This window comes from Medicago sativa, chromosome 3, assembly GCF_051527215.1.
Source record: "Medicago sativa cultivar Bolivia chromosome 3, Bolivia_mono, whole genome shotgun sequence".
Taxonomy (NCBI): domain Eukaryota; kingdom Viridiplantae; phylum Streptophyta; class Magnoliopsida; order Fabales; family Fabaceae; genus Medicago; species Medicago sativa.
Window position 1 is genome coordinate 9,161,997 of NC_140751.1, and position 72,089 is coordinate 9,234,085.

At 35.3% G+C, this 72,089-nt stretch overlaps 2 protein-coding genes and 2 long non-coding RNA genes across 4 annotated transcripts; 1 reads left to right on the forward strand and 3 right to left on the reverse strand.

The window, feature by feature from the left end:
• Positions 1-25,005: 25,005 nt before the first annotated feature.
• LOC146935493 (uncharacterized) lies at positions 25,006-27,353 on the reverse strand. The gene is made up of 3 exons (XR_015033085.1): positions 27,116-27,353; positions 26,390-27,007; positions 25,006-25,245 (listed from the first exon to the last, which is right to left on the reverse strand). It is a non-coding gene; the product is annotated as an uncharacterized LOC146935493 (long non-coding RNA).
• A 3,480-nt stretch (positions 27,354-30,833) lies between these two features.
• LOC146935494 (uncharacterized) lies at positions 30,834-35,109 on the forward strand. The gene is made up of 4 exons (XM_085749059.1): positions 30,834-31,157; positions 31,577-33,688; positions 33,792-34,276; positions 34,443-35,109. Exons 2-4 carry the CDS (start codon positions 31,577-31,579, stop codon positions 35,107-35,109), a joined length of 3,264 nt encoding a protein of 1,087 aa, XP_085605185.1. The 5' UTR covers positions 30,834-31,157.
• Positions 35,110-38,819: 3,710 nt separating this feature from the next.
• LOC146935495 (uncharacterized) lies at positions 38,820-39,897 on the reverse strand. The gene has a single exon (XM_085757632.1). The coding sequence runs from the start codon at positions 39,763-39,765 to the stop codon at positions 38,926-38,928; it is 840 nt and encodes a 279-aa protein (XP_085613758.1). The 5' UTR covers positions 39,766-39,897; the 3' UTR covers positions 38,820-38,925.
• Positions 39,898-46,041: 6,144 nt separating this feature from the next.
• On the reverse strand, positions 46,042-48,629 carry LOC146935496 (uncharacterized). The gene is made up of 5 exons (XR_015030259.1): positions 48,078-48,629; positions 47,902-47,975; positions 47,520-47,605; positions 47,292-47,434; positions 46,042-46,210 (listed from the first exon to the last, which is right to left on the reverse strand). It is a non-coding gene; the product is annotated as an uncharacterized LOC146935496 (long non-coding RNA).
• Between the last annotated feature and the right edge of the window lie 23,460 nt (positions 48,630-72,089).

Below are 72,089 nucleotides of genomic sequence, written 5' to 3' on the forward strand. Positions count from 1 at the left end.
TATAATGACTTTAATATGAAGTAGGCCAGTAAATAGGCTTCTAGGTCAGGCTTTTAAATAGGTCAGGGCAGGCCAAAAAAATAGGCATATGAAAGACCATAGGCCAAGGTCAGGCGTGTAAAAAAATTTGTAGGCCAGGTTCAGGCCTATCAAAGCCTGGCCTATCCTGACCTATTCCCATCCATACTGTCACCCACGTTGTTTTGGTTGCTTGATTAATTTGCTCCACACATCAAGTATTTCATTGATGTGATTTTTAAGGAATTCACAACAATTGGCGCCTATCGTGGGATAAGAATCAAATCGATAATCAGCTACTATGGGTTGAAAATGAGATATTACTGGAGATAATGATTTTGGGTTATGGAAGGTAAAGATGTTGTAACACCCATACTAAACGTATCTAGAAAGTTTAGCATGAACGTTATTCTTAGTACTAGATACATTAAAATATACAACATAAAGTTTTCCGAATGAATAATATTTACATCAAGTCCCGTTCGTATAAATAATAATACAATACATCTCATCCATACATAAAAATGCATCCTTGATGTCCTTAACGTCCTGCATCTATACGAACGAACCCTTGAAGTAATATCCATCCGGCTACGAACATGCATAGTCATCCTGCTTAACTGAAACAAATAAGGATTGGGATGAGACATAATGTCCCAGTGAGTTCCCCTAAATCCCAGGCTATAGGCAACCTCAAGGGAAAACCTACGGTCACCACATGTCTACAATACAACCTGGCGGTTGATGATACGTGTGTGGGGACTTTCATACTTAGACGGTAGTGCATACTAGAGCTGTCATAATCTTATCTTAACTTATTATAGGCTTCACTTCCTATACGTGTCATGGCGATCGAGGGGAACCTAAAACCGCATTGCCAAAGATACGCTCTACGTATCGAGGCCTAAACATAACATAATCATGACACGATTCTAAAACTGGACGATTAGGGGAAACCTAAGATCGTCATCGGTATCATGTTCATAACTTGCTCTATACATAACTTGTACCTGTCTTGTAGCATCTAATGCTCTTGCTCATATCTTAATCATATATGTAATCACTCTTACATAATCATGAACATAATCATAAACATAACATACATAATCGTACTTAAGTTCATTCATTAGGTTAGCGTTGAACAAACAATCATTATCTTGATTCATTTTACGGAGAGCCCCGGGTGGAGTAACCATGAGAACAATCCCATACATGACCGATGTACGTACATCGGACTCCCTCGGTGTCGTGCGGGTCCCTTACGGCTTGAACCGTTCCCCTTAGATCGAGAACCTCCCATATCCCCTTGACGTGGATAACAAGAGACACGAGCACCACCATGCGATTATACTCTTAGTCTTATCATCGTGAAAGATTAAACCTATTCATACATACATGTTTACCTCGGAACCTTGATCGATACGATTATTGGTAACTTATTCATACTTGTACATGCTTAATCATGATGGAGAGAAATAACTTATCAATCCACAACTTACATACTAGCTAAGTCATTCTAGCTCATGTGCGAAGAGATTATCCTTCGCGTCTTACTTACATATGTATTCATATTCCTATGCTTGACATACTTAGGGATTCATGCTATCTTGCTAATTCTCAACAACTATGTCGAGGCTCTACATCCATGCCCTTCTTAATTCATAGCTACCCGAGTAATATCGGCTTAAACTCTCTTGATTCACTCTTGCTATTCTTATTAAGTTTGCCATGATTTTCATTTCAAGAATCGTTTGATGTTATGTGCATTGCCTAGATGTTGTTTTTGGGTTATAAAGTTGTAAAACGTCGAAAGAAAAGCATCGGAACGCACCACCGACCCCACAATGAGCCAACAGCCAAAAAACATGTTGGCCAACAGAGAGCCCTGCGCTATTAGCGCACCTAGGGCGTGGCCTGCCTGAAGAATTTCGCTATTAGCGAAATTTTCGCTAATAGCGCAGTTCTTCGGGTCTGTGGTACTAAATTTGTCATTTTTGACCCAAAACTCGTCCAAATGGATCCTGCAATGCACCATAACCATCCAGCAACATATATTGACTTTAAATTACATATTTCATGGCAAACTAACAAGTAATCAACAAGAATTTACCAAAAGTACTTTAGGGTTCTAAACCTCTCATAAACATAAATCTTTACTTAAATCATGAAATTTACACAACCAAAGGGTGGTAAACTATCTATGGAACTCACCTAAACATGTTTCTTGCATATGTTCAAGCTTAAAGCCCAAACCCTAGCTTTCACTTCATTCTTGATCTTTAGCTTTTCCCTCCAAACCATGCTTAAATCCATGCTTCCTCTTGTTTCTTGCTTGCTAAGCTACCAAAACCATACTTGATCATGTATTGGAGGAAGATTGGATGTCTTAAAGAGGAGAGGGAGGGCGCAAATCTAGAGAGAAGGGGGAGAGAAATATTTCCCAAAACCTAGAGAGAGAAAGTGGAGTGGAAAATGAATAATTTGGGACCAAACTTGCTTATATACTCCTTTGTGCGTGATTACTTAAATGCCCTTGGTCTTAGTCGTGTTTAGCTTGACTCTGATACATAAGTCCATACTTAACTGATATCGTCTGACAAACATATTAATATCTTCCATCGTACATATCATTCTTCATCATGCTCGCTTTCCATGAACATCAGTGCTCTGATACATTTAACAGATAAAATTCCATTAAGTAAAGAGCGGGATGTTACATTCTACCCCCCTTAAAAAAATTTCGTCCTCAAAATTTAGAGATCGACTACCAATCATCATGACAAAAACTTACCATCTATGGTCTGAGCCAAACATTTTTCCTTTCATACATATCCAAAGGGTTCATCGTATCATGTCCTCATCTCTTTTCTTAACCCACATGTAACTAAACATAGCCTTCTTGATCTTAATATCACTCAAACTTAGAGTTTTCTTAATATATCATGATTCAGAACTTACCTTGCTACACATAAACTTATTGTCTCAGACTCGGATCTTACCCGCTTAACATAAACCATCCCTAAAGGTATCTTGTTATAAACATGAACAATCAGGATTTGCCTTTTAACTGGAATCCTATCAGAAACCAGGTTTTCCCTGCAGTGTTTACTTGTAACTTTAAAACATCTTTTCATGCATACATAATCTTATCGGGTAAACATATAATTCATACATCAGTCTACTTATTGTACTTTGAGTCATGTGCCTTATTCTTACATTACTTATCTTGACGATTCTACGAATCTCTTATCTCTTTCAGAGTCTTATTACACCTTCTGATCTCATAACCATTCTCTTAGCATCCGAATTCGTGGGTAACTCATATAATTTGTCGTAAAGAGGTGAAATTAATTACGCCTATACCTATAACATTCATCAACCCATCTTGTAACTTACATGCTCTTAAAATTTCCGAATTAAGCCAGTTACATTCGAATACTCTTAGCATATACTTGTGCGTCTCATAAGACTTTTCGAAAAACTGTTGTTTACTTCATCAAATCTTACCTTACATGGTGTCCTACATACTCTCAAGTGTCGCATCTTGTTAGATAATAACGATACTTGTTCTAACATCTTGATTAAGAAAATTTTCTAAACTTTGGTATTTGGGTCCTTGGAACGAATAATTGTATAACTTAAAAGAAAACATTACAAAAATCATGTTTTTGAATAATCATCGTTCCAAAGTCCTTTACTACCCATTTTAACTTTAAGTTATAAATCATAGTTCGGAATCTTCATAACAAGTATCGTGATCATTTAACAAGTTTGACATAAGAGAGTATGCACTTCATTGTGCATAACTCATGATTTATATCTCCATCCATAATGAAATTCTTGAACTTCAAAAGTAACTTCTTTCTTATTCTTCCTTGACTTACCTACATATCTTGGAGACACACAAAATTGCATAACATAAATCAGATAGGATCCTTGACCCTCACATCAACATCTCATTTCCTTGTTCTAAGAACAATAAACTTGAATCTTCAAAACATCATATTCGGTTATGATCACATATTGTTACCTTCTCCTGCATAACACTTCTTCTTTTAATACTGGCTCTACACTTGATAATTCAATCATTACTTTGAGTCACAAGAAGGAACCTTTCGACTCTTACATGTATTTCTCTTATCATAACACATACTCTTCATTTGTGGTGACTCTAGCCTTTCCTATCTTACTTAGACGTAGACACGTCCACATACCTTTACCCTTTTCATAACTGATTATATAAGTCTCCTTTCTTACTTAATCATTTCGAGAACTTTTTGCTTGTCCCATAATGCTTCTAACGAAGGCTCTTATTATCACATTCCATGTTCCATGATTACTGTTAGCAATTACACCTATTAACTTTCATTGCGCCACTCTGATTCCCACCAGTTGGCCTTATCCAATACTCTAATTCATTAAGACGATTGAATTTCACATTCTCTTTCCTTTTGAGCATCATCTTCTTGAACCTTTCATATGGCAACCATTGCCATAAACATGCACTTCACACTACCTTGCAAGATTGGATCTCACGGTAGACTTGTCGAATTACCATATTAGTTTACTTGGGAATAGACCTTACTTTCTCACTGGTTGAGTTCATCTCATGACATACACTTATCATACATAAACTTATTTCTGAGAAATCTCGAATCTCATAGTAGATTCATCATAAATTATACATGCCTTTCTTGATCTTGCTTCATTGCATCCTTGTATTCTCGCATACTATGTTTTGCGTGATCAATATTGCTTGCTCGTTAATTTCTTTCTTTAAGGAAACATTACAATACAACACGCGGGTCATTGGCGTTGACGACTTCTCATCACATAAAATAAACATATTGAATTCTGGGTCCTAGTCGTTACCTTAGTATTCACGGAACTAGTTGACAACATGACTATGCCATCAAACCTTGTTCCAGGTGAATTTAACTTACTCTATGTGAGTCATGACCGACCAGAACCTATAGAATTCCAATTTAAAAATCTATAAACATCAATTCCAATCACCCATATGTGTCTACCTTTCTAAAATCTTGTAAACTTTTTAATTCAACATCTTAACGGGCTTTAGCAATTCAATTAAACAAAATATAGATCCGGGGAATACTCATAACTTCTTTAAACTTGAAAATCTTGTGACTTTGCATAATTCTTTACCACTTACCTTTCATCTCATGCCTTCGCATCCACTTTATCCATTCATATGCCGGAACCTTAAAACTTTAACCCAAGCTATTCGTCAGCTCTTGCCACTTTAACTTCTAATGTTACCTTGAACCGGATTGATTCCGTTAATACTTGTCCAGGCATTTTCTTCCTTAGAAATCATAGGGTGTGATGTGCATTCGATACTTGATGTTATAGAGAGTGTTTGTTACATAAAAGATTGTGGAAACAATCCCCCAATAGCTACTGCTGACCCTAGAGACGAAATGACAGTTTTCAGAAAAACTGAAAATTTCGCTCCAGGTTTGCTATTAGCGAAATCCTCTGGAGTAATTTCTCTATTAGTGAAATTTTCGCTATTGGCGTGTTTTCCTCAACTCAGTTTTCCAAAAATTCATATTTTACATAAAATCTTATTTCCTCTAGTATTCCAATGCATATCGTTCCTTCCAAACATCTTAAAACAATTCTATAACCTTTGCATGGCAGGCATTAACATCAATCGACTCAATTCACGGCACATTAGAAACTAATATCTTGTTCATCATGTCACTTAACATAAAATTTCCACTTAAATCCTTAACTTCATCCGCTAATAACGGCTTAACTTATTTCTCTACCAACTCATTCACTGTTAGAACCTTATTCTCATTGAACATATAAATCTTTATCTTCCGTTCTCATATCTTAATCCCTGAGAGCTTACTAACTCCGTCAACATATGTCGACTTCTCCTTAACTTTTAGCCTTATACTTACATTCCAGAATATATTTCCTTTGCATACAATAAACCCATTCCCACAACGACTCTTACCGAAGCTTTCCGGTCATAGTTAGATATTCCAAACTCTGTACTTACGGGCATACAAAATATTACTAACATCTTACCCAACGTTGTCGGAACATCCTGTCTTAACATCACTTTACATTCCCGGAGGATTCATACTTCTGCTTACTTAGTTCACCGGCCACTTACTGGCACGATCAACCTCTTACTAATTCTCACTCCGAGTTCTTATTTCTGAGTTCACACTTTCCAGTGCATCTTCATCACATACTTCATTCCTTCTGGGTCCTATTCAGCTCTCAGGTATCCATTCTAATCGTCGAATGCTAAATTGAGTTGATCCGGCTCAATTAACAACGACAATCAGAACATTTACCTAGAACCCAATGGTCCCACTAACTTAGTTGTAATTTAATGACCCATGGCACGATCTGAATCGACCTGCTCTGATACCAATTGTAACACCCATACTAAACGTATCTAGAATGTTTAGCATGAACGTTATTCTTAGTACTGGATACATTAAAATAAACAACATAAAATTTTCCAAATGAATAATATTTACATCAAGTCCCGTTCGTATAAATAATAATACAATACATCTCATCCATACATAAAAATACATCCTTGATGTCCTTAACGTCCTGCAGCTATACGAACGAACCCTTGAAGTAATATCCATCCGGCTACGAACATGCATAGTCATCCTGCTTAACTGAAACAAATAAGGATTGGGATGAGACATAATGTCTCATTGAGTTCCCCTAAATCCTAGGCTATAGGCAACCTCAAGGGAAAACCTACGGTCACCACGTGTCTACAATACAACCTGGCGGTTGATGATACGTGTGTGGGGACTTGCATGTTTGATGATAACAAGGTATTAAAAATTGTAAATTGGACTAGCTAATATTTGTTCAAGTGTACAGGACCATAGTTAAAAATGTACATCATATAAAGGTTCTGAAGAACAAAAAGAGCGCTAAGGACTAAAGAAAAGGAAGCTTGAAAGCATCTGAAATAAAGTGCATCTGAAGTTATAAGTGATCATGAAGAATGATGACGTCATCAGAAGCTGAAGATCATCAGAAGCTAAAGGTCATCAGAAGCTAAAAGTCATCAGAAGCTGAAGGTCATCAGAAGTTGAAGGTCAACAAAAGCGGATAGTCTTTAGAAGCAGATAGTTCAGAAGCGACTTGATCACAAGCTAAAGCTCATCAGAAGCTGATTATCACCACAAGCTGAAGATTCAAAGATTAACACTTCAAAAGCTGTCTATTGAATTCGAAAACACTACAGAAGACTAGTGGAAAGCTTCAACGGTCATTTTGGTGAAGATTTGAAGGCCTTGGAACCTTATCTTCAAAAAGCGTTGACATTGTACTTTGTACGAACTGTACAACCACCTTCTCCACTACTCTGTTTTGTGTCCACTTCTCCAGTATAACAGTTATGCCTGCAAAGATGTTCCTTTGGATAGGGAATGGATTTCAAATTGGTTCTTCATAGGACAACAACCAAATCAGGCAAAAGATCAGTGGTGAAAGATCAAGCTTTAACAACGACTCTTTGATGTGCTGGAAATTTCATAACGTCTCTTTCACACCTCTATATAAACGAGTGAAGACTTAGAGAATTGGTAATGCTGAACAAAAGACTCTCAACTTTTTTACGAGTGCCAAACCTCTGCTGAAATTGTTCTGCATTCACTTAGAATTTCTGTGTCTCAAAGTCATATCTTAGAAATTCTTAAGTCTTAGAGTCTGTATCTGATTTGTATTGTGAGCACCTCTTATTGTATATCAAGTGTTCAACCTTAAACAATTTTTTGTGTAATTTTGTTTAGAAGTCTCTTGCAGTTGTGCTTGAGCATAGGAAGTCTCTTGATTGTATTCTTGAGCATAGGAAGTCTCTTGCAGTTGTGCTTGAGCAAAGGAAGTCACTTGGTTGTGTGTTTGAGCATAGGAAGTCTCTTGCTTGTGTGCTTGAGCAATTGTAATCAGATATTACTCTTAGTGAAATCTCCTTGGAAGTGCAAGGGGGACTGGACTACTTCCGGATTGTGGAAGGAACCAGTATAATTGCTTTGTGTCTTTCTTCTTCTCTCTCTCTATTTTATTCCGCTGCATTTAGATTCTAATTATCACTTCAGAAGCAGTATCACTTAGCTTCTGATCAGTGTGTTCAGTTTTAGGAGAAACGAAGAATATTTCAAAACACAATTCAACCCCCTTCTTGTGTTTTTCTCACCTTCATTGCATACTTAGACGACAGTGCATACTAGAGCCGTCATAATCTTATTTTAACTTGTTATAGGCTTCACTTCCTATACGTGTCGTGGCGGTCGAGGGGAACCTAAAATCGCATTGCCAAAGATACGCTCTACGTACCGAGGCCTAAACATAACATAATCATGCCACGATTCTAAAACCGGACAATTAGGGGAAACCTAAGATCGTCATCGGTATCATGTTCATAACTTGCTCTATACATAACTTGTACTTGTCTTGTAGCATCTAATGCTCTTGCTCATATCTTAATCATATATGTAATCACTCTTACATAATCATGAACATAATCATAAACATAACATACATAATCGTACTTAAGTTCATTCATTAGGTTAGCGTTGAACAAACAATCATTATCTTGATTCATTTTACGGAGAGCCCCGGGTGGAGTAACCATGAGAACAATCCCATACATGACCGATGTACGTACATCGGACTCCCTCGGTGTCGTGCGGGTCCCTTACGGCTTGAACCTTTCCCCTTAGATCGAGAACCTCCCGTATCCCCTTGACGTGGATAACAAGAGACACGAGCACCACCATGCGATTATACTCTTAGTCTTATCATCGTGAAAGATTAAACCTATTCATACATACATGTTTACCTCGGAACCTTGATCGATACGATTATTGGTAACTTATTCATACTTGTACATGCTTAATCATGATGGAGAGAAATAACTTATCAATCCACAACTTACATACTAGCTAAGTCATTCTAGCTCATGTGCGAAGAGATTATCCTTCGCGTCTTACTTACATATGTATTCATATTCCTATGCTTGACATACTTAGGGATTCATGCTATCTTGCTAATTCTCAACAACTATGTCGAGGCTCTACATCCATGCCCTTCTTAATTCATAGCTACCCGAGTAACCCGAGTAATATCGGCTTAAACTCTCTTGATTCACTCTTGCTATTCTTATTAAGTTTGCCATGATTTTCATTTCAAGAATCGTTTGATGTTATGTGCATTGCCTAGATGTTGTTTTGGGGTTATAAAGTTGTAAAACGTCGAAAGAAAAGCATCGGAACGCACCACCGACCCTACAATGAGTCAACAGCCAGAAAGCATGTTGGCCAACACAGAGCCCTGCGCTATTAGCGCACTGGGGCGTGGCCTACCTGAAGAATTTCACTATTAGCGAAATTTTCGCTAATAGCGCAGTTCTTCGGGTCTGTGGTACTAAATTTGTCATTTTTGACCCAAAACTCGTCCAAATCGATCCTGCAATGCACCATGACCATCCAGCAACATATATTGACTTTAAATTACATATTTCATGGCAAACTAACAAGTAATCAACAAGAATTTACCAAAAGTACTTTAGGGTTCTAAACCTCTCATAAACATAAATCTTTACTTAAATCATGAAATTTACACAACCAAAGGGTGGTAAACTATCTATGGAACTCACCTAAACATGTTTCTTGCATATCTTCAAGCTTCAAGCCCAAACCCTAGCCTTCACTTCATTCTTGATCTTTAGCTTTTCCCTCCAAACCATGCTTAAATCCATGCTTCCTCTTGTTTCTTGCTTGCTAAGCTACCAAAACCATACTTGATCATCTATTGGAGGAAGATTGGATGTCTTAAAGAGGAGAGGGAGGGTGCAAATCTAGAGAGAAGGGGGAGAGAAATATTTCCCAAAACCTAGAGAGAGAAAGTGGAGTGGAAAATGAATAATTTGGGACCAAACTTGATTATATACTCCCTTGTGCGTGATTACTTTAATGCCCTTGGTCATAGTCGTTTTTAGCTTGACTCTGATACATAAGTCCATACTTAACTGATATCGTCTGACAAACATATTAATATCTTCCATCGTACATATCATTCTTCATCATGCTCGCTTTCCATGAACATCAGTCCTCTGATACATTTAATAGATAAAATTCCATTAAGTAAAGAGCGGGATGTTACAGATGCAAGATGTGTTAATACAACAAAAGTGTGAGAAAGCGTTGAAGGAAGAAGGTGATGTTTCTCATCTTGGGAGTGATGTCTCATAGAGCGAAGGTCATCTGGAGAGACGTTAAACACTCAACATCATCCTCGAGAGGCGGTGGAAAAAATATCATGGTCAGTCTGAAGAGGCGAAGGTAAGAATACTTGTCATCAACCTTTGAGGTGGGGGTTCCAGGGTGAAAGACATAGTGTGTATACACATTTGGAAGTTGAGGTAGAGAAAACTCGACTTGAGGTGGAGTTGATGACACTGGGAATGGTATGACTATGGAGACCTTGGGTGCTAGGCTCTAGTTGTGAGTAAGGGAATTCTTCAAGAGGACAAAAGGTATTCTAAGGTTTGAAGAATGTATGGCAAGGCTTGTGGGATTATTGGAAAAGACCAAGGGTATAATGGAGACAAGGGAATCTTCAGGAGGACAAATTTGATCACTCTGGGGAGCTGAAGAGGTTTATGGTGTAGACTTGTGGAACTACCTAAAATTCCTAGTGTAGTTGGATGCAAGGATCTTCAAGAGTGCGGAAGGTATTCCGAGGGTTCAAGAGGCAAAGGGTGGAAGCTTGTGGAGCTACATGGTGTATTTGGAAGTAAGGGAAAAGATTAAGCATGGAGAGAGCAGCAAATCGATTGATGGTTAAATTGGCATCATTACTGATTTAGAGTCAAAGTGGTGAAATGTTGAAATTGACTCAAAATTTAATGGATGAAAAAATATTGTTGCTAAAAATATAAAAGATATCTTTCAAATATATTTTGTGCTTCTAGAAGATTGTTTCTGAAAATATATTTAAGGATAGTAAATATATTTTTGTATCGTATGAAAGAAGATTTGATGGAAATATATTTTGCACTGAAGGAGGAAAAAAAAAGGTATCTTCAGCGTAATATCCGTTCCAAATTTATGTGTTATATTTCCCTATAAATACAGATCTTGTATCAGATGAAATATGAGAGAGAGTAGAAAAGCAAGGTTTGTAGAGTTTTCTCTTGGGAATGAATCACCGTTGATTCATCTTGGAGAAACACAATTAAAATTGAGTCTTTGGGTCAAGGGAATAGATCAAGACTTAGGGTAGAATTAGGTTTGAAGATTGATTCTTGTAACCCCTTTGATATCTCTTTGTAAAGTTACTCATCATTATAGTGGAACGGAGATGTACTCTCTTCCCTGTAGTAGGTCAGTATTAGACCGTTAGACCGAACTAGGTAAACAAATTTTTTTGTGCTCTCTCTCTCTCTCTCCCCCTCTCCCTCTCCCGCATTTGTTGTTCTATTTTTGCTTGTGTTTATAACTTTCACCCACGTTGTTTTGGTTGCTTGATTAATTTGATCCACACAGTAATTTTTAACGAATTCACAATAGTGATTGACATATTCTTTACCATTGTCTGAATGTATTCTTTTAATACCTTTTTCAATTGTGTTTGTACCATATTATAAAATTGGATAAATAATTGTGGTACTTCTGACTTATATTTGATCAAGAAAATTCAAGTTACTCAAAAATAATCATCTCACACGAGAAATATTAGAAACAGGGGTTGGTCTTTTTTGCCAAAAATACCCTTAATTTTAAATACAAATAGCCAATTATAAAATAACACGTGGATTAGTAATCCATGTCACTAATCATCCCTGTTAACCCTCTTTTACCTCCGTTAACCAAGGATCAAACTCAGAAAAAACTAGCACAAAACAAAAACTCATGTTACTTTTTTATCAACCGCTTTTATGTTGTACATCTTTGTTGTTCCCCTCAATACAACCGACAAAGATTGCCAAGTATTTTCATATCCCTTCCACAAAAAACATTATTCCCTTATTATTTTATTATTTTATTAATATATGTTACTCTTCCTTAACCTTTGATCAATTGTAACAAACGCGAACAAAAAATAATGATAAAGATTGGACTTTAAATCCTCTAAAAAAAAGATTAGTAACAAACGTGAGCAAAAAATAATGTTAAATATTGGACTTTAAATCCTCTAAAAAAGATTAGTAACAAACGTGAGCAAAAAATATTGTTAAAGATTGGACTTTAAATCATCTAAAAAAAGATTAGTAATAAACATGAGCAAAAAATATTGTTAAAGATTAGACTATAAATCCTATAAAAAAAAAATATTAGTAACAAACGTGAGCAAAAAATATTGTTAAAGATTGGACTTTAAATCCTCTAAAAAAAACGATTAGTAACAAACGTGAACAAAAAATAATGTCTTTTTTGACAAGAGCAAAAAAAGTTAAAGATTGGACTTTAAATACTCTAAAAAAAATATTAGTAACAAACGTGAGCAAAAAATAATGTTAAAGACTGGACTTTAAATCCTCTGAAAAAAATATTAGTAACAAACATGAGCAAAATATATTGTTCAAGATTGAACTTTAATTCCTCTAAAAAAATATTAGTAACAAATGTAACAAAAATTAATGTTAAAGGGCAGACCATCCCCAATGTCGGAATCTATCTTCCACCGCATGTTTTCAGCCATGATCAATTATATGTAGTTTTATCAAGAGGAGTTTCTCAAAATTCAACAAAAGTTCTAATTAAAGAAGGGAAAATAGAAGGAGAAGAGGGAGACTTTATAAAAAATGTAGTTTTTAAAGATATTCTTTTATCGCAATCATAACAATGTTTCTTTTACAAAACATGTCATTTATACATTTATGTTATGATGTATAAAATAAACAATAAAAAATCATTATTTTATCTTTATCTTATATGCAGACAACCTAAAATATGTTGAGTTCATAAATAATTGTTATATGCCTTGACAATATTTTGTTTATAATTTAATATATTAATAATTTCCATTAATATTTTAAAATTTTAATTAAAATTATACAAACAAACATGATAAAATAATCACATGCGTTACCGCATTAGAAAGAATGGACAGACGGACACGTAGTGTCCGTCTTTCCGCTAGTCCTTATATAACTGTCATATATCACATTTAAAAGACTAACAGATTGGTTTAAAAACAAAGGCGAAAACATACTTTTCAATAGTGAAAATGGAGGATGACCGAGACGCTTGTGCTGAAACCATATTTGACACTAAAGTGCAGAAGACAAGAGCCTAATTCATGCACATTTTTCAATTTAAAGGATTGAAATTAATCCAGAAGTCCTAACTCAACTGGCAAAATGCCGAAATTGTTAGGCCGGATGCCATGACCGGGGTTCGAACCCCGGTACCTCCACTTAATTTATAATATAGCTTTGTCATTTATAGCTTTGTCATTTCGTCTATCTTTTGTCATTTCGTCTATCTACCAAAAAAAAAGGACGTGTGTGAATTTATAATAGCTTTGTCATTTCGTCTATTTTTTTGTCATTTCGTCTATCTACCATAAAAAAAAAGGATTGAAATTAAATATCGCTTTGTCATTTCGTCTATCTTTTGTCATTTCGTCTATCTACCAAAAAAAAAGGACGTGTGCGACTTTATAATAGCTTTGTCATTTCGTGTCTATCTACCAAAAAAAAAAAAGGATTGAAATTAAATATCTCCATAACGAACAGCATGAGTATGAGAACCATCTACAATAATAATGTCATTTCGTCTATCTTTTGTCATTTCGTCTATCTACCAAAAAAAAAGGACGTGTGTGAATTTATAATAGCTTTGTCATTTCGTCTATCTACCAAAAAAAAGAAAGGATTGAAATTAAATATCACTTTGTCATTTCGTCTATTTTTTGTCATTTCGTCTATCTACCAAAAAAAATGGCTTAATTGCACTTTTGGCCCCTTATCTTTCCAAAACTTGCGGTTACAGCCCCCTAACTAATTTAAATACAAAACAGCCCCTTAAGTATTGAATCTTTGGCAGTTTTGGCCCCCAACGCTGACGTGCCACCCTAAATGAGGTGTCACGTGTCATTTTTTTTTTATTTTTTTTTGGCCTTGGGGGGCCAAAACTGCCAAAGATTCAATACTTAGGGGGCTGTTTTGTATTTAAATTAGTTAGGAGACTGTAACCGCAAGTTTTGGAAAGATAGGGAGTCAAAAGTGCAATTAAGCCAAAAAAAAAGATTGAAATTAAATATCTCCATAACGAACAGCATGAGTATGAGAACCATCTACAATAATAATGTAAGGAATACATGAATAAAACATATACTTCGTCCCCGTGAGCTTAGCTCAATTGGCAGGGACATTGCATAATTTATGCAGGGGCTGGGGTTCGAACCCCAGACACCCCACTTCTCCACAATTATTATTTGTGTGAGTTCTAGCCACTAGGCTACTAGACCAAAAAAAAAAAAACATATACTTCAACAAATGTTTAGAATCAAATGTTATGCGATGAGTGACACCAGAATTTTTAATCCAGATAAATTGTTATCATCCATTCCCATACGAGTGATGTCAGAATAAATGTCACCAACTTTTGTCATCATAAAAAAAACACCAAAGAAAAGCACCAAAGGGCCCTTCAAAATGCAGTGGCAGTCACAACAAACAAGAACAAAACTATCGTAACAAAACAAACCGTGAGTGTGAAGAATGCACACGTAAAATGGTATCTTGGATCAAGATTTCGACCTGACAAATGAACCAATTCGGGAAGAATACGATGATTATGACAAAATTCAACCGAAAACTGCAGTGTATAGGGTGGCCCGTGGAAGTCACACACGGTGAAGGGCGCATGAGCAGTAGTGAAGGTAACGGGATTACAAACTACTGCCTCCGTCCCAAAATGTAAGCAAAAATGGGTCAACAAAAGTTGATGTATCTGGTATAAATTCTGAACCAAATACATTAACTTTTGTTGACCAATTTTTACTTACAATTTAGAACAGAGGGAGTATATGAGTAACACGGTAAAATATGAAGTGGAAGGCTTCAAATGCGCATGAACAGTAGTAAAGGTAAAATGATAACAAACTCTGTGACTACCACAGTAATTGTTGCAAACACAAGTAACAGGAGAGGTTACAAGGCTGCAACAATCCACAAGGTGGAAAAAAAAGAAACCACAAATATGTTGGCTTGGGTTTACACGGAAGCGAAACCTAAAGTCGAGAGCTCGTGATACTATGTAAAAACTAGACTGATGTATTTCAATCATATTAACTGATTGTAAATAGATAATAATTTAAACCTAGCAGATTTACTTAATAGGCCACATATGAAAAAATAAAAGTAACTAAACATATTACTATTTACACTATAAATAGATAATAATTTAAACCTAGCAGATTTACTTAATAGGCCACATATGAAAAAATAAAAGTAACTAAACATATTACTATTTACACTATTATTTAATTCATATACAAACCCTAAACAAATTGGGTGTGTTTGGAAAAGACATGATTGAAGGGATTAAGTTTTGTGAATGCTACATTTTGGCAAAATGCACTAGGTCAGATTCAGATTCAACATATCCATTCGTTGTACCTAAGGGAGTTTTAGACTAGACAATCCATTCGATGCATTCAAGGAATTGAAAGTCAGGATTGAATATATAACAAATAGGAGAAATAAAAACCTAAGGAATGATAATGGTTTAGAGTTGTGTGGAGAATTTTACAAATTAATGTAAGAAGCATGGAATTACAAAGTATAAAAAAGCAAGGCACACACCTCAACAAAATTGTTTTGTATAAATAATGAATAAATAGGACACTCTTAGAAAGGATGAGATGTCTATTCTCCTATTTTAGCATGCAAACCATATATTTGCACATCCATAATTCTCAAACACTGATTCTACATCTTATTTTCTTTATCTCTCATCCTATCACATCACTTACTTATCACGTTTATCACATCACTTTTCTTTTTTCTCTCTCTCTCATGGAATATATTGGATATGGGTGTATAAAATTAATTTTCCTTTCACATCACAGCCTGCTACATAGTAAATTTTTTTCTCATCAACATTTAGAAAGTTCAAATCTACATGGGAAACTTGGAATGGGAGAACTCCTAACTACAATCATCCTAGAATTTTTAGATGTCCAACATACTTCCACCTAAATGAAGGTGAGTTAGTACCAAGAGCTAGGAAGGGATATTTTGTAGGATGTCCATATGGTGTAAAAGGTTTTAGAATATAGTGTAAGAATGACAAGAAATATATGATTAGTATGGACGTTGTTGTGAATTCGGACTCAAATCTCACACCAATAAATCTAGATGTGTGGAGTAGAAGAAAGTAGTAACCGTTAATTAAAGTAACCTCAAGCAACAACATATCTAGATATAATCGCGTAGCCAAGTGTAAATCGTAAACCACAAGAAAAGAAAGAACAAAATATAAAGAGAGAAGAGAAACAAACACACCAAGATTTATTCACCTAGTTTGGCCTAACAATGACTTGCGTTTGGTGGAGTAGTAAGATTTCTCGACTTCACTATCAATGAGATTCTTAGAAAGAGATACAAAATGGTTACAATAAATTAGCTTGAAAACACTCTCTAAGAATCTGTAGCACGCATACAGCAGGGGTGGCAGCCGCCGGAACCGGATTATGTCAAATGCAATGTTGATGCAGCACTGTTTCGTGAAGAGAGAGCTTTTGGTATTGGTATGTGCCTTCGTAATTCTCAAGGACATTTTATTAAAGCTTTAACCAAGTGGTATGACGGTATTCCTCCGGCGCAAGAAGCTGAAGCAATTACACGATTAAGGGATGTCATTTTGTGGCTTGGTTATTTAGGTCTATCAAAAGTGCATATTGAACTAGATTGTAAGCTAGTTGTCGACGGCATTGTTGATAGCTCTAATAACCAATCTGAATTTGGTAGTATCATGGCTAATTTTAGAGCTTTGTTACAACATTTTTCAAACTTTAAGATAAGTTTTGTAAGGAGACAAGCAAATTATGTCGCCCATAGTTTAGCACGGGAGTCACAATTTCATGCTCGTCACCAAATCTTTGATTTGATTCCATCTTGTATTACTACTATTTTGATGAATGAAATAAGATAAGCTTTTGTGGATCGAAAAAAAAAAAACACTCTAAGAACAAACACAATTTCTACCCATTTTTCAATATTTTTCCATAAACAAGAGACTCAATGATTTTCATTCACCAAGATATTTACAATTGTTTCCTAACACAAAAATTTAACCAAAATACGCTTAACCTTTAACCTTTATGTTTCATAAAAGCTTCCTCCTTTTGTTTCATGAGATTGCTCAACAAAATGATAAAATAATGATTAAACAGAATGCAGAATCAGGTGAAATCGCTTCATGATTTCACCATCGTGCCACGATCTGCTCACGATATTACAGAATTGGGACCAGTACTTCAAATTGTGATGTGAAAGGAAAAGAAGCTGATGATCAAAAGGAAATGAAGAACAATAATTTGAATAATCCAATCCATTGTAGCTCACTATTAGATGGAATTCGAACAGATTATCATTTAGATAGAAATATGCAGACTCATTCCACTTTCCATATCATTTTAAAATTCCCAAAAATAAGGAAATCAATCAAATTTGCAGAGGAAAAAAAAAAACCAGAAAAGCCACCAAACTAGATGCTAACATCCTCTGGATAGTCTATTTATTATATAAGAAAGGGTTGCAAATGAATAAAAACCAATTTTATGTACAGTAAACCTACCAACCCTTGTACCAAAAGTATAAAAATTTGAGTTTCACAAAAATTACACCAATAAAACAAAATATGCAGAAGCTCTTGAATATTCTGTGGCATAGTCAGAACCACTTTATATAGGCTTAAAAACCCAAAATCAGTTGCTTCAAAATTGTTCATGAGATAGATGCTCTTACATGTCAAGTTACAACAATCAATTAACATGTTAATGCCCATAAATCATGTGGCAAACAAGTACAACAAACAAAGACGATGCTCAAATTGAATGACACTTGAAACAAGGCAAGTTCTATAGTATGGTGGTCCACCGTGATAAAAGGATCCATAGTACACCAGTATTTGAAAATTGCTCGAAACTCCAAAAATAACTGATGTCAATCTTCACAAGAAGTTTATCAGACAGTGACCTAACGGTGTAAATAGATATAAATTCTTCAACACTCAACTATTATATTTGTTTTCCCTACGTTTCGTCAAATCGGTATCAACCAAATTATCGTCTCAGTAGTGAGAACAAAAGAGTACCGTGAACTTCTACTTCTGAAGGACAATGTCAGTCTTTGCCAGTATTTTGAGAATTTTTCAAGTACCAATCCACAGTGGACCACGTATCACGAAACACTACGTGTCTGAAAACAAAAGATAAAAACAGAAAAGCACGAGATCTAGAGCCATAATCATTCGACAGCATTGCTCAAAGGTACATGAATATCCTTATAATGACAAACATAAGGAACATCAGCTCCACAATACTTCCCAGTCCACTCTCCCTCAGCAATACAACTAGCATCCCAAATAGAAGCATACAAATACATAGCCTTTTCAGGAAACATATCACCCTCTTTCCTCTCCTCCTTCCTCAACAACTTCCCATCAATCCACCACTCAATCAACCCATCACCCCACTTGATCCCATACTCATGAAACCCATCAGACGAATCAAAACCCAATTGATGAATCTTTTCATTGTTTCCATTACCTGTTAAGAAGAATGGAGAAAATAATTTTTTCCATTGTACTTCAGAATTGGGACCAGTACTTCAAATAATGATTAATGAGTTAATCAAATGAGTTGTCCCCATCGTGTCACAATTTCAGCAAATCGCCTCACAATTTACCCTGAAACAGTTTTGCATAATTCACAAAATCATCAATTTTGAGTCACAAGTTCAACAGATATGGGATTCCTAGAAACTGAGTTGTACATGTCAACTAGAATTTCAACTAATCAAGCTAATGATCAAAAGGACTTGAAGAAATTTGAACTTGTGGTGGAGCACTTTAAGAAATCAACTCCTCGACCTAGATATTATAACCTTTACACTAGAACAAACAAAAGAAGCTGATGTAGTAGAATAAGAGCTCGACGATGGGGACAACAATGATCTTAATATACCATTTAGAAATAGACATATAAAGAAGGGAGATAACGATGCCATGTAGATATTCTCATTCTTATATGGTTAGAGATTAATATGGTGATGAACCAAGATCAATTGTTTAGGCAATCAAGTGCAAAGACAATCAAAATTGTATTCTATTTATGAAAGAAGAACTGAGCTCGTTAGAAAAGAACAATAATTTGAATAATCCAATCCATTGTAGCTCACTATTAGATGGAATTCGAACAGATTTTCGCTCAAATAGTTTGGTGGCTAGAACTCACACATTTAAAATGTGGAGAAGTGGGTGTCCAGAATTCGAACTCTGATCTTTGCATATAATATTATACAATATCCCTACCAATGGAAATTGAATTCGAACAGATGAATGTATAGACAACTTTTCTCCATGTATATTTAAATTTAAATGATACTATTATGCAGCAACCCAACTGTTTTGTGATAAGCCGCAAGCCAACAAGTGCACAATTTTATCGCATAATAAAAAATCGATCTCAGAGAGACTTTTTTTTTTTTTTTTTTTTGAAATAATCTCAGAGAGACTTATGAGAATAAAAAATACTCTCCTAATATGTTTTGCTAAAAAGGTTTGATTGTTTGACATTTTTTTGAAAAGTATATAAGTTACTCCCTCCGTTTCAAAATACATGTCCAAGTCAACCATTTCACACATGCCAATGCACAATTTTGACCGTTAATATCTTTAATTATCTAAAGTAAAAAATTATAAAAATTTAATATTTTGAAAATATTTGTCGAGACAAATCAAACAACATCTTACATGCTAATATTTGTATTTATACATTAGTTAAATAGTATGGTCAAAGTAAGTCAAATGAAAAGTGCACATTGAAAAAATTGGACATGTATTTTGAAACAGAGGGAGTATAAAAGAGCCTTGGTATTATTGGAAACATGCCTTGGTATTATAAAATATGATTTTAGTTCCAATAAAATTTTCAAATTTCAAGTTTTAATGACTATAATTTTTTTTTATCAATTATTGGTCTCTACAAAATTTTCTATTGCCACTTATGGTCCCCATTTAAATTTAAATCATGTCTATACTTTATGTCATGTGTATACTTTACATTTTTTAATGAATTTATTTTTTGAGATGTTTATAATATTATAACAATCTCTTCAATAAAATTGATTTTTTTTAACAAGGTATGATTTAAATATGAATTTTTAAGTGTCAAAAACTTAAAAAATTCATATTCAATTCATTACTTGCTTAAAAAATTAAACTTTTAAAAGAGAGATTTCTACAACGTACTAAACACAACTACAAAAAAGTAATACAAAATTTTGAAGGACACACGTGATTTTACTTAAATGTAAGGATCAAAAGTTGTGACGGGAAATTTTGGAGGGACCAAAAATTGATGAAAAATTTATAAAGACTAAAACTTGAAATTTGAAAATTTTATAGAGACTAAAAACATATTTAACGCTATAAAATATGCCTTTTTTATTTATTGTTTATGAGAAATTGACAATATGCGGTTTTTTTTATTTAAAAAGATAAATCTAGGTTTTGAGTGACACCTAAACCAAAACAACTGTTGGTATAGATGACATACACCTACAGACAAATGATTGATGATTGGTATAGGTTTTTTTGAATAATTATCCACGAACACCCTTTTTTCATACCGCTTATATACACCCTTCATTATCCAATCACGCACTGCCATGTAGTCAAAATTTGTGGCTCATCCCATTCCCACCAAAACCTTTCCCCTCTCTCTCCTCAGATTTATCTCTCTGCATTCCTTTCTAGTCTCTTCTATCTCTTCTGTCTCTCAACCGGCTACCTCCACCACACCCTCCATCCTTTGTCCCCCCCCCCCCCCACCTCCGTATTCTCCGTACTTGTCCTCTGCCTCCCTCCGATTCACTTCTCTCCCTCGCCGACATTCTCTCTTCTAACACCATTTCACTCTACCTCTCCTACTCCTTGTCTCCACCGTTCTTAACGTCAAATCAAATGTCTTCATCGAAAAGACCATTTGCCAGCGTTGTCACATCTCACCATAACCAGATTTGTCCATGGATTCGTCGGCGTTTTCACATCTCACCATTCGTCGGCATTCTCCCTCACCGGTCATGGTCTCGCTGGAGCCGGATCTAGATTAGTTTGAGGTGAAAGAGGAGGAAGGATGTGGTGGATGCAGAGGGTAGACGAAGTTGGGGAAATAGGGTGGAGGGCGGTGGTGTGATGATGACAACGGTGGTCAGAGGTGGAGGAGGGACGAGATGATCGGAGAAAGAGGGAGAGACAAATGAAGGAGGAGACAGAAAAGAGGGAAGAAAGTTGACATAATTACCCCCTCATTTTTGCAAATGGACAAAATTACCCCACGCCATATAAGGATGTACAATGGAGTTTGCCACATGGGGTTGTCTACCTATCACCACTCAGTTTTTTCTTTTATCTTCATACGTTTATCTTTGTCACTAGTGACAGGCTTTAACCGTTAGAATATTAGAATATTGATACTTATATTGAAATTTTAACTTGAAATATAGTAAATCTTCCCATAGACTACAAAGTAGTTTTTTTGTTATATATATATATATATATATATATATATATATATATATATATATATAGAGAGAGAGAGAGAGAGAGAGAGAAGGGATCCATTGACTCCAAGAGTAAGTCTTTAGACTAACTCCTAATCATGGCCCTTCATTTTAATAATAATTAATGACTATGATTAATTATAATAATTGTTAGGGTGAGGCCTTTTTACTCCTTCTTCTTGAAGTCTACAGTGGGAAGCCATTGATACAAATCAGCTTCCGCAAAAAATTCAGAATTTAGCACATGGAGATTAATAAACCTGATGTGTATGTCATCCCCTTTCAATTTATTATTATTTTTTTTGACAAAATCCTTCATGAATGATTTAATTGTATAGATTAAGATAATTGGATGTGAATTGTGAAGGGAACCACGTGCCACTAACGATATAATTAGCTACTGAAATTGAAGGCAGTGTGGTAATTATGTTATCTTGTGAATCGAAGATTACAAAACGAGGTCTTACAATGCAAATCAATTCAATCTGCAGAAAATTAAAATAAAAAAATTATGAACCAATTAAACCCTAACAAGAAGTTTTGTCAAAAGTAGGGATGTCAATGGATACCCATGGGTGCGGATAGTATCATACCCGTCCCCGCCCCGTTGGATAAATATGATATCAGTGCCTGCCCCGTACCCTCATGGGTACCCACTATGCGGGTACCCGCGGGTATTGAGGAATCCATGGGTATCCGCGAATTTTTGAATTTTTTTTTTGTACAAATAATAACTTTTTTTAATTACCAAAAAACTTCAATTTTTAAACATCCATACATAATCTATTCAAAATTTCATAAATTATACATAATCCATAGAAAATTCATGATTCTTACATAATCCATATGATATGTTTTATGATGTGAATGAAGTGGAAACAGTGAACTTAATAAGATGAATTAAGAAAATCAAAAATAAAAATATCTTATTAATGAAGAATCTTATGTGGATGATAAAATTTCCTTCAATAAGGTAACAACTTTAAGTAATAAGATATCTTAGGTGGATGGTAAAATTTCCTTCAAATAAGTAATTTCCTTCATGTTTTAATTTCTTGTACATGTTCTTCTTGTAAATACTGTTTCGACTTTGTTTGTCTTTTCCTTAGTACACCTTGTGCTAGGAAAGACACTTTGATTTGGTAATGTATCCTATTTTAGCCTGTTAAAAAAAAGTCATATTATGACTAATTTAAACTTTTTTTTAGGTGATTTTATCTTATTTAATAACATTGTTTTTATAATGCCGTTCTATAAATGTGTCAATTTCTTTTACGCAATCTTCAAGATGTAATAAAAAAAAATATAAAATTACATTTTTTATAAGTGGTTATGAAAAAATATTAAAAAAATTAACCTAAATTAATTAAATCTTAATTACTAAAGCTTAACCCTTCAATCTATTGTTGCCCTAATATTTTCCCCCCATTTTTCCCTCCACTTTTCTGAGCCATTGGATCTTGCACATTTAGGCGCCATTCAATTTTAGCCATGGATCATCTTACTTAATGTTAGCCGAATGTTGTTATCAAGTTTGCTATAATTTTGGCCAGCCGAATCCTTATATTTTAACCTAACAAATTTCATTCATATCCTCCTCTTTTTTTTTTGAATCAAATATTTTCTACACTTTTAGGTTTGCAATTATTTAACATAACAAATTCCATCTAAAAAAATACATCGCACCAATTTTATTCCTTTTTTTTTTATGAAGCAAATATTTTCTACCCTAACTTACTAAAGCTTAACCCCTCAAGGTATAGTTGCCCTAATATTTTCCCCACATTTTTCCCTCCACTTTTATGAGCCATTGGATCTTGCACATTTAGGCACCATTCAATTTTAGTCATTGATCATCTTACTTAATGCCAGCCGAATTTTGTTATCAAGTTTGTTATCAAGTTTGGCCAGCCGAATCCTTATTTTTTAACCTAACAAATTTCATTTCTATCCTCCTTTTTTTTTTAATCAAATATTTTCTACACTTTTAGGTTTGCAATTATTTAACATAACAAATTCCATCTAAAAAAATGCATCGCACCAATTTTATTCCTATCCTCTTGCCTTTTTTTTTTATGAAGCAAATATTTTCTACCCTAACTTACTAAAGCTTAACCCCTCAAGCTATTGTTGCGCTAATATTTTTCCCCTCATTTTTCCCTCCACTTTTCTGAGCCATTCGATCTTGCACATTTAGGCACCATTCAATTTTAGCCATTGATCATCTTACTTAATGCCAGCAGAATTTTTTTATCAAGTTTGCTATAATTTTGGTAAGCCGAATCCTTATTTTTAAACCTAACAAATTTCATTCCTATCCTCCTTTTTTTTTTTTGAATCAAATATTTTCTACACTTTTAGGTTTGCAAATTATTTAACATAACAAATTTCATCTAAAAAAATGCATCGCATCAATTTCATGCCTTTTTTATCCTTATTTATTGATTTTATTAGGTCTGCAGCAACTTAACCTAATAATTTCCCTCTAAAATATTGCATTAGATTAGCAACAATTTAACCTAACAAATTTCATCTAAAATGCAACGCACCAATTTAAACTAACAAATTCCTTCTAAAATGCAGCAATCCCTAATATTTCTCATCGCTGATAAGCTTTTTATTCATATCCTGTTGTGTCATCGTTTGTATATATCTATTGTTTCTGTAGACTTTTTTTTTTTGACAAGTTGATGTACACTTATTAATGATATTTTTTTTTGTTACAATTATTAATGATATATTTGTACTATATTTATAAACAATAGAGGATTTTAGGCTGACTTTTGTTATTCAAACTATACCTTCAACAATTTTGTTTGTTACGTTTGAAATTCATAAATATTTATGCTTATAATTTTAATCTATATAAACTTTTTTATATAAAATATCGTTCATAATCTATCACTACACCGTTTATCCTCTTCAGCAACAGTTAAAAATCGTAGCCAAAACTGCGAAAATCGTAGCCTAAAAGAATAGGGGACGTTTTTCAGGCGTCTCCTGTTCGAGCGTCGCCTATTGTCTAAGGGGACGTTTTTTCATGCTCTGTGGGCACAGTTTTTGAAAACGTCGCCTAAACCTATGGCTTTTTTATGTCATTTGACGCAACAATCTTTAACTGTTTATAAACCTATGGCTTTTTGAAAGGCTAATAGGAGAAATTTTTCGAATTTTTTTTTATAAAATCAATTATAATTTATACAAAATTGAATTTAAACACATTCACAAAAGTTGTGTTACAATAAACTTGCGCAAATATTAGTTAACACATACTATTAAAAAAAATGTCTAACATTATTTGATACCAAGTACAAGCCTAGCAAAGTACATGTTTTAAATATCAGCATCATCTATGTTGTCCTCTTGAAATTCATCATCTACATCGTCTTTTTCATCATCTTCATTGATACCTTAAAGCAAAAAAGAGTAAAACAAAATTAAATCAGTCAGAGATAAAATCAATTCAATGGACAATTAGAAAGCCATTCAGAGTTATACATAATACAAATAAAAACCAAGACAATTAGTAAAACACACCCAAAGTATTTCGTAAACAAGAAAACCTCTTTAACAAGAGTAATTTCCTACAACATCAACGTCATAAAATAGTTGTTATAACAACACTAGAATAATTCCACAATCTCTTAAATGAATCAACTCTACACTAAATAAACTTTTTAATAAGTTTGCTAATATTCTACAACCTTTTAGTAACTACAAACAACGTCGAGACAACATGCCTAAACAAAACATTTACCCCAATCCTAATTTACCTTATTTGATGTCAAGTATAACCTCACAACCTTCATCAACAATAACTTACAAATTAAACACAAAAGAAGATAGCAGCAACATTACTCAACAACTAATCCATCAAATACTCAAATTATTCTTATCCTTACATAATTAAATCTCTAACACTAGTTTGGGATTCAAATCTTATTGATACTTAAGTCAAATTCATCAACAATAGTATCTTCAACAACATCAAATTAACCACATAGTAGCCACCAATATTTACTACAAGGAAACTTACAAGTTGTCAAATAACTAGATATCAACTAAATCCTCGAATAATAGTATTAATACTCTCAAACTTTTTCTCAACCATCAGTAACTTCAAAGTACCCAAGATCAAGATATTAAACACAAAATAGAAATCATTTAGTCTAAAAATACCTTGGAAAAATAATAGCCAATATAAGAAAAGGAGAAAAATAATATTATTTAGAATTTTATTTAAAAATTTAATGTCTTCGTTGATATCTAGCCAATAATCTCAAACGAAGGTACTTCAACAAGGACAACAATATTTGAAAAAAGCTTCTCAAGGAATACTCAAATGATAAAAGCTACAAAAAAGGGTGTCCTCAAAACCAAATATATAATAATTACAAGCAATATGAAACTCTCTAGATTCGAAATTCACAATTGAGACATATAAGAAGGAAAGTATATATGTAGTGAAAAAAAAAAACCAAGACCACATAAATCCATCAACACCAACACAAATTTTCATGGGAAAAAATGGAACCAACCAAAATAAAATGGTACCTGCGAGAGTAATTATACTCACGAGAAGTGAAAAGAACACTATCAATAAACTCAATCTTAGTATCTTCAATTGTTTCATTACTCAATTCAATTGTTGATCATCGAAATCAATCAACCAATCTTAGGCTCTTGATTCTCTCGATCTCGGTCCCTTTGATTACTCCATTACTCAATTAGGACACAACACAATTTGCGCAACAACAGCAACACGTAACAGGTTACAAGGAAAGGTTAGATGTGAGTTTAATACAACTCAATTTATGTCAATAACAAGTGATTTTTGGATTTGAACATGAAAGAATAAATTAGAGTCTTCTCCAAAATATAGGCTAAAGACTTAAACTCAAAACCAGAAGCGGAATCATTGAAACAATTTATATGATAAAAATTAACATTAATTAATGCTGAATTCGGATTTGGAAAATAAGAAAAAATTAGGGTTCAATAAAAATTGGGGCTTTTTGTTGTAAGTGTACAAAATGAACAAGGTTATGAAATTAAATAACAATAGTATGAAAGGAAATCAAGATGATGCTAAAAGAATAGATATTTACCTTGAAGAAGAGAGCACATGACAGTGATGTTGCTGTTCCGGCACAGTGGTTGTTGATGGAAGTGCTAGAAAAGGGAAAAACAATAGGAGGAAAGAAAAATCACAGTGCAAGAAAGAAGAAACATGAACGAAGAAGGAAAAATGACTCATAGTTACCGGAAAAACAAGCTTACCATGACGGAGGAAGAAAAAGGGACGGAAAAATTTATCCTTTCGTGAAATTTATTGAACCATTGAAAAGCTCTCATCGAAGGGATAAAGAAAATGGTGTTACTTTTTCCGATCTGTGAACACGGAGGCTGGGGCGACGCCGGGAAGATTGTGGCCGGTGGTGGGTTTGTACGTGGGAAGAGGATGCAGAACGCGTGTTCTGTCTTATGTCCTTAGGAAAGAAAAGAAAAATAAAACATGATTGGGAAGAGTTTGTTAAAATGACAAAAGAATAAAACCACAAAAAATGGAAAATAATTATACTATCACTTAATAAAATATCTCTAAGTCAAAAGAATTAAAAAGGAAAGTTTTAAATAAAAAATACTCTAAAACTAAAATGGGTATTTTGAAAATAAATTTTAGTTTCAGAAATTTTGTAAAAAAAGAAGATAGAAAAAATTGAAAAAAAAGATTAGTAAGATCTTTTAGCTTCAGAACTAAAATAGGAACAATATATTTTTTTTTGGGTAAATTACACTAACCTCCCTTAAGGTATGTTTAAATGACACTCACCTCCCCTCTATTTTTCAACCATGCAGAAACCTCCCCTACTTAATTTTCAACGTGACAAACACATCCCTTCTAGCTTAACACTGTTTGTCTCCGTTAAAATACAGTCTGGGTCCATTCACAATAGATGCATCCTGTACCTTTGAAATGGTCTCTTGACCACAAGCACTTGATGTCAAAGCCATTGACATTGCTTGAAAAGTAGCAGAACATATCCTATATTATGCTAGCTACTTCAAATTCAAATCTTGAATTATTCACATATATAACGCAATAGGATCATGATGCACAACATTATCTTCAAGTTACAAAAGATGCACAGTACACTCTTAAAAGTCATTGCCATTGTTTCTGTAAATGTTAAATACTTAAACTATCGAGTACACACCTTAACAGAAAAGTGAGAGACAATGCAAAAATATAAAAATGAAGAATTAACAAGATGAAAAAAAAACTTGTTAACAAAGTGGCCAAAGAAATGAAGGAAATTCAAAGGCAAATTATAGAATCTCGTTCAAAGAATTTGGGAAAAAAATGCCAACAGCTAGGAAACAACACACAGCACACCATTCTCTGTCACTCACACACACAAATACACCCACACCATGCATACTCCTTTGTCTCTCTCCCTCTCCGCAAAAGAAGTCACCGACTCACCACCACCAACCTCTAATGAAGAAGAAGAAGAAACCAAGGAATGTAAAACGAATCGAAGGAATTGGTGGGAACAAGAATGTAGCTGTCAATAAAATCAAAATTCATATTACCCTAAAGCGCAGCGCCGGAAAGGGTCGTAGAAACAGAGTGCAGCAATGTTGCACAGCAGTTCGACCCTTTACAAAATGAGCAACAAAATTTAATCAGCTAATGAATTGATTCCTTGGATTAGCTAGGAACTCAGGAAGCAAAGCGTAGAATTGTGATTTTCTACCTGACAGTACTTTAACGGTGTTAACTTAAAGGGGAGGTGAATGTTTTTTATAAAATAGAGGGGGTGTTAGTGTTGTTTAGTGAAACCTCAAGGGAGGTTAATGCAATTTACCCTTTTTTTTTAGTTTCTGTTGCTAAATTTTTTTAATGCTATAATGCGGTTTTTTTGTAGTGCCCATTAAAATAGGAATATCTCACTATAATAGGAACAATATTATTATTTTGAATTTTTTTAAAATTTAATCCTAATAAAATAGAAATATCTCACAATAATAGAAACAATATTATTTATATTTTTTTTAGGGATTTTTATTTATATTTATATTATATGTAAAGAGAATCTCTATTATATCAATGATATTTTATAGAAATTTTGCTTGTAAATTACCCACAATATTTGATATAAATTTTTAATTACTTCAATTTTCAATTAATAAAATAGTTAAATATCAGTAAAATAGGAACAACATTATCTATAACAATATATTATTTATTATTTCAAGTATACCTTTAAATAAATTTTCTATAATAATTCTACATTTTTATGTCATTTTTTTTCACACATATTTTTTGTCATTGAAAAAAGATAAAATTTTATGTTATATTGTTATATTTTTGGTGTAATTAAAAAAGATAAGCATGTTGTTACCATTTGCAATCACAAATATCTTATGTATAATTTTAATCAAAACTATACGTATAATTCGAATCAAAACCGAAATAATTTGATAAAAAATATTGTTTATAATTTACACGCTTGAGCGCAATATAAAGAGCGGACATACATGCTTGGATTTCCTATCTGAACACTGGTATATATATAAAGAGAAAAGGCCTTAAAAAAAAGAGAATAGGAAATTTTGGACTGACTTTTTCATTATTTCAATTATATTATTAAATAAAATTTTCGATATTTATGTAATACTTATGGTGTTATTAAAAAGGATGAAGTTTATATTATATTTGATCTTGTAAAAAATTATATTATATGAGATATATCGTTGATGTCCTCGTGAGTTTAGATCAGTTGGTAGGGTCAATGCATAAAATATTAAGGTCTGGGGTTCGAACCACAGCCACCTCAAAAATAAAAAAGATATATCGTTGATGACGTTAAAAAAAAAAAGCAATGATTGTCTATTTTGATTTTCATTAAAACTAAAAATTATACATTTTTGTTGCTTTTAAATTATAATAAGTCAAACTAATTATGATTGTCTATTTCAATGACACCAACAATATAACAAAAAATATATATATATCTAAAATATTATTATTTTTAAATGACACCGACAACAATCTTTATTATAGAAAAACTTGATTAACCAATACTAAAAAAAAAAAAAAAACTTGTTTAAGGTTATAATTGAGATAATAAAAAAGTAAGTATAGGTATATCCGTCTTTTAACATTTAATTTACTCTTATACATTTGTTATATATATTATTTGTATTAAAAGTTGAGGGTAATTTTGTAAATAGATAAAGTCAGTCCAAAAGAGACAAAACAGGTTATTTTCTTTACATACATATATATATATATATATATATATATATATATATATTCTTTTGCATTATACATTTTAGACAAAATTACATAATTCTTGACAAATACACTTCCGTTATTTTTTCTTCTTCTGATTTAATCATTTTTATTATAAAATATCAACATCGTTATCAGTTTTCATCAAATAAATCAAAATCTAAAATAATATTTGTCAAAAATCCATAAAACTCATAAAAAAACTCAAATCTACAAACATACATTAAAAATGTCCTCAGAAGTATCTAAGAGGACAATTAACAATCATTGTCAAAGGGATAACAAAGTAAACACTCCAAAACTGTCTCCAGAAGTATTTTAGGGGACAATTAACAATCGTTGCCAAAAAGATAGCAGAGTAACACTCCAAAAACGTCCCCAAAAGTATTTTAGGGGACGGTTGCAAAAATATTTCTGGCAACAGTCAGAAAACGTTGCCATAGCGACTTTTAGGCGACAATTATTACATGTTGCCTAAAAAAGTGTTGCCAGAGACAACAAATGGTGTAGTGTATATGAGTTAGCGTAATAAAAAAATGAAAAGACGGCTATGTGAATGTCCGTCTTTCCACACGTTGACATAATGTAAATCAATATTTTTCTAAATTAAAAATAAATCAAATTATTACACGGTATATCCCGTGAAAATAAAACTATCACATACCTCCCTAAAAACAAAAGAAACAAAAAAGGCTTAATACATGCTTTGGTCCCTTAACTTATTTTCGGATTTCATTTTGGTCCCTTAACTTTAAACTGTGTCAATTTGGTCCCATAACTTTACCTCCGTTTACACTACTGGTCCCTTCTGTTAGTTTTTTACCAAAAACGTTAAGTTTTGCCAGGTAAGCTGTCCACGTAATCAAAACGTTACTTTTCTGAGAAATTAGAGAGAGAAGCAAGAAAACGTAGAGAGAGAAAGAGAACGAAAACCAAGAGTGAGAAGTTGAAGAAATCTGGAAAACGAAGAAGAAAAATCTGGAAAACGAAGAAGATTAACGAAGCAAAGCAAAATTCCAGGTTAGTTTCATCATCTTCTTCGCAAATCTCATGTGTTTCGAAAAAAAAATTCTGATTAGGGTTTCGAAAGTCTCTAGGGTTTTGTAGATTTCTATGAATTTTTAACCTTTTTAGGCTAATTTCCTAGTTTTCTTTGCGAATATGAAGTTAAAACAAGTTTTTTTTGTCTGATTTGGAATGCGAAAATTTGGCATGGTTTGCGAATGTGAATGTGTTACCTTTTAAGGTGTTGTATGCATATGTTTGGTTTATTTTTTGTTTATTCCTTCTCAAAAGTCGAATTTTGTCTGCTTTGTTGGATTTCCATTTGTTAAATTAGGGTTTTATACTGTTGTGTGGTGTGTGGTCCAATTATTTCGAATTTTGTGCATAAATCTGATTAGGTTTTGTTTCTTTTGTATATTAATGGTAAAAAACAGATGGACCAAATATTTGAGTGTGTGGTCCATCATGCTGGAGATTTTAGTAGCTTTATGGATCCTGATTATGAAGGACCAGTAGAAACACTAGACTGTGAACCAGACTTTTTCTCATACTTTGCTTTGTTATCAACCTTAAAAAGATGTGGGTATGCTAGTCTTAAGTCTCTGTGGTATCATGACCCTGCTATGGAAGATGGGTTTATTCCTTTGAATAATGATAGTGGCTGTAGAAGGATGCAAAGTATTGCACTTCAATATGATAGGGTCCATTTGTATGTTGTCCACCCTATGTCACAACCTGATGTTGTAGCCCTTGACCCATTGATAGAATATCCATGTATGGCCCCACCTGTCCCACCTGTTGTTAATGAAACAAATGAAGGTCCCACTGATGTAGGTCCCACTGCTGAAGATAAAAATGCTGAAAGTGGTGTAAGTGGTCCCAACTGTGGTGTGAATGAAGATGGGCCTGAGTTGGACTTAAATGACTTAGGCCCAATGTTGGATGAGAATGATTTGTTTGGTGAGCATGAGAATAGGCCTGAAGGTGTGAATGAAGATGGGCTAGGTAATGAAGATGGGCAAGGCAATGAAGGTGTTGTTGAAGATGGGGTAGATAATGAAGATGGACTGGGTAATGTGACTCCTGAGAGGGAAGATAGTGCATTAGGGCAACATTTTGGTGACTCAGATGATGAGGTGTGTATAGCAGGAAATCTAGACACTGAGGTAGGTGGGAATGTAGTTAATAAACCAACTGCTACCTTAAATGAAGACCCTGTGTTTAATGACCCAACTGTGAATGTTGAAACTGTTGTTGGTGAGGGATCTGGTGTGAATGAAGCAACTGTTGTTGGTGAGGGATCTGGTGTGAATGAAGCAACTGTTAATGTTGGTGAGGGATCTGGTGTGAATGAAGATAATGGGAATGAAGCAACTGTTCAAGCTGAAACCTTAAGAGGCGAGGGATGTGGTACTGCTAACAAGGGGAAAAAGAAGAAGGGAGAATCTGGTAGGAGGAGAGGAAGAGGAAGACCCAAGAAGAAAACAACTGCAGAGCCTGTGTTTGAAGATGACTTAATTGAACATCTTAGAAGATCTGTTAACAATGAAGGAGAAGTAGGTCAATCAAGTGTTGTGGGAGACAAGGGATTAAGTGATGTGGAAGAATATAACTCTGAGCTGGATACTGGTTCTGATAGTGATGAAGATGGTGTACAGAACCCCAGATTCCCAACTTTCAAGATGCCAGGTAGTATGAAAGACTATAAATGGGAGGCTGGTACTTTATTTTTGACAAAGATTGATTTTCAACATGCTGTTAGAACTTATGCTGTGGAGAATGCTAGGGATTTAAAGTTTAGAAAAAATGATAAAGAGAGAATGAGGGTTTATTGCAAAGGTGAAGGCTGTGAATGGGAGATGTTCTGTGGTCATATTAAAGGTGAGGAAACATGGCAGTTGAGGAGTGTTAGTGAAGGGGATCATACATGTACTCCAGCATTTAGAGTTAAGTTGATGAACTCTAAATGGTTAGGATCTAAACTACACACAAGGGTTAGGGAGAATAGGGACTTAGAAGTTACTACAATTATGAATAGGGCTCAACAAAAATGGGGTATTGGTGTGAACAGAAGCAAAGCTTATAGGGCAAAGAATTTGGCAGCTGAATTTGTGGAAGGTAGCTTTAGAGATCAATATAGAAGGCTACATGACTATGGCAAAGAATTACTTAGATCCAACCCAGAATCTTCTGTATCCATTACTAGCACCCCTTATGTAGGTACTGAGGCTGACCTACAGAATCCTAATGCCATATTTTGTCCCCACTTTCAGAGAATGTATGTCTGTTTTAAGGGATATAGGGATAGTTTCTTCAATTGCAGACCCATTATTGGTCTTGATGGGTGTTTTCTTAAGACCCCTTATGGTGGAATGTTATTGGCTGCAATTGGCATGGATCCTAATGACCAAATTCTTCCAATTGCATATGCTGTTGTGGAAGGAGAGACTAAAGAATCATGGGAATGGTTTTTGGAGCTTCTCATAGCTGATTTGGGTGGCACCAGACTGTGCAAGACTTATACTATAATAAGTGATCAGCAAAAGGTAAACTAACTATTCATTTTACTTTAATATGTTCAATTACTTGTCTTTAATTGCATACATTAATTTTAATTACTGTTTTTTTGAAATGTATTATGTTAAACAGGGACTTTTGCCAGCAATTGATAAATTACTTCCTGGAGTTGATCATAGGTTTTGTGTCAGACACCTCTACAACAACTTTAGGAAGAAATTTCCTGGGAAAAAACTGAAAGAGTTAATGTGGAGGGCTGCAAAGGCTACCTACAGAAATGCATTTGAGAGGGAAATGATGGAAATCAAGAAGATCAATGAGGAAGCTTTTAACTATCTGTGTGAAATTGAACCAAGGCATTGGACTAGATCAATGTTCAAGGGTGATACACAGTGTGACACACTAGTGAATAACATTTCAGAGGCTTTCAATTCTGTTATTGTTGTTCCAAGGTCCAAGCCAATTGTATCTATGTTGGAGGATATCAGAGTGTATGTCATGGAAAGGTGGCAGATCAATAGGGAGAAAATTGCTAAGTATGCTGATGGTGAAGTTCTGCCAAATATCAAGAAAAAGCTAGAAAAGGAATCTTCTTATACCAATAACTGGCAAGTCAGGTATGAATATCTTAATGTAGGCATCTTAATGTAAAAGTATTTTGTTAAAGAATCTTAAGGTATGAATATCTTAAGGTATGAATATCTTTACCAATAATGATAAAGAATCTTAATGTAGGCATCTTGTTAATTGCATAATGTAACCATCTTGTTAATCTTAATGTAGGCAAAGTGGAGATCATGATTTTCAAGTTATACATATGTCAAGCACTGGAGACAGGTATGCTGTCAATTTGTTGGACAAAGTGTGTGATTGCAGGAAATGGCTGTTGACAGGACTGCCATGTTGTCATGCCATTTCTTGCATGAAATACAAAAACTACAGGATAGCTGACTATGTGCCATCAATTTTCAAAAAAGAGCAATATGCTGCATGTTATTCCAGCATCATTTTCCCTATCAATGGCCAAGATCTATGGATGAGGACAGACTGCACTGACCTTCAACCACCACCTGTGAAAAGGCAACCAGGGAGACCTAAAAAGAAGAGGAGAATGGATGCAAGTGAGCTGATGAGAGATAACTCACAAATGAAGAGAGCTTCCTATGGGATTAAGTGTAGTAGGTGCAGGAAAAATGGACACAACAAGTCAACATGCCCACTACCTCCACCACCACCTCCACCACCATCATCTCAGCCACAAGCTTCTCACCCACAATCATCTGAGGCACACCCTGCACAGGCTTCTGATCAACAAGCTTCTCAGCAGCAAGCTTCTCAACAACAAGCTTCTCAACAACAAGCTTCTAAGTCACAGGCACACTCTTCTCAACCAAACATACAGAAGAAAATTAGATCACCTAAGAAGAGAAATATTGTGAATGTGTCTTAGACACAAGCTTCTAAGACACAAGCATCTCAACCACCAGCTTCTCAGTCAAAGGCACACCCAGCTCAGACACAATCATCTCAAGCACCAGTTCAGAAAAAAATGAGATCACCAAGGAAAAGAAAATATGGGAATGTGTCTGATGTTGCTGCAACTCAACCAACACAAAAGAAAGGAAACAAGGTGTCAAGGAAGGCAAGATCTGCATCTCAGCCTTAGAAGCTTATTAAGTAGTCTTTTTGGTTAGAAGGTTATTAAGTAGTCTTTTTGGTTAGAAGGTTATTAAGTAGTCTTTTTGGTTAGAAGCTTATTAAGTAGTCTGTTTGAATGTAATATGTGCTATTGACTGATATTAAGCACATTTCACTTTGTTTTGGTGTGCAATGTTCTGCACTTTTTAACTGATAAGCACTTAGTGCTGTAACATTGCTCATAACTGATGAATTATATGCTGTAATTGCACTTATGAATTTAATGGAATGATGTGCTATTGAGCACTTTTGCATCTTATACAACTCAACATTATGCAACTCTGTTATAGCACATATTAATTGTTCATGTTGTAACACTTTGCAATTTTGTTATACCATTATACAACTCAACTTAATTGTTCCTGATATACCATTATGCAACTCAACATTATATACTTAAAATGAACATCAACAAAGCACAATTCATTCAAACTATTGCATTCATTCTTCATTCATCAAATACATTACATTCATTCATCAAACACATTACATCCATTCATCAAACACATTACATCCATTCTGACATAGTCACCTAGACATTACATTCAAAACAATACCAACTAATTCATTCATCCACTCAAATTACAAAGTTGTTCCTATAATTCAAAATACATCATTGTTCCTAGAATTCAAAATACATCATTGTTCCTATTTCAAATAAAATCCACTCAAAATGTATGTGGTTTTGCAAACTAAAATTGTTCCTAAGACCAACACAATCCCAAAGCATAAAAATCCAAAAAATAACGCCATGATCAACCATTTTCTTGTTCTTGATAACTCAATCTTCAACTTGTTTTTCTTTTTCTTCTGTTTTTCAATCTTCAATTTCTGTTTTTCAATCAACAAATCCCTTTCATCCATACCATCATCTTCATCAACTAACTTAAAGTAGCTGCATCCTTTGTCAGTCGAATTCCTGTAATTTCTACAACCCCAGAATTTCTTCCCAAAATTACGATTCAAAGCATCAGTTACAGTTCGAATTACAACTGTTTCTCCACACCTACAATTTGGTACTGCCCTTCTTCTCAAATTAGACCCAACAGATCCAGATGCATATGATTCTTCATGAACCCATTGAGTTTTTAATGTCTGGTTCGACATTTCACCTGAAGGTGTTGTGTGGTTCATATTTCTGAGGAGAATGAAGAAGAAAAAGAATGGTGGAAGAAGGAGAAGGAAGGTCACGAAGGAGAAGGAATGGTGGAACAAGGAGAAGAAAAAAAAAACCCTAATTTTCACCAATCTTTCCCCTTTTGTATTGCTGACGTGGAGAGAATACATGGCAAAACTTAACGTTTTTGGTAAAAAACTAACAGAAGGGACCAGTAGTGTAAACGGAGGTAAAGTTATGGGACCAAATTGACACAGTTTAAAGTTAAGGGACCAAAATGAAATCCGAAAATAAGTTAAGGGACCAAAGCATGTATTAAGCCAACAAAAAACTATCACATTCCTTAAAAAAAAAAAAAAAAAACTATCACATGCTTGAAAAATTCTATAAAAATCCTAACGAATCTTTTTCATTTTTATAAAGGAACGAATATCTTAATATATATATATATATATATATATATATATATATATATATATAATAAAACTATCACATACCTCCCTAAAAACAAAATAAACAAAAAACTATCACATTATATATATATATATATATATATATATATATATAAAATAAAACTATCACATACCTCCCTAAAAACAAAATAAACAAAAAACTATCACATTCCTTAAAAAAACAAAAAAAACAAAAAAACTATCACATGCTTGAAAAATTCTATAAAAATCCTAACGAATCTTTTTCATTTTTATAAAGGAACGAATATCTTTATATATATATATATATATATATATATATATATATATAAATGTTAGATATTCTCCAATCAACCTTAATTAACCCTAATCCCGCCCTTTTTGGCGGGTCTAAATATATTTTTTTTAAAAATTGTTTTGCATTTTTTTTAAAAATTGTTTTGCAAGGAATTGAACCAACTACCCATAACAACACCTTAGAGCTTTTACCACTAGACCACTAACATTTTTATTGAAATATAGTTGCTTCTAAAATGGATATGTAATCTTAAAAGCCTTTTTTTTAAGCCACTAACACTCATTTTTATTGTGTTTATTTTCATGTTTGATTAATTTCACATAATTTAATTTATGACTTTTATTCCATGTTCATTTTTGTTGATGCAAACTAATGTTACAATTTTCTTTTTTGAGATTTTGCATGTCGATCACTCTCAAACATCACTTAGTTTCATTGTTTCTATTACTTTGAATGTAACTCTAAAATTAATAATATAGTCACTTTGATGCTCATATAAGAAACTCTACAAAACCCGTACATCGTACGGGTTAGAGTCTAGTAATATTTTAAATGAAGCCATATTTATATTTTTGAATTGTTTCGTTAAATATAGTAGAAAGCGTAATTTTTTTGTGACTATTTTTATTTTTGAAACAATTTTTTTGTGACTATTGTAGAAAAAGCATAATCCAAGACCGCAAAACCTGAGTTTTTTTCTTCTTCTTACATATATTTGAAATTAGAGAGATTAATGAACCACTGATGTCTCTATTACCTCTATAAGAGGTATTAACATAGTTTTTTTTTTTTTTTCAAAATAAGTGATTTCTTATTTGAGGCTGCATTTTATTTTACCAACATTTACGCCGTCAAATTCACAAAATAAAAAAAACTAACCTTTTATTAGGGGTGGACACTGGTTGGGTTGGACCGGGTTTGTCCAAACCCGTTACTCAATCCGTTCAATTCAGCGGATCAGGTTTGTCATCAAACCCGCATTTTTATTATAAAATTCGAAAAGAATCAACTCGGTAGCGAAGGAGTTGGATCGAGTTGGGTTCACAGTTTGTGCGTCTAAAAATAAAAATTATTATTTTTTAAATTCTTAAAAAAAAAAAAACCATAGTTTTGAATAAGAATCAATTGTACATAAAATTAGGGTTAATTTGAGGTCATAATTGTTTTTTTTTTTTTTAGAAATTGAGCGTTGATAAAAATTAGACATATATTTCTTAAGTTTTTTTATTTTAAAATAATCATTAATACTAGCGGGTTAGGTATGCGAATCCACGATGCGGGTTCAAAACCATAGATCCAATACTCAAACCAAACTTTACAGGTTGTACCCAGTTGGATCAAGTTAGATCCGTAAATGATCGAGTTCAGTTGATTAATGAATTAGATCGGTTTGGATCATCGGATTTGCAAGTCGACTCACTCACATCCATGTACACCCCCTTTTTATAGTTTTATTAAAATGCACATTGCTTCAAGGCTGCCCAATATATTTTTTAGTCTCGCCAATACACACACACAACTGATAACAAATTAAACAGTTAATATGAATAAGCAAACTAACGTTAATCAGGGTACAATCCAGATCCCTTAAAGGTAAGGTACAATCCATAACACGATTAAAAATAATAATGGCTTTATTTATTTATAATACAATAATAATAACTAATAACAATATATAATAATAGAGTAGCATTGACATAAGGAAACAATATAAAAACTTGTTTAAAGCTTGAGTGATAAATCAAGCTCAGATGATTCAGAATCAGAAGGTTCTTCTTCAATGTTAGCCTTTGATAGATCATGAATACCATCTTTGGTAGAAGTAGGAGCCACAATAATTTGTTTTTCTATGTTTGAGTTTGAACTTGTAGCAATATTTGTAGAAGAATCTCCTAATTTTAGCATTGCACCAATTTTATTATTTGTACCACCTTCAATCCTTGAAGTACTTGCACCACCTTCAATCCTTGAAGTACTTGCACCACCGATACCTAGGTTTCCAAACCCGCTGTTACCACCCCTCATATTTCTCAATGAAGCAAGAGAAGGGTTTAAGATCTCTTGCAACAAAGCACTATGACGGTACCCAAAACTGTGTGGGGTAATCTTAGGGCTAAAATAAGGTGGTTTTTGAATCATTGACTCGGTTCTAACCCCGAGTGAACTATAATCATAAGGTCGAAAAAGAGTAGGATTAAAGTGAGATTGCCCTAAACCTGAAGCACCATCATCATACCTTTGTTTCCGTTGCTTTTCTATAGCACGTTCCGCCTTGTGAGCATTCTGGTGTCCTCCCAATGCTTGTGAAGTAGAGAATTGTCTCTTACAAAAGGAGCATGAAAAAGATCTTGAATCCAAATTCTTCTCTTCATTGACGTTCTCATCTTTTCCTTGATTGTTGTCATTAGGAAAACAAGACGATGAACCAATTTGAATGGGGCCGAAAAAATTGTGCTCTTGCAACTTCGACACGGGAATTGAATCGTCTTTTGACAACTTCATGAAATCAATGGGTTTGTCGGGTTTTGAGTTTGAGGATTGAATGTGTTCAATCTCCTTCATGTTCACCACTTTTTTTGAGTAGGAACATTCACCTCGATTTCGTGAAGTGGAAGAGATGCTAGAGGATTCGGATGCCGTGGTAAAAATTAGGGATAGCAAACTAAATCTTATGTTGGACTAATGTCGGATAGGTTGTGGTTTTTTAGGGAGGTTGTGGTTTTTTTATTTGGTGAATAGAGGAGCTTATATAGGAAGAGCTTCTTCTTTCTTTTGGTAAAAATATGAAGAGTTTTTTATTTAAAAAATAATTGAGTCAACGCAAATATTTTTAATCTAAAATAAAAAAATAAAAAAATAGTTAAGTCAAATATATTTATGAATAAGGAAAGAAATATCTGATGCATATTAATTTTACTTTATTATTTGAATTATAATTACAATAGCTAAGTATTGAAAGTTGAAACGATGTATGGAAGGTATGCACCGCTTGATTTGTGCTTAATTATCTTTGTCTTCCTAAACTGATTTAAAGTATATAATGCTCGTTAATTACTGAAATCTTCCATATTGAATGAGTGGTGTTAATAAATCATCGTTTTGATGTACTAAAATTTTCAAACATGATTTTGTTTTGATGTACTAAAATTTTCAAACATGATTTCAAACCGAGAAGCAAAATAGGTTATTTGGAAACAATTACGGATGTACTAATTTTAATCTGCTTCATCAATGAATGATATGTTTATATTTTCTTCAACAAGGTTTGGCTTCATGCGTTGAAACATTTTAATCAATTAAGGCTTTATAAATTGCACATCGTATATCTGATGTTTAGTGCCCACGACCCCGCGAGTTTAAATTAGTTTGTAGAGAAATTGTATAATATATGCAAAAGTCTGATTCGAACTCAAGCACCACACTTTGGTGAATTTTTAATCACAATACTCATGTTCAAATATTATGTTTTTTTTTTCTTTACTTTCAAATATTATGTTAAATGAAGGTCTAAACAAAGGCCGCACATTGATCATCGGCACAATATTACATTCAATTTCAATAATAATTTGAATTTTAGAATAATTTTAAAAATAACCCATTCAGTCAATTATAAATTTTTCACAAAAAATTCAGTCAATTCTAAATGAATAACTATATTAAATTTAAAAAATAAAGAAACATTCAACATTCAAAATTATAATTATAATTTATTACATATCCATGAATAGAATTTATTTATTTTTAATTATGATATCTATTTATTTTTATATAATTTTCTAAAACATATTATATTCTTCATAAATAGAAATTTGGAGGTACTCCCTCCGTGCCTTAATGTAGCCACCCATTGCATTTTTCACATTTCTTAAGAAAAGTTGTCAGTGTAATTAATGTGTCTGTTTTGTGTGTTAATATTACGAAATTGTCCTTTGTTTGAATGTGTATTAAATTTGACTTTTTATATTTCAAGATAAGATAGTAGTATTAATTAGGGTATGTTTAGGAAAAAAATAATAAATGCATTTAAAAAGGGGGTTACATTTAGGTACAAAAATAAAATCAAATGGGTGGTTACATTAAGGGACGAAGGGAGTATTATTTACGGAATTATATGATAATTTTTTTATAAAAATTAACAATTTTGAAATGAATAATTTGAAAGAAAACATAAGTATAAATTTAAAGTTTTAGTCAATCCAAAGAAAAATGAAAATTAATGACAAAATTTAAAACTGATTAGATTTTCATTTAATATTTTAAAATCAGATTTTCATAATTAATGACAATAATTAAATGCATTCAACAATTTCAAATTTGAAATATTAATTTAATGAATCCTTAAAAATAGTCAAAAATTGTAACAAAAAAATGTAATATTATTGAAATGGAGTCCTCTAAAAAATAATAATTTATCCAATGAAGTAAAACTTCTTCAAATACAAAGTCTTAAAAATTTAACTTATCCCTAATATCTTTAAAAATTAGGGTTAATTATTAAAATTGACCATGTAATAAATGCGAAGTATGAAAAAATGACCTTGTAAAATAAAAAACATATATTCTGACCTTGTAATTTGAGATTCTTATTATTTATGACCCTAAAATATACATCAAGTCCTAAAAAGCAACCAAGAGATTTAATTTTTTTAATGGCTTTTTAGCGACATGTTAAGAACATTAAAATATGGTTTTACACAAAATTAGAAATTTTCGACAAGCGACAAATTAATAATGAATTTTTAAAGCGTCAAAGGCTCAAAAAACAAAACAACGAAAATTTGGACCTATAAATAGAATTTTGAGCACATTGTTTGCAGAGACATCTATAAATATACATAAAAACGATCTGCAAAGTTTCATAACATTTTGTAGACGTTTCAATTTATTTTTATTTTTCAACCAAATGTGCAAAATTGAAATTTTGTTCCTAGTAAGCGTCTAATCACATGTCAAATTTTGTTCCCTAATTTTGCAGGCATGGTTAGAACATAATAAGAACCTTCACAATAAAATTTTGCAGTTTTTAAACGAGAAACAAATTAATTATAAATTGTTTAAGAAATTCATAATTAAGGGGAATAAAAATTCATAATTAATCTGCCCGTAATCGAAAAAATCTAATTTTATGTGTAAAGTCATATTTTAACATCATAAACATGCTTGGAAAAAAATCATGAAAAAGTTCAACATTTAGGTCACTTTTTTGGAGTACCGGTATATTATATGGTAAAAAAATAAGAACAATCTCAAATTACAAAGTTAAAATATATGTTTTTTATTTCACAGTCATTTTTCTGACATAGTGTATATTATAAGGACAATTAGAACAATTAACCCTCAAAATTTTATTCCATCCAACTCTATTACAATTTAAAAATTTCCCTCTGTTAGAAGGCATAGCATATTTATTCCCCCATTTGAGGCCGTACAAATGAGAAAATTTTCTTTGCATGTACAAAGATATGGGAGAATAGAACCCCTTGGATGAAGTTTGTGAATGGATGAACGTTTGCTAATGGGTAGTGTGAATCGAGACCATGACCCATTCCCCCAAAAAAAAAAATTGCTCTTCTCCTTTTCGTTTTTGCTCATTTCTATCACGATATTTTAAAATTAACCCCAACATGAATTAATTACTGCTTGGTATCCAACATGCATTAACATGTGTTGGTACCCAGCCTGTGTTAACTGCCGGTGACTCCCAACGGTAGTTAACATGCGCTGATTTTAGGTAAGCTAACAGAGCAACAATTATGTCAAGAATTCTTGTTTTTTTAAACCCCTAAATGTCAATTTTTCACAATATCCATCATCAGCTACCACAACATTCATTTACCACATTCATTCATTTACAATACTTTATGTTCATTATTTGTTAATTTCCAATCATTCACTACAATTTTTAAACTCATTCATTTGCTCAGTGGTAAGCATGTCTTAGAAGGATCAATTCATTCATTTCCAAAATAAATCCTAACTAAAAATACACAAGTACGCAAAATCAATTCCAAAACAATAAACACAACAAATTAACATTTACTGTTAAATTTCATCTTTGTTTAAATCGGAAAATCAACGAAGCGTTGTGTTACATTACATTCTCCCTAAAAATGGTGTATCATCATGACGTTGGATTAAAATTAAATTCATGGTTGTTTGCTCAAAATGTTGGCATTGAAGAGTCTTATACTTAGTGTAAAAATTTGTCAGTCTCTTTGAAAACTCAAAAGAATGGAGAGAACACGTTTTGTATTCTACCTAATGAATTGTACAGATTCTCACATCAAATTCATCCATATAAGATGAGTAATGACGAAAGGGAAAGCATTCCAATATATTCTTCAAAACTTTATCCTATTGCACTACCAGCTAACATGATTCAATTGACAAAGGAGCATGGTCAATATAAAAAAAGAACATCTTAGAAATGCATTCCCTTTCATCACCCTCTTCTTATATGAATGAATTGGATATGAGAATTTGTACATCTCATTAGGTAGAATACAAAACGTGTTCTCTTCATTCTTTCAGATCTTTAAAGAGATTGACAAACATTTACACTAAGTATAAGACACTTCAAAGCAAACATCTTCAACAAACTAACATCTTCATCTGACAAAATCAAATTCTTCAAAATATCTTCAGAAGATCTCAGCAACGAAACATCAAACTCGATCAGTCCTTTAGTGTTGTGCTAACAAAATATCAAGAACATGCTCCTCACATCACCGTCGTTCTTGAGCATCATATGGTTAAACTGGAATCTCCCAGCTAAGTTGATCCATGAACGTCAATACCCAACACCGTCCACCCTCCTTGTGTCTTTGTGGTTTTGTCGTCAGTTAACTTGATCCAATTGATCCTTCATATCTACTAACGTGACATCGACGCGAACCCTCAATAGATTGGGTTTTCCACCATTGTAGGAGACTGCAGCTAACTTCGTGTTCGAATCTACTAGATAATTGTCCATTTGTTCAGATCTACATTATAAGAAATTAATAACAATCAACGAAAAATTCATTCAAACATTTCATCAAACACTTGGATTGCAAAATATACATAAACCCTGAAACAAAAATCTAAAACATAAACATGCAAACATTTAATCAACTTAAATCTAGTCTCATAAGGATTCATAACATAAATATGTAAATATTTAATCATTTCCTACCAAAAAAATAAAAATTTACATAAATCCTAAAACTAAAACATTTCTAATTTAAGAAGAAAAATGTAACATATAAACATAAATGTAATTGGTAATGAATTATGAAAATTTACTTGTTATTAGAGTGGTGGTTGATTTGAATTTGAAGAAATTTGGTGTTGGATGATTTGAGAGGGTTTTAGAGATTGAGATTTGTAAAATGGAAAACATGAGCTGAAGTTTCTGCTTTAGAAGGATGTTTGGCAGTTAACTTTCGCTAGGTACCAGCGCATGTTAAATCGCGTTGGATACCGAGTGGCAGTTAACTGGCGCTGTAGTTAATTTTGGAAAATCAGGGTGGGAATGAGCGAAACTGAAAGGGAGAAGAGTAATTTTCTCCCAACAATATACATGTACCTAAAAATATTACGATCTCTTTGTGTGGTCATTTTACCAGATTTTTTAAAATAAAACATTTAAACCCAAAATAAGGTTTCAAATTTCTCTCACTCTTATTAAAATGGCTTAATTACAGTTTTGGTCCCCTATTTTGGGTGGATCACGGTTTTGGACCCCTATTTCAAAATCACACAGTTTTGGCCCTTCAACATGAAATTTGGCAAAAAATTGTATGTGTTGCCACTTTTTAATGATATGGCAGAATTGTCGCGCTGACGTGACTTAATCCACATGTGTGAAACAAATTTACATGTCATTACATATTATTTTAATATAATTTCAAAAATTAAAACCAGAAATTAAATGAATTAACTTGAAAAAATAAAAAAAAATAAACGCATGGCAGAAAATGAATTTGAGGATTTATATCAACCCTAGAACTCCAATTCTTCTTCTTCATCTCCTTTGTCTCAATTCCTTCAACATTTACACACCCTCTTTCACAATTCATTTTACAATATCATCATTAATTCATTTTACACATTCATCTTCTTAATTGGGTTACGCCATCAACTTCATTGTGTCTTAAATCCATGGATTCTAAAGCTTTTTCAGTCACAAGCTCTGCTTCTATTTCGAGGCGAGTGTTATTTTGGCCTTGAAACTCCTTTGGTGACAGCTTAGACAGATGAAAATCCTAGGAGGACAGTGTTCTTCATGGTTTGTGTAACATCCCAGACTGCTTTCAGGAGACTGCTTTCAGGATTGCCGACTAACCCCACAAACCAACACGAGTCTTTTCAGCATGCTTTGTCCTCACTCACATGCTTACCGGGAAACTTCCCGGTAGGTCACCCATCCTAGTACTACTCCAAGCCAAGCACGCTTAACTGTGGAGTTCTTATGGAATGGGCTACCGAAAAGAAGATGCATCTTGTTGATATGGGTAGTACCTAACAATTCTTATAAGCCTTCCTTCAACCATGTAGTCCCATACCTACACGGCCTCCGGATCCCTCTCATTCCGATGTGATTCGGTTCCTCTTATTAACGTGGGGTCATCCTTACGGATAGTGCCCGTTCCAACTGGCGGGAACCTTTCGTATCCAACTGGCGGGATATCGAAAGCCACGTCGTGGGTGTTACATGCCCACCAGCTTCCGCCTGGTTCGTCCCCGAACCACACCGTACTGGGAGAGGTCTGCTCTGATACCAAATTGTAACACCCATACTAAATTTATCTAGAATATTTAGCATGTGCGTTAAACTTAGTATTGGATACATTAAAATTACAATAAATAAAAATTTCTCCAAATAAATTATAGAATTACTTGTCTTATACATCTGAAAGAGTATCAATGACGTTTACAAAATACATGCAATGACAAGTAAACATAATTTTCCAGCTTCTTCTGCTACTTCATCACCAAATGTTCAGCGTGCGCACCACCTGCGAATCTGAAATAAAATAAAAGGGATTGGGGTGAGACAGGATGTCTCAGTGAGTTCCACCTATCCTAGGTTGTAGGCAATCACAGGGAACCTAGGATCGCCATCTGTCTCTAAACTTAACCCATTCCGGGTTTATACTGTTCTATCATGCATAACTGAGCGATCGGGGGATAACTAGGATCGCTATCTGAATTACTAATATAATTCTAATACTAATGACAAAATCATAAACATAATCATAATGTCTGTCATATTATGTTAGAAATGTTAGCGTTGAACAAACAATATTATCTGAGTTGATTTTACGGAATAAACCCAGGTGGAGTAACCCCGGAATTTATTCCACTCTGACCGGTATTAATTTCCAACTGGCGGGAACCCAACTGACGGGGATACCGGACTCCTCTGATTATTGTGGGGTCATCCTCACGGATAGTGCCCATTCCAACTGGCGGGAACCTTTCGTATCCAACTGGCGGGATAGCGAAAGCCACAATTTAATAATTCAATTAATATCATGTCTGATAAAGAGGCTTAAATTCTCGTCTCTAACTGAAAAGTGTCAATAAATATTCTCTTCTCTAGAATGGTAATTTACCCGGGTTAGTGACTTACCCATACTATTATTCATGGCTAATTTACTCTAAACAAATCTCTTACACCATTAAATACTCATGATGGTAGTATATGGTTGGAGGACATTTTACACATTTCGGCTACATATTTGATAAAATGAGTGTTAAAATTCTTAACCAAACTAAAAGTCATTATTCCCATAAAGTTTCATTTACACTATCCAAGAATTGTGTCAAAGTTATAAAAATCCAACAAATTTACTTTCCAGAGCACTAGCCGAAATTGTGCAGACATACACTAAAACTTATCAAATTATCCTTCCTCCAATTTCAACACTACCATAAACATATTTAACATCATAAGAACTATTTTTAGAGTATACTAGCAAGGGGAATTAACCTAATGTTATAACATCACTAATTATGTCCTAATGTATCAAAATCATATATTATCATTCTAAAGGCATAATTAAACTACCCAAAGGGAAGTTTTACTAACTAAAGGAACTCACCTGATCTTATTCCGAACCCTTGAACAATTATAAGCATCAATTGAGCATCTTCACCTCATATTCATAGTTCAGCACAAATCCTACTTCTGCCCCCAACTTCAAAATCATCTCCAGACTTCAATACTGGACCAAAATCAGTGAAACTGGTACCGAAACGTCCGTAATTTCGTTAGCTAACCATAGCATTAAAAATCACTTGATTCCAAGTTACAGAGAGAAAGTTCTTACCGTTTTAGTGGAGCTATGTCCCAAAACCCGTAACCAAAAATCCAGCAGAATTTACTCAACTTCACATGCACTTTCCGAGTTCATCACTAATCCAAAACACATGAAATTTATATTCAAACTGAAGGGAATTAAATGGAGAATTCAAAAAATCCAATAATTATTCGATTATGGGTTACACAGCAGTATATACAGGCCAGTGAAGATCATACGAATTTCGTCTCAAAATCATGAATTTCTAGTATTACCTCTTATAACAATATCAACTACCACTCAAAATACATCAACAACAATTCATCAAAGTTGTTATACCCCTCTTTCCATAATAATTCCTTAAATCCAAAGTTTCTACTTTTCAACCCTTTTCTCCAAAAATTCAACTTACCTTGAATGTGATTCCATAGCTCCTTATACATCAAATAAGTCATTACCATAATCACCCACAACATAATTGCATTCCTAAAACATTTAAATGAACAATTCAACAAAAGACAATAGAGGTAAAGGTGGGTGGATTGAATTCCATGGGAAAGGAAGAGGAGGAAGAGTTTTGATACTTACTTAGTGATTAACCATCATGGGTGCTCCAAAAACAACTTAATTAATGATTTCCATGAGATTGGGAAGAAAATTGGAGTATTTGAGAAGAAGAGGGAGAGGGGCGGTTATGAGGAAAATGGAGGGAGTATGAATTTTTGAACCATGATTCTTGCTTAGCTCACTTCTATTAACTCATATTCCATGGTAATTTTGGTGAAGAATTGAGAGATTATGGTGGTGGTGAGGTGAACCGAATTTGAGAGAGGGAGGAGAAGAGATTAATGTTTTTTTTTTTTTTTTATAAATGGAAAGATGTAGAAGAATGAAGAAGAAATGGTGGGTTTTCTACTTAAAAATCTCAAATGGCCAGATTACCAAAATGCCCTTCAAGTAAAAAGTCACAATTACCCTCCGTTAATTCTTAACAATTTAATTTCTCGAGTCCGTAGGGATAATATGTGAGATGTTTACCGAATTTCTTTGCGTTTCTTAATAAATAATCAACTCTTTAGAAATTATTTATGTTCTGACATGTTGAACTGATACGACAATTTATTTAAAATTCTGCGGGATATTACAGTTTGTTTCATGAATGGGTTGTCGATTTTTTCTCTTCATATTTTCAATTTCAATTCTTGAATCCCTTTGGTGACCTATTCTGTTGTGTTTTCGCAGTTACAAGGAAGAAATGTTGTCAATTTTTTGACTGACATGATGAGATAACGACTGATTTACCAAAAAAAGTGGTTTTATTACATGCTTACTTTTTCATATATTATGTAAGTTTGTGAGATTTATGAGTTTTTGGATGTAGAAGGAGCAATAGAAAGAGAAAGCGATTAAGAGTAAGACGCGGAGATTTCTGGGTTTGGAAATGAAGCAGGGGATGAAGTTCATGATATTTCTGGGTATAGAGGTGAAGGCACATACAATTGATTTTAGGTCTTGTGATTGTTCTAGTTTTTAATTTGGGGAAAAATCCAAAATTGAAATTTCAGGGTTCTTTAATGAATAAAAGGTGTGTTCGTCGAGATTAGCCATGAAGAGAGATGGTGGGTGGAGATGCATCTAAAAAGGATGACGATTTGAAGAGTGCTTGATAGAATTGGCAAGTGTACTAATTTAAATTGAATTAATACAATAATTCATTTTCATAGGGACCGTTTTAATCTCTACTTAGCGATAACATTAATATTAAGATGTAATTAGATGGGGGGGTGCCTTAGGCAAATTGGTTTTGAGTGCAATTGTAATTAAAATGCTGAAAATAAATTTGGGTTTAGAAATAATATGGAGAAATGACTAGGTCGTTCGATTCATCTGATCATCACTCATTGTTTTATCTTGGTTTTCGGGTGTCAAACATTGATTACGTTTGAACCTTTTGAACCGGTGATATCTTATTTTTTCTTGGGAAGGGAAAAAGTAAGCAAAACCCTTGAGAATCGAGGTCCGGGAGTTGTTTTCGCTACGGGAAGGTGTTAGGCACCCATAACGACTATAGTATCCTATAGGAACCGTCTTTAATTTCTACGCGCGCGCTTTATTTTTAAATGCTATTTCGAAAGTAGTTATTAGGCCTAAAGGTATTCTAAGTGAAGAATTGGAGGGAGAAGAATGTTTTTGGATTTTTATTTTAGTTGAATTGAAGGAATTTGTTCCTTGCCTACGTACCCGTTTAAGGGATCAAATCCACCGTAGTTCTCTTCCAAAAATGTTTTTGTTTTTGTTGGTTGATTTTAAGTTTGAAAATGGGATTTTGAAGAATAGAAAGAGGCCTCAAGGGCATGAGATTGTAAAAAGTGGGGTTGAATTAGTCATTTGCAAAAGAAGTCAAATATGATTATTTTCATTGAATTTTTGATTAAGAAAATAAAAGGGAAAATTACAATGGGATTTTGATCCCAAGGTTTATTTAGAAAATGGTTTGAATGATATTTGTTCACATTTTTTTTGGGAAATTGGTTTTCCTAAGTATAAAGCCTAAACATCCATCTAAACATACAATCCTAAACATACATCTAAACATGCATATTCTAACTATATACCTAAAGTGAGGTGTGTGCATGTGTCGGTGCTTGTGTCGGTGTACATCATTAGAGTTCATTGTCCTTTACATCATACCCTAGATACATTCTATGGCCTCTTTGCCAAGAAATTAAAAGCATGAGAGTAAAATATTACAAGAACTCCTAAAATCTTTACATTCTAATTTTTGCATGAGATTGAAACTTAAAGTGCAAGAAATTAGATGAATGAGGTGATGAAGTATGGAATGCTCATGATGTATGAAACAATGAACAAATGGTTAGTGGCATAAGATATAAAGCAAGTCAAAGCTATCATCACAAAAGTAATGAAAATTAACATAAAAAAACAAGCAAAAACAATGTGAAATAGGCCTAAAATCTCATCACCAATGCAAGACTTGAGTATGACCTATAATCCTCACAATTCAACATACTTTCAAGGCATAAAAATCCAGGTTTTAAAATGAGGATCCAAGTGTCATTGTAAACTTTGCATTTTTTATGTGAATTTAGACTTATTTGCACCATTTATTCGCAAAACAAAACTTGCCAAGCAAGCAACCAATCATCACATGCACATGTCCAGTAAAAACACATTCAAACAGTAGTAAAAACCCTCATAAAATCATCCATCATGAACCACAAACATTTATCAAGGATTGGAATTGGAATCAAGCAAATTTCCATCCATTTTTAGCACAAAATATCACAAAATAGTAGGAAAATTAGCCACATTGTCTTTACCAATCTCTAATATGCAAAATTATCACAAGAGCACCACAAAATTATCAAGAAATGTGTATGAAAATTTTTAGAATTTTTAAAGAATTTTTAGACACAAAAACATATAAAATTTCACAATTTTTTAACAAAAATAGTAAACAATTAACAAGAAAATATTACCTATTTTTTAACCAAAACTTAACACATAAAAACACCAAAAAATTGTCAAGAAAGCACTCAAGAACACATAGAATTTTTTTAGGAATTTTTCACAAGACTTTAAGGTGAGTCAGTGGTGCAATTAGTAACTCTACAGTTCCAAAATAGCAAAAAACATATGGTATAAACGAAAATGCAGCAAAAGGAGCCCAGGCCCAAGGCTAATGCTGGATCCGGATCATCCAGATGCCTCAGAGGCGTTGGATTGATCCAGATCCATCAAAACCCTAAATCTGATGGTTGACAGCGCGTGGTACACAATAAGCGAGCTCAAGCACACAGAAAGTTCCAATCAAGACCATACAGCACATCATACAATAGATCTAATGGTTAGAAAGCAAGCAGAGACTAAACCAGGGCGAACCAGACTGGTTCACATGAACCGGTCCGGTTCACGCCCTATAAAACACTTGAGGCCGGTTCAACCTTCACTTCCCTCACTCGTTCCTCTCTCTAGGGTTTGTTACAGAGCAAGATGCTCTCCCTTCTCTCTACATCTCTGCCGGGTTTCACCGCCGCCGGCGACGATTCCGTCGCCTTCTACCTTCGTAACACTTAAACTCTCCGATCTGAGGCCTATCTCACTCCCTCTTTCACAATAAACATGAATTCAAGGCTTAAAAACACAAGAACTCAACGAATAGGTGTAGATCGAGCTTAAACTCTTTCGGTTTCGACATATCTTCAGATTTTAAAACTTTTTTGGCGAAAATAGTTCGAAATCTTTTGATCTACACCGATTTACGAACATACATCCTACATACACTTTTGTTGAGATCTTGGAAGGAAAGGGAGAAGATTAAGAGCATACCTGTGATGAAATCGGAGAAAAAACGTAGAGAAAAGCTTCGGAAAACTTTGCGCAGTCCTCTGATTCCTCTGGTAAGTGATTTGTTGTCGTTGAAACCGAAAATAAATCGGTGCAATTCCACTTCCTCTTCTCTCGTTACTTCGCCTCTGTGAATTTGTTCGAACCGGTACCGTTTCAACTTGTTCTCTCTTCTTCTCTTCCTTCTGTGATCGTTCGAATTTGTCACCTCCGTGACGAATTGGAGCTTGAATTGCAGAAGAGACGGTTCAGGGATGAAGATTCTGTAGAGAATCACTGAGAACCGTCAAGAACTAGCTTCGAATTTGATTCTTGGAAGATTAGGGTTCGTTATCGTTCTTTTCGTTCTTGATGAAATTGCTGTTTCTAATGGTCTTGTGGTACTTGATTCTGTATGAATTGATGAATTTTGGATATGGATTCGATGATTTTGTTGGAATTGAAGATGAAGAAAACGGTTAGGGTTTGAAGCTTGCTTCAACCTTCATCGTGTTCTTGAGATTTTTGGGGTTTTGATTTGTTTTTCTGGAAAATGAAAATGAAAATTGTGTTTGTGATTTTTTGCTGAGTTGTTCACATCTGAATGGAATGGCAATGATTGGGGCCTTTTATAGGCTGCCAACTGTACTATTGGACCAATGTGGACATGACATGTGGCACTGGACTTGCTCTGATTCGAAACTGGACCAATTTTGGACCCAAGGGCCTTTCTGCAAAATTAAGAACTAAAAGGACCAATCTGCAATAAAGAGGACTGGACTGATATGCAATTTTTAAGACTTAAGAAAAAATTGAAACAAAAAAGGACTAATATGCAAAAATGCGAAATTGAAAGGCCTAAAAAAGAAAAATTAAAAAGGACTTGGATGTAATTTTGGACACTTTGGACTTAAAAAAAAAAACTAAAAATAAAATTGGAATAAAAATGGTAATTTGACTAAACGTAAAGTGAAACGGTTAAAATTTGACAAAACGGACTAAAACGAACCAATGGCCTAAATGAGGTACTTTAAAGTAACCTCTCTCTGCCAAAATTTCGCGTGAAATGACCAAAATGCCCCTAGGGCTAAAACGACTGAAAATGACTCAGATGCAAATTTAAAATGGATTTTTAACAGAGAAATGAAACAACAGTTTATTTAAACCAACTTGAAAGACTCAGAGACAATCTTTAGTATTTAAACAGGGCTTTAACACAGGAAAAGACTAAAATGCCCCTAGGGGCAAAACTGACTCAAAATGACTTTAAATGCAATTTTGAAAATGGATTTTGACATAGAATGAAATAAGGACTTATTCAAACTATTTAAAAGGATTCAAACAAACTTTTAGAAGATTGAAAGAAATCTTGACATAGGAAATGACTAAAATACCCTTGCATGTGAATTTTGCAAATAACATTGAAATAGAATGCAGAGAAAGATGCAATTGATCAGAGACATATCAAATACAAAAAGAGAGGAATTGAGTTAGTATTTTTTAGGTCCAAAATTAGGGTATAACAGCTGCCCCTATTTAAGTTTCTTTGTCCGGAGAGTCAAGAGACGAAGTCTTAGAGTTGACGGGACGAAGATACTTAAATATTAACATTTGCACTGCTTTTGGACATAAAAATACGCTCTTAGATTTTCAAAACATGAATGCCATGCAATACTTTGATTATGAATGCAAGACAACCAACTGGAGTCTATGGAACCTGTCATGTCACTGGGGATTCAGATAGACACTGACAGGGTAGACAAACCAGGGATAGAAAATAAGGTACAAGTTGTTCTTTGGGTCGAACTAGCCACTTGACCGAGGAATACAAAACAAGAGATAGGTGCAAGCTGTTCTTGGAATCGAACTTGGCACATGACCGAAATCATAGACATATAGGCAAATACAAGTGGTTCTTTGGATCGAACTTGACACTTGATTGAAGACATAAACAGATAGGCAGACACAAACTGTTCTTTGGATTGAACTGGCCGTTTGGCTGGAGACATAGACAAAAGGGTAGATACAAACGGTTCTTTGGATCGAACTCGCTTGTTGGATTATCACCACGTCATGTGGGAAGGTGCAAACTGTTCTTTTAGATCGAACTTGCCGTTTGACCGATAACAAAGCATAAGCTGGGTACAAACTGTTCTTTTAGATCGAACTTGTCGTTTGTCCGGAAGTATAGGTATATGAGCAGGTACAAGTGGTTCTTTTTTTTGGATCGAACCTGGCACTTGACCAGTAACAAGGTACAAATTGAAAGTCTGGTTTAACAAGATACCAATTGAGGGTAAATTGACTTGATTTGAGGGTAGACATGACCGTTTTTGTTGGCCCAAAAGCAAATTGAGAGTGAATTGACATTGATTTGAATTGAATTGAAAGTTGATATTGAAAGAGAGATTGAAAGTTGAGATTGAGCAGAGACATAGGCATAGACATTGGATTGAGAGTTGAAATTGAAAGAGACATTGGAAATTGGAATAGATATTGACATTGGATTGGAGAGTTGCATTTGACATTGAGATTGGATTGGAATTGAATTGAATTGAAAATTGACATTGACATTGACATTGACATTGGATATTGACATTGACATTGGATATTGACATTGACATTGACATTGACATTGGATATCGACATTGACATTGATATTGAAATTGGAAATTGACATTGAAATTGGAATTGAAATTGGAGATTGGAAATTGCTTCGAATTGACATTGAATTGAAATTGAAATTGAGATTGCTTCGAATTTGACAGTTGGCATGATTTGGAATTGAGATTGGAAAGTTGAGATTGCATCGAATTTGACAGTTGAAATTGAATTGAATTTGACATTGGAATTGGAATTGAAATTGAAATTGAATTTGACAGTTGACAGTTGGATATGCAACATGTATGTATGGTATAGCAAGATTATTGGATGTATGAGCACATAAAATGCATGATTATGCATGTATGAATGCTTGAAATGCATGATTGATTGGCAGTTGGACAAAGAAGCTTCACAAAGGCAGACGAAACATTGGAAGATTGGGCACGTAGTGGCTCGTGCTGCAACATATTCACAGGGGAAAAACCTCTTTGGAGAGACCGTCGTTGAAAGACGTATCGAAACCATGGCTGAGGGCAATAAGTCTTGCAAAGGAGGGACCCTTGGAAGGTTCTTGGATACAGGTCGCCGTTGCTAGGCGTGTCAGTGCTGGGTAAGCATTGGATGTTCGCATCTGTGGTCAATGCTTTTTATTTCATTTTTTCATTCTTCAACCCCATTTTTGCCTGAACCGCCCTTTCGGGTTTTCGATTCGCCGGGGAATAAGATTCTTTTCGTTGCCCCATTTTTTCCTGAATTGCCTTCATAGGTTGTCAATCAGCGGGGTGCTCACTTTTGCCCAAGCCGCCCTTTCGGGTTTTCAACTTAGCGAGCTTTTTATTTTCATTTTTCATTTTTTCTTTTCATCCTGTTTTTTCATTCTTGCCATTGACCACAGATCATCCTGGGGAGTAACCTGCTTGTAACTTGTATTGAAAGAGACATTGACACTCATTTATTCATGCATGTTTCATTGAAATGTACCCTATTGCTCAGGTTTGCTTTCAAAATAGACATGGAAAGAGTTTTCAAGTTTTCAAAAGATGTTTGTTTCAGACATTGACATTATCAAATAGGAAAGAAAATATTTTGTATGTAGCATTGAAAGTAGAAAGAAGAATGAAGTTTCAAACAACAGCACAGGCTCAAATTGATGTAGAAGAGTGAGAGTCAGCCAAAGGCGTGACTTCACGGATTTACAAAGCTTGGAAAATGGTAATTTTATTGGCTGGTGATACATTGAACACGATGGCCGCTACATTTCATAGAAATTTTGAATTCGCAAGTACAGAAGTCTCTGATGAAGAAAGTCATTGACAGCTGCAGATGCCCCAAGGGGTGATGGTGATTTGCCAGATATAGTTACTTGTCTTTTATCAACCTCATTTTTGCATGAACCGCCCTTTCGGGTTTTCGGCTCATCGAGGCGCTCATTCCTGCCTGAGTTGCGTACAATCTCAGCGAGCTCTTTCATATTCATTTTTTTTGTCCCTAACTTTTGCCTGGATCGCCCTTTCGGGTTTTCGATCCACCGGGAAGCGCATTTTTGCCTAGGCCGCCCTTTCGGGTTTTCGACCTACCACGCTGTTCTTTTCTTTCTAGACAAAGTATTTCTTGACTATATCGGCATTAACAGGATTTGGGAGCTCAACACCATCCATGTGTGTCAAAATCAAAGAACCACCAGAAAAAGCCTTCTTGACAACATAAGGACCTTCGTAGTTAGGTGTCCACTTGCCCCTTGGGTCGGGTTGCTGATTTATTCTTCTTTTCAATACAAGTTCGCCTTCCTTGAATTCTCGAGGTCGGACTTTCTTGTCAAAAGCATTCTTCATCCGCACTTGATACAACTGTCCATGAGTCATGGCATCCATACGTTTCTCTTCAATCAGATTCAATTGGTCGTACCGACTTTGACACCGTTCAGCCTTAGTTAACTTTGCTTCCATGATCACTCGAAGAGATGGAATCTCCACTTCCAGGGGGAGAACTGCTTCCATACCATATACCAGAGAGAAAGGAGTTGCCCCGGTTGAACTGCGCACTGTAGTACGGTAACCATGCAGGGCGAAAGGTAACATTTCATGCCAGTCTTTGTAAGTAGTGACCATCTTCTGAACAATCTTTTTGATGTTCTTGTTAGCGGCCTCAACTGCACCATTCATCTGAGGTCTATAAGGAGAAGAGTTGTGATGTTCAATTTTGAATTCTTCACACAAAGCTTGCATCATACTATTGTTCAGATTGGAACCATTGTCAGTGATAATTTTGTTGGGAACACCATACCGACAGACGATGTTATTCTTGATAAACTTGACAACCACTTGCTTGGTCACATTGGCATAGGAGGCAACTTCAACCCACTTGGTGAAATAGTCAATTGCCACTAGGATGAAACGATGTCCATTAGAAGCTTTTGGTTCAATTCTTCCAATCATGTCAATGCCCCACATAGAGAAAGGCCATGGGGAAGAGATAACATTGAGAGCATGTGGAGGCACATGAATCTTGTCAGCATAAATTTGACATTTGTGGCATCTCTTAGCATGTTTGTGGCAATCACGTTCCATAGTTATCCAGTAATAGCCGGCTCTTAACAGTTTCCTTGACATTGTGTGACCCGAAGCATGGGTCCCAAAAGTACCGTCATGTACATCATGCATCAATTTCTCAGCTTCTTGCTTGTCAACACATCTCAGCAAGACCATGTCATAGTTCCTCTTGTATAGGATTTCTCCGTCCAGAAGGAATTTGCTAGCCCATCGTCTCAAAGTCTTTTTATCCCTGTTGGAAGCACCAGGTGGATATTCACGATTCTACAAGAATTGTTTGATGTTGTAATACCAAGGATTTTTACCATTCACATCTTCATCAGTCTGATCTGGTATATTTTCAATAGTGAACACATGAGCGGGTCTATCAAGCCGCTGTACTTTGATTACGGGCACATCATTCCAGTGATTGACTCGAAACATGGAAGACAAAGTAGCAAGAGCATCAGCCATCTGATTTTCATCCCGAGGGATATGGTGCAACTCAACCTTGGTAAAGTATGTTAACAGACGTCTTGCATAGTCACGGTATGGGATCAGCTTCTCATGATGAGTCTCCCATTCACCCTTTATTTGATTAATAACAAGCGCAGAATCTCCATAGATGTCAAGGTGTTTGATTCTCAGATCAAGGGCTTCTTCAATGCCCAAGATGCATGCTTCATATTCAGCTATGTTGTTTGTGCATTCAAAAGTTATTCGAGCAGTGAAAGGAATGTGATGCCCATGCGGAGTTACAATGATAGCTCCAATTCCTTTACCATAAGCATTAACAGCACCATCAAACACCAATCCCCACTTGCTATTGGGGTCCGGCCCTTCATTGATCAGTGGCTCTTCACAGTCTTTTGCTTTCAGATACATGATCTCTTCGTCAGGGAAATCAAACTTAATCGGCTGGTAATCATCAAGAGGTTGGCAAGCAAGATGCTCAGCAAGGACCCTTCCTTTGATTGCTTTCTGAGCTTTGTACACAATATCATATTCAGACAACAACATTTGCCAACGTGCAATCTTTCCAGTAACAGCAGGCTTCTCAAAGATGTACTTGATTGGATCCATTCGGGATATCAACCAAGTTGTATGATTCACCATATAATGACGCAGGCGTTTGGCAGCCCAAGTTAAAGCACAACAGGTCTTTTCAAGCATTGTATACCGAGTCTCACAGTCGGTGAACTTCTTGCTCAGATAGTAGATAGCATGCTCTTTCTTACCAGTCTCGTCTTGTTGACCGAGAACACAACCCACTGAATCATCTAACACTGACAGATACATAATCAAAGGCCTTCCTTCCACTGGTGGGACAAGGATAGGTGGTTCCAACAGGTATTCTTTAATGCTATCAAAAGCTTCCTGACATTCATCATTCCATACAACAGGCTGATTCTTCCTGAGCAATTTGAAAATTGGTCCACAAGTAGTAGTCATGTGGGATATAAATCTTGAAATGTAATTCAGACGTTCGAGGAAACCTCTGACTTGCTTCTCAGTTTGAGGGGCCGACATCTCACTGATGGCTCGGACTTTGTCAGGGTCAACTTCAATGCCTCTTTGGCTGACAATGAAGCCTAGCAACTTTCCAGATCTTACACCGAATGTACACTTGTTAGGATTCAACCGCAGCTTGTACTTTCTTAATCTTTCAAACATCTTTTCCAGATACACAACATGCTGCTCTTCATCACTTGACTTCACAATCATATCATCAACATATACTTCAATCTCTTTGTGAATCATATCATGAAACAGAGTGGTCATTCCCCTTTGATAGGTAGCACCAGCATTTATCAAGCCGAACGACATCACTTTATAACAGAACGTTCCCCACGGAGTGATGAAGGACGTCTTTTCTCTATCTTCAGGTGACATCCGTATCTGATTATAACCAGAGAAACCATCCATGAAAGAGAACACCTTGGATTGAGCAGTATTGTCAACAAGCACATCAATATGAGGCAATGGGAAGTTATCTTTCGGACTGGCTTTGTTCAGATCTCTGTAATCAACACACATTCGAACTTTCCCATCTTTCTTTGGTACTGGTACAATGTTGGCAATCCACTCAGGATATTCAGCTGTCATGAGGAAACCCGCATCAATCTGCTTCTGTACTTCAGCCTTGATCTTAAGAGCCATGTCTGGACGAGACCTTCTCAATTTCTGTTTGACATGAGGACATTCAGGTCTTGTCAGTATCCGATGTTCCACAATCTTGGGATCTAGACCCGGCATATCTTCATAGGACCATGCAAAGACATCTGGATAATTATGGAGAAGCTGAGTGATCTTCTTTTTCACTTCTGGCTCAAGTGCAGCACCAATCTTAATCTCTCGCTTGTTCTCTTCAGTACCCAGGTTGATAAGCTCAATTTCTTCCTGGTGAGGCTGAATGGCTCTTCTTTCTTGCTCAAGCAGTCGAGTGATCTCGTACGGTATCTCTTCATCATCATCCTCATCTTCAGCTTCATATACAGGGAATTCAAAATTTGGAGGAACCATAGGGTCACTGTGTTCAATGGGTTTATTGTTGTTCAATCTGCATAATATGATTGGGATGATTTTTAGAAAAAGTTTTTCATGCAGATTTTTGAAATTAATAAGAAAATACAGATGTTTTGGTTTTTTCTGGCATTACCATTATTTCCAAGAAAAAGGCACTAAAAAGTAAAAAAAACAAAGAGTCGTGAGAAAAACGACAACTTTTATTGATAACAGCAATGCCGAAACAAACATGCCCTTACAATGATATCACTTTCGCCTTGGGCAGAGCGAAAGGATTGTTATTTTGAAAACAGAAAAAACATGAGCAACACGACACATTACATGGAAGCATGCATGACTAAGGGAACATCAATGGTCTCCCAATTTTTCACAGTGCCTCCTGGTATAACGAACGTAGGCATGTGACTTCCTCCAGCAGCATCTTCAGTAATAGCATTGATGAACCCAGCACTGTAGAAGGTTCCTGTTGAAACACCAGAGGTTGGAGAGAATCCAAGGCCCTCTTTACGCTTGTTTTCCAAAATCTGAATTACCTTGCCCCAGCCAGCAGCTTGCCCTGCTTGAACAGCCTTTTGGGCATCCTTCAATGAAGCCATGCTAGTACCAGCCCTCCGGGGTTCTGCTCCTTCAACAGTCAAGCCTTGAAATGACGTCCCTTCAGCGGACCCTGCTTTAACACAAGAGAAGGATGATACTTGGCTAACCAGAAATGCCTCTTCACCATGTACAGTGACAATCTTACCGTTCCTCATGAACTTGAGCTTCTGATGCAAAGTAGAAGTGACTGCTCCAGCGTCATGAATCCATGGCCTTCCGAGGAGACAGCTGTACGAAGCATTGATGTCCATGACTTGGAAAGTAATTTGGAATGTCTCTGGACCAATGGTAATTGGCAAGTCTACCTCCCCGAGAACATCCTTGCGGGATCCATCAAAAGCCTTAACCAGATAGCTGCTACCCCTCAGAGAAATCCCATGATGGCTCAATTGCCTTAGTGTGGATTCAGGCATTACATTCAGAGACGATCCAGTGTCCACCAATACGTTGGATATCATGTCAGATCTACAATGTACTGAGATATGCAGAGCCAAGTTGTGGTGTTTCCATGCTTCGGGGAGCTCATCATCACCAAACCCCAAGTTGTTGCAGGCAGTAATATTACTCACTATTCCATCGAACTGATCCACAGAGACTTCGTGGTCAACATAAGCTTGCTCGAGTATCTTCATCAACACTTTCCTATGAGCCTCTGAGCTCATGAGCAGAGACAGGATGGATATCTTTGACGGGGTTTGCAGCAGCTGGTCAACAATCTTGTAGTCACTCTTCTTGATAAGCCTTAGAATTTCATCCAGATTAGACTCTTCAATAGATTGGCCTGATGGGCCGGGGTTCTTGTCAACAGGAGGAGCAACTGGTGGTGTTATTGTGGCAATGGGTGTCACCACCTTCTTTTGAAACAAGGGTGGGCGGACTTTTCCGCTTCTCAGAGTTGTAATTTCACCGGCAACATTGTCAACTGTAGCTGGGGATACCAGAGGCACTTCCACTCCATTCTCGACCATGGTTGCATTGTATTTGTAAGGAATTGCTTTGGTAGAGGTATATGATACCGGACCAGGTAACCTGATCACCAAAGGTTCAACATTCTTCGTCTGAGATACGCTTTCAACAGGAGAGTCATGGAACATTGGCACAATCACACATACATCACTGACGATCAAGTGTTTGTCATCCATCAGACTCTGGATATCATTTTGCACAACACAACAGCCCATAGGATTCCGAAGACATTTCGGACAAGAAGCATGATCATGTTTGAACAGAGAAGCCTGGCAGAGCTTGACATGTAATGGCACCAAGGGAGTGACAACATTGCGGACATCCAATATGGGCTCTTCCTGAGGAACAGGGACTCCTTCGAAGGCCTCGATCATGTTAACAGCAGCATGGTTTGGAAGCGGGTTGTCAAGAACATGAGGAACACTATTCTCAAAAGTCAACCGTCCCTTTTCTATCAGGTCCTTCACGATATATTTCAGAGCAAAGCAACCTTCAACATCATGACCTTGAGCACCCTGATGGAATTCACATGTTAGGTCCTGACGGAACCTGGGAGGTAATGGATTAGGCGGAGGCTTGCCTGGTCTGGTGACGCAGTGTCCCTTAGCTAGTAGAGTCGGGAGCAGCTCACCATACCGCATTGGTATTGGTGGAAAGGAAGGTTTGGGTCGGGGACCCTGTTGTTGCTGCCGTTGCTGTTGAGCAGGAGGCTGTTGTTGTACTTGCTGAGGAATGGCATTGACGGGCATTGGTGGTTGACCCGGTGGCAGAGGATATTGCTGGTAGAATGGTGGGAAGAAAGGATGTTGAGAGTACTGCATGTATTGATAAGGCAGAGGTAATTGTGTAGCAGCTGCAGATGGGTTACCAGATACCATCCCTACGTCAGATTCTTTCCTCTTATGATGACCATTACCGTATTTCTTCGGTGCGCTGGATGAAGATTCACCCTTCTCAAGGACAATAATACCATCTCGGACAGCCTCCTCTAAGCGAGTTCCCATTGTAACCATATCAGAGAAGTTGTTTGGAGCAGAGACTATCATTCTCTCCTTGTATTCCTTCTTCAGAGTCTTCAGGAATGTCTGTGTTAATTCTTCCTCATCAAGTCGAGGAGAAACACGGGCCGCTGCCCCTCTCCACCTCTGAGCATATTCACGGAACGTTTCATCTGATTTCTGAGATAGGGCTTTAAGAGAGTCCCTATTTGGCTTCAGACGGGTATTGAATTCATACTGACCTTCAAAAGCGGCAGCGAGTTCCTCAAAAGTATGAATGTTATCTTTGCTCAAACTAGTGTACCAATCTGCTGCATCATCTGTCAAGCTACTCTGAAAGCAGTGGATCATCAGTGCATCATTATCTGCGTAATTAGCCATCTTTCGGACATACCGGATAACATGGTTGTGTGGACAAGAAGTTCCATTGTATTTGTCAAATTCCGGTTCTTTGAATTTCTTAGGAACCTCAAATCGAGATACCAAGCATAGATCACGAGCTTTAGCAGAAGCACCATTGCTTCCCCGGCTAGCCTTGACCTCACGGAGTTCTCCAGCCAACTCCTTCAACTGTCTCTTCATAGCTTCCATTGCGGGATTTTGTCCACGCGGAGTGTCAACATCAATCACCTGTTGCACAGTGTGTACAATAGGGTTGGTAACAACAGTAGTCGCCTGAGGCATAGCAGTGGACACAGGAATCTGTCCTTGACCAGCAACACCAGAGACACCAGCAACAGTATTAGGAGAGTAGTAAGCTGAGAGGCCATAGGGACGGCCGTTGGGCATAACAAAATGAGCATCAGTAGCCACAGTAGATAGTGGGATAGAGGGAATCACCTCAGCAGTAACTGGAACAGAAGTGGCTGGTTGTTCCTGTGCAGCCATCATAGCAGACATAGCATCGTGAGCCTTAGCCAAGTCCTCCTTCATAGCAGCCAATTTGGCACGGAGCTGAGCATTCTCTTCTTCAAAGTTAGCCATCATTCTTCTCTTGTGAAATCTTGTTTGATGAATTCTATCTGGTTGATAAACTTTGCGAACACGAGCCACTTTTCAGACTGCGGCGGACAAAACCAGGAGGCAATGAGCACGAGAGAAGTTTTTTGTGACCAATGAATGCATATGATGCATGAAATGCGTTAATGCATATGTAAAAAGACTTTTTTTTTTGTGTTATCGAAGGGTTTTTAGACAAATTATAAACTTGTAAACATTACTAAACAACAATTAACATGAACGGGAAACAAACAACATATAGTTTTACAAGACAATTCCGACATAAACAAATGGAAATAACAACAGGAAAAAGAAATCCTCAAGCATAGGAAGTGGAAGCATCATCCTCAGACTCAGACTCAGACTCATAGCTGCAGTATCGTGCATAGAAGTCATGGGTACTCCTAGCCCTCTTGGAGTCCCTCATAAGCAACCTATCTTTTCCTTCAATCTCTCTCCTAGCCTTAGCTAACTCTTTCTTCAGTGTCAAGACCTCATGAGTCTGCTGCTCATCCTTTCCATCCAAAGTCATGATCAAGTTCTCAGCCTCATAGTATCTAGCCCTCCACTGATGCTTCTCCCGACTCTCCATAGCTAGATGCTCCTGATACATCTCCTGGGTAGGTGGGAGTAGAGGCAAAGGCATGGTAGGAACAGATGCGGACACGTATCTCATAGAGGGGTAAGGCATACCAATCTCCTCAGCTTGGTTTATCACCAACTGTGTATAGGCCTCATGAGCAATACCGGACTTTACACCTATATGCTTCACCTCTTTCTTCCGAAGCTTAGACCAAGCATCCATGAAATCCTCTTTTATTCCCGTGGGAGCATTGGAGTAGTGAAAGAAGTAAGGAGCCGTAGCAAGATTGATGGGCTTATCTTTCATCGGGAAACCAAATTATCGCAAAGCAAGCTCCGGGTTATAGTTGATTCCACCCCGGGTACCAAGAAGAGGTACATTAAGAAACTTCCCACCACCAAAGATGATTTCCTTAACCCTTGAAGCGGGAGTGAGCCAAACCACTTCATTAGGAGTGAGAGCCATAATCCTGTGTGAAATAGACCAATTCCCCGGATTGTCGTGGAAAGACTGCGGAAGGTGCGAAATAAACCACCTATAGAGGAGAGGCACACAACAAAGAATGTATCCACGACCTTTGTCGGAACGATCGTGAATAGCATGGTATGTGTCAGCTAGCAAAGTCGGAACCGGATTCTTGGAGTGGAAGATCATAATAGCATTCATGTCCACGAAGTCATCAAGATTCGGAAAGAGAATAAGCCCATAGATGAGAAGTGCAAGAATAGCCTCGAGAGTGTCCTGACAAGTGGTATTGAGGTTGGCTTTCCCAAGAAGATACTCGGAAGTGAACCCTCGGATGCGTGCCTTAGTAACAAGATTCTTGGAGACATCGGTGGTCTTGAGATAGAGATCTTTAGCAATAACCAATGGAGTAGGAGGATTTTCCGGTCCTGAGAAAGGTATCCCCTTAGCAATAGATAGACCCGTCAAGGAAGAATAAGCCTCTAAAGTAGGCACCAACTGAAAGTCGGGGAAAGTAAAGCACCGACACTCCGGATCATAGAATTGCACTAGAGTGTGCACAAGCTTCTCATCCACATTAGTCTGGAGAATAGAAAGTAAAGCCCCGTAACGACGTCGGAAACCAGTCGGATCCTCGATCTTGAGTGCCAAATCTCTCAAACTAGCCAAATCCACTTCCTTGAACTTGTAGGACTTAGTCTTCTTCCTTCCTACAATGTTTACAAATTCAACTTGTCTAAGCCCTTCGATAACAATGCATGGAAAAAGTTTAGGTATGTATGCATGTATGCATGAATGCATGATTATGCTCAAGTTCGGAGAAAACATGGTGGGTTGAAGTTCAAAGTCAAGGAGTCATGGGTGGACACGGTGTCCGGTGAATCTAGGGCTTTAGGGAATAGTAACCGGGTTCTAAAAGGTTCCCAAGTTGCAACCTCTCCGACGTATATCACGGTGTCACGAGACAACACTCGCTCCATGATTATCCGTGGAAGGTCTAACTTGAGTGTAGTATCGCGTGACGACTAAAACTCGAGACAACACTCGGTTTAGCCTCCGCACTACGTCCTAGAAAATGGCCATGGATGGGTTCGGTTATCTACAGTCCATAGCGTCATAGAACAATTAGAAGTAAAGTGCCTAAACGCGACAACACGCGCCGACAACATCACCTCCAAAATGCCTTAGCTATGTGGGATTGATCGCATAATCCAAAACACGAGGCAACCCCCGGAATGAATTGTCGATTATATCCCTCCTAAATCCTAAGTTCACTCAGCCCGGGTGCAGGACTTTTGATATTCTCACCCCACACGTTTGCAAGAAATTAAACATTTATTCACATAGGAAAGCAAGTAAAAGAAACAAGTAAAAAGAGCGCAAGCGTGGAAATAAAGACTAGGCGTAACTCTCGAATCTCCCCAGTGAAGTCGCCAGCTGTTTTATCTTGGTTTTCGGGTGTCAAACATTGATTACGTTTGAACCTTTTAAACCGGTGATATCTTATTTTTTCTTGGGAAGGGAAAAAGTAAGCAAAACCCTTGAGAATCGAGGTCCGGGAGTTGTTTTCGCTACGGGAAGGTGTTAGGCACCCATAACGACTATAGTATCCTATAGGAACCGTCTTTAATTTCTACGCGCGCGCTTTATTTTTAAATGCTATTTCGAAAGTAGTTATTAGGCCTAAAGGTATTCTAAGTGAAGAATTGGAGGGAGAAGAATGTTTTTGGATTTTTATTTTAGTTGAATTGAAGGAATTTGTTCCTTGCCTACGTACCCGTTTAAGGGATCAAATCCACCGTAGTTCTCTTCCAAAAATGTTTTTGTTTTTGTTGGTTGATTTTAAGTTTGAAAATGGGATTTTGAAGAATAGAAAGAGGCCTCAAGGGCATGAGATTGTAAAAAGTGGGGTTGAATTAGTCATTTGCAAAAGAAGTCAAATATGATTATTTTCATTGAATTTTTGATTAAGAAAATAAAAGGGAAAATTACAATGGGATTTTGATCCCAAGGTTTATTTAGAAAATGGTTTGAATGATGTTTGTTCACATTTTTTTTGGGAAATTGGTTTTCCTAAGTATAAAGCCTAAACATCCATCTAAACATACAATCCTAAACATACATCTAAACATGCATATTCTAACTATATACCTAAAGTGAGGTGTGTGCATGTGTCGGTGCTTGTGTCGGTGTACATCATTAGAGTTCATTGTCCTTTACATCATACCCTAGATACATTCTATGGCCTCTTTGCCAAGAAATTAAAAGCATGAGAGTAAAATATTACAAGAACTCCTAAAATCTTTACATTCTAATTTTTGCATGAGATTGAAACTTAAAGTGCAAGAAATTAGATGAATGAGGTGATGAAGTATGGAATGCTCATGATGTATGAAACAATGAACAAATGGTTAGTGGCATAAGATATAAAGCAAGTCAAAGCTATCATCACAAAAGTAATGAAAATTAACATAAAAAAACAAGCAAAAACAATGTGAAATAGGCCTAAAATCTCATCACCAATGCAAGACTTGAGTATGACCTATAATCCTCACAATTCAACATACTTTCAAGGCATAAAAATCCAGGTTTTAAAATGAGGATCCAAGTGTCATTGTAAACTTTGCATTTTTTATGTGAATTTAGACTTATTTGCACCATTTATTCGCAAAACAAAACTTGCCAAGCAAGCAACCAATCATCACATGCACATGTCCAGTAAAAACACATTCAAACAGTAGTAAAAACCCTCATAAAATCATCCATCATGAACCACAAACATTTATCAAGGATTGGAATTGGAATCAAGCAAATTTCCATCCATTTTTAGCACAAAATATCACAAAATAGTAGGAAAATTAGCCACATTGTCTTTACCAATCTCTAATATGCAAAATTATCACAAGAGCACCACAAAATTATCAAGAAATGTGTATGAAAATTTTTAGAATTTTTAAAGAATTTTTAGACACAAAAACATATAAAATTTCACAATTTTTTAACAAAAATAGTAAACAATTAACAAGAAAATATTACCTATTTTTTAACCAAAACTTAACACATAAAAACACCAAAAAATTGTCAAGAAAACACTCAAGAACACATAGAATTTTTTTAGGAATTTTTCACAAGACTTTAAGGTGAGTCAGTGGTGCAATTAGTAACTCTACAGTTCCAAAATAGCAAAAAACATATGGTATAAACGAAAATGCAGCAAAAGGAGCCCAGGCCCAAGGCTAATGCTGGATCCAGATCATCCAGATGCCTCAGAGGCGTTGGATTGATCCAGATCCATCAAAACCCTAAATCTGATGGTTGACAGCGCGTGGTACACAATAAGCGAGCTCAAGCACACAGAAAGTTCCAATCAAGACCGTACAGCACATCATACAATAGATCTAATGGTTAGAAAGCAAGCAGAGACTAAACCAGGGCGAACCAGACTGGTTCACATGAACCGGTCCGGTTCACGCCCTATAAAACACTTGAGGCCGGTTCAACCTTCACTTCCCTCACTCGTTCCTCTCTCTAGGGTTTGTTACAGAGCAAGATGCTCTCCCTTCTCTCTACATCTCCGCCGGGTTTCACCGCCGCCGGCGACGATTCCGTCGCCTTCTACCTTCGTAACACTTAAACTCTCCGATCTGAGGCCTATCTCACTCCCTCTTTCACAATAAACATGAATTCAAGGCTTAAAAACACAAGAACTCAACGAATAGGTGTAGATCGAGCTTAAACTCTTTCGGTTTCGACATATCTTCAGATTTTAAAACTTTTTTGGCGAAAATAGTTCGAAATCTTTTGATCTACACCGATTTACGAACATACATCCTACATACACTTTTGTTGAGATCTTGGAAGGAAAGGGAGAAGATTAAGAGCATACCTGTGATGAAATCGGAGAAAAAACGTAGAGAAAAGCTTCGGAAAACTTTGCGCAGTCCTCTGATTCCTCTGGTAAGTGATTTGTTGTCGTTGAAACCGAAAATAAATCGGTGCAATTCCACTTCCTCTTCTCTCGTTACTTCGCCTCTGTGAATTTGTTCGAACCGGTACCGTTTCAACTTGTTCTCTCTTCTTCTCTTCCTTCTGTGATCGTTCGAATTTGTCACCTCCGTGACGAATTGGAGCTTGAATTGCAGAAGAGACGGTTCAGGGATGAAGATTCTGTAGAGAATCACTGAGAACCGTCAAGAACTAGCTTCGAATTTGATTCTTGGAAGATTAGGGTTCGTGATCGTTCTTTTCGTTCTTGATGAAATTGCTGTTTCTAATGGTCTTGTGGTACTTGATTCTGTATGAATTGATGAATTTTGGATATGGATTCGATGATTTTGTTGGAATTGAAGATGAAGAAAACGGTTAGGGTTTGAAGCTTGCTTCAACCTTCATCGTGTTCTTGAGATTTTTGGGGTTTTGATTTGTTTTTCTGGAAAATGAAAATGAAAATTGTGTTTGTGATTTTTTGCTGAGTTGTTCACATCTGAATGGAATGGCAATGATTGGGGCCTTTTATAGGCTGCCAACTGTACTATTGGACCAATGTGGACATGACATGTGGCACTGGACTTGCTCTGATTCGAAACTGGACCAATTTTGGACCCAAGGGCCTTTCTGCAAAATTAAGAACTAAAAGGACCAATCTGCAATAAAGAGGACTGGACTGATATGCAATTTTTAAGACTTAAGAAAAAATTGAAACAAAAAAGGACTAATATGCAAAAATGCGAAATTGAAAGGCCTAAAAAAGAAAAATTAAAAAGGACTTGGATGTAATTTTGGACACTTTGGACTTAAAAAAAAAACTAAAAATAAAATTGGAATAAAAATGGTAATTTGACTAAACGTAAAGTGAAACGGTTAAAATTTGACAAAACGGACTAAAACGAACCAATGGCCTAAATGAGGTACTTTAAAGTAACCTCTCTCTGCCAAAATTTCGCGTGAAATGACCAAAATGCCCCTAGGGCTAAAACGACTGAAAATGACTCAGATGCAAATTTAAAATGGATTTTTAACAGAGAAATGAAACAACAGTTTATTTAAACCAACTTGAAAGACTCAGAGACAATCTTTAGTATTTAAACAGGGCTTTAACACAGGAAAAGACTAAAATGCCCCTAGGGGCAAAACTGACTCAAAATGACTTTAAATGCAATTTTGAAAATGGATTTTGACATAGAATGAAATAAGGACTTATTCAAACTATTTAAAAGGATTCAAACAAACTTTTAGAAGATTGAAAGAAATCTTGACATAGGAAATGACTAAAATACCCTTGCATGTGAATTTTGCAAATAACATTGAAATAGAATGCAGAGAAAGATGCAATTGATCAGAGACATATCAAATACAAAAAGAGAGGAATTGAGTTAGTATTTTTTAGGTCCAAAATTAGGGTATAACACCCATTAGCAACTTGTTTCTTAAGTTTACGAATGCTATATAGTTCAAGACAAATTAACAAAATAGCTTAGGTCAATCCCTTGACTCAAAGTCCTATTTTCTGATTATAATTCCCTAATTCCTTAAGTGAACCTATATTTATCAAATGTTTTAAGTCTGTTAATTTTAGTTTCACAACCTAACAACGTTCCATCCCTATATTGTATGTTAGGTTGAATAGTATAAATACTTCCGAGTTACACGCTAGTGTCAATAGTTATATATATACTCAAGAATCAGTTATATTGGGTCAGAATCATAAAAACATTAAGAATAATTAATACTAAATAAACTAGAATGACATTCATAAAGATTAACAGTGACATATTACATTGTAATGAGTTAAAACAAAATCATCTAGTGATCTAGTCACAAAGGACTTAGCTACTCATGGCTAAAGCACAAATAACTAATATAAAAGAAGGATTCATTACATGAATTTGATAACCGGCTATGAGTTTTGACGGTCTCCCACCTTTTCTCCAGCTCTAAAAGTCAGTTTCTTTCTCCAAAATTTCGAACCCTTGCTTCAGAAAATAGCTTGGCTTTTATAGAAAAAATTCTGATGCGTTAAAATCATGCTCTGATGCCTAGAAATCGTAGCACGATGCCTCAATAAATGCAAATTTGTTCCAATGCTCCACCAAAATCGTAGCACGATGGCTTGCCATCGTAGCCTGATTTTTTATGTAGCCAAATGCTAAAGTGCTCCAAAAAGTATTACGATCCCAGATATCGTAGCACGAAATTCTTTTTGCTCCAGCACATCAAACTTGTCCTTTTGTAGCTTTTAACTCATACAAAATCACCTGAACTCAACTAAAATTACATAAAGACTGAAACAAAAGTAATGTTTGACCTAGTGTCATTAGTGATGAAGATGAAGATCAAGAACATCCATCAAATTTTTTTATTAAATAAATTCCCTAAAAAAAAAATAATTAAATAAAAGATAATTGTTTTGTTGAGTTGGACATGCCTCATCATCATTTAACTGCCACAACATCACTGTTTAATGGTGTTGAATGGAAAAGGGAAATATTGTAAACGTTCTATAATTTAAAGAACATATTTAAACACAAAACTTAAAGGACCCTTGTATGCATTTGGCCTAAAAAAGAGAGGTAAAATAGTCGTTCGAACTCATAACCTCACATTTATGTGTGTGAAATTTAGTTTTATTTGTCACTTGGTCTTCAAGATAAAATAAAGGGTTAATACCTCTTTTGGTCCATGTAATATGAGCGAGTTCCGGTTTTAGTCCCTGTAAAAAAAAAAGTTTAGATTCTATCCCTATCATTTCGGATTCCTCCACTTTTGGTCCCTCATTTAAACAGGTCAGCAGAATCTGCTGACGTGTCATGATGACTGTGTAATTTTAATATTTTTTTTAATCCACTTAAAATTTATAATTATTTTCACTATTTAAAATTCTAAAACATAAATTAAAAAGGTAAATTAAAAAACAAAAAATTTCCAGAATTCCAATCCCTCATCTCTCTTCGAGCTTCATCTTCTCCCTCCGTCATTCTTACCTGCGATCACCATCTCACCAGCCGTCCATCACGTTGTTCATCATCGCAGCGCACCACCATCCACCACCCTCGTTCTCCATCTCCTTCTCCAACCTCCATTATCATCTCTCTGTTCCTCTTCCCCATCTCTCCTATCCATCGTCATCTCTCCCTCGTCAATCAATCACCACCACACCCTTCCTCCTCAGTCACTACCACCCTCCTTGTCACCACCACCACACTCACCACCATCTTACTTAGACAATTTATGCTTTAAATCAGAAGCCCCAAACTTTGATTTTAAACCCTAATTTTCTTACCCTCCAAAATTCAGAATATAACCTTTTAAATTTGGATCAGATTTGATGGTGTTTTGATTTGAAAACCCCAAAACTTCTAAATTTGTATCAGATTCGTTTATTACAATTTACTTTAGATGCATTTGTCGATTTGTTTTTCAAAACTTCAAATCTGAATTCTAAGGTGGGGTGGTGTTAATTTGATTTAGGAGTTTCAATTTGCATTGAAGAAGAATAAGAAAGAGAGTGTTTGGAATGGGTTGGGTTGAAACAAGAACATGTGAAACAAAGAGAGAGAGATGAAGAGGGTTAATTTTTTTTTTTTTGTCGAAGATGAAAGGGTTTGTTTGTATCGAAAAAGAAGATGAAGATGGTCTATTATATTTTGTTTCTGTTTTTTAATTTTTCTAATTTAATAATATTTTAAGTTTTTTTTAATTATAAATCATATCCCTCAAAAATAAAATAATTATAAATCATAGAAAATCCACATGGAAATAAATTTAATAAAAAAATTAAATAATTACACAATCAGCAGGACACGTCAGCAGATTCTGCTGACTGGTTTAAGTGAGGGACCAATAATGGAGGAATCTGAAATGATAGGGACATAATCTAAACTTTTTTTTTTACAGGGACTAAAACCGGAACTCGCTTATATTACAGGGAATAAAATTGGTATTAACCCTAAAATAAACAAGGGTTATGCTAACTTATGCCCTTAGGTAC

Bases quoted from the DNA above. Each gene is read 5' to 3' on its own strand.
- LOC146935494 (XM_085749059.1), top strand. From the start codon at position 31,577: ATGGACCAAATATTTGAGTGTGTGGTCCATCATGCTGGAGATTTTAGT. The intron at 33,689-33,791 runs GTAAACTAACTA...TATGTTAAACAG, and splicing joins TAATAAGTGATCAGCAAAAG to GGACTTTTGCCAGCAATTGA. The intron at 34,277-34,442 runs GTATGAATATCT...ATCTTAATGTAG, and splicing joins ACCAATAACTGGCAAGTCAG to GCAAAGTGGAGATCATGATT.
- LOC146935495 (XM_085757632.1), bottom strand. From the start codon at position 39,765: ATGAAGGAGATTGAACACATTCAATCCTCAAACTCAAAACCCGACAAA.